Source organism: Lissotriton helveticus, chromosome 6 (genome assembly GCF_964261635.1).
Source record: "Lissotriton helveticus chromosome 6, aLisHel1.1, whole genome shotgun sequence".
NCBI lineage: Eukaryota > Metazoa > Chordata > Amphibia > Caudata > Salamandridae > Lissotriton > Lissotriton helveticus.
This window is the reverse complement of record NC_136067.1, coordinates 1734947903-1735019991: the sequence shown is the minus strand read 5'-3', so window position 1 is coordinate 1735019991 and position 72089 is coordinate 1734947903.

The following is a 72089-nucleotide window of genomic DNA, read 5'->3' as shown; positions in this document are numbered from 1 at the left end:
TTACACTCCCCGCCTGCCTGCCTGCTCTCCCTGGATGTCAATCCACAGAAGTTCCAAAGGGACCCTCTCCCCCAGAGTCCCTGACAAGTCCACATTCTGTTCTCGTCCAGAGGGCGTGGGAAGGGCAGTGCTACTGGCCTGTGAGAAACAGGTCAATGGACTCCAAGTCAATAAAAGCTAAGGGGCAGATTTACAATAAGTGGTGCATCCCTGCATATCAGCAGGGATGCGCCACTTATTGTGCGCCATGCCTCCGCCACCATGGATGTGTCGCCATGGATGTGTCGCATTTACAATGCGGCACACTATGGGGCAAAAACGGCACAGATGCTTCACGCATCTGTGCTGTAAAGGCGGCGCATTGCTGGAGTTGCGTTGCAAGCGCAACACAGCTCCAGCAATACTCTGGGGCCCTATTCTTACAATGCTGTGTCAAAACTTACGCCTGCTTCAAGCAGGCGCAGCGTTTTGACGCAGCATGGGCCCCAAAGTGACTGAGTGAATTCTTGTAGATTTCACTCAGCCACTTTTAGGAGGTGTTCCTGCGCCGAAATGCCCCCGCGCAGGAACGCCTCCTTCTGGCGCAGGTCTTTACAACGTAACGCATCTCCCAGATGCGTCACGTTGTAAATACCCTGCACCATGGCGTTTCGTTTGCGCCACCGCTGCGTCACAATAGTGATGTAATGGCGGCATAGAAGAGGCACAAGGGGCTTGTAAATCAGCCCCTAAGTGTCCCACCACTCAAGTGAGGGGTTCACCAGAAGGATTCCAAAGTCTCGTACATGAACAGGGGGTTTTAATTGGGGTTGGAAAGTACCATAAAGTCGGCACCTCTGTGCAATCCAAAAATGACACATCATCTCTCCACCCCATTTCCCATTTGTTCTGCACACTATATTGAGATTGTTTCGGATGACAGCCTCAAGTGGTCAGGGTTCGCACCTCTATGAGAGCCTCTAGGCTGTCACATCTGACACTGCCAAACCGTTGCCTTCTACCAAGTCATTAAATAGGCATCCTTGAGAAAATGAGCAAGAGGTCCGGCTGCTTCCATTTTGTTCTTCTAGAAAACATACGCAGACTTGTCAGTCAGTATGAATATAATAAACCTATGCGCATTTCCTACACTCCCTCTTCCTTTCCAAGGAACAGGGTTCATCCCCAATAAAATAGGCCTATTGTGTGAGTTAGAATGTATCTACCTATTGCCCAGCAGAGTAATTAACTTGTATTGGATCGGTATTCCAAATTCCCGATCCTATGAAGGGGTGACTCAAGAAAATAGTGCTACAACTAAATTATACGAAGATGTGCAACTAGGGCAACATTAATATCATATTTTGATTCAACGCCTTTGTTTACGAATTGAAAGAGACCTTATACTTTCCTTTAGGTCAAATCAATACACAGTGGGTATTTTGTTGTAGTTTTCACCTATAGTGTGAATACAGAAAAGCACCACAGACTTACAGTAAAGCACTCTCTCTCGCACCCTCTCGCTCTTGTTATATAGTGTATTAATACATTTTAGCGAGTACAATGACATTTTCGATGATGCTTTGCTCACTCTATGTTTAATCATTTGATTTCAAGTAATGTAACGAATATTATCTTTTTTGATCTTTAAGGGAGCGAGACAGACTATTAAAATATCAAAAAGGGGATCAGAAAAAGATAAAATCCACGAGGTAAACAATCTATGAATAATCAATGAATATTGGAACAGGGCAGTTAAGTCAATTATGTTAAATTAAGGTGCCTCCTGTCATCTAAATAAATATCAATAACACGAAATGTTTTTACTATTAAAACAATTCTGAAATAGTCTTTATTGCAATGCTGCTTCTTTGTATAGCTGTTCCTAAGCAAATAGTTCAATCAATCAAGCAAACCATTTATAGAGCGCGTTACTCACCCGTGAGGGTCTCAAGGTGCTGAAGAGGGGGGGGGGGGTTTGCTACTACTGCTCGAAGAGCCAGGTCTTGAGGTGTTTCCTGAAGGAGAGATGGGTAGTTCGTAGGTGTGCGGGAAGGGAGTTCCATGATTTGGCCGCCAGGTACGAGAACGATCTTCCTCCGGTGGTGGTCCTGCGAAACCGTGGGACGGTGGTGAGGTGGAGGCTGGCGGAGCGGAGCTGGCGGGTGGGCGTGTAGAACGAGAGGCGGCTGTTGAGGTATTCGGGGCCCATGTCGTGGAGTGCTTTGTGTACGTGGGTGAGGAGCCTGAATGTGATCCTCTTGTTGACGGGGAGCCAGTGCAGGTTTCTCAGGTGGGCGGATATGTGGCTGTGGTGAGGGATGTCGAGGATGAGTCGCACGGAGGCGTTCTGTATGCGTTGTAGTCGTTTGTGAAGTTTGGCGGTGGTTCCTGCGTATAGGGTGTTTCCGTAGTTCAGTCGGCTTGTGACAAGGGCCTGGGTGACCGTCTTTCTGGTTTCGGTGGGGATCCACCGGAAGATCTTACGGAGCATGCGTAGGGTGTTGAAGCATGGGCGTCCGCAGAAATTTTTCCAGGGGGGGGCAACATTTTTACTTCATCACCATCCTCCGACATAATTGAGCACAAGTATTAAATAAACAAATAAAAAATCTAATAAAACAAAAGAGCTTAAATAACAAAAGAAACCCATGGGGTGGGAGAAATATCATGTAAGGCTTCACAGCAGATTACCTGGCCACCACAATGAAACAGAGGAAAAAATAAACAAGCAATGGCATAGCCAATAGGTCTCGCCTTTGGGACCTTATAAGTGTTTAGCCATGCAACACTTGATGTTGTTGCACCAAGGATATTGTACTGGACAACTAAACACTTATAAGGTCCCAAAGAGGAGACCTATTGGCTATGTCAATGCTGTTTTTTTTTTAATGACAAGCAGTGCTCCGGCTGCCACTTAGTCCACCTCATCCCACGTAGAGGCTGCAGCCATCTTTGAATGGTTTTAAAGCCAATTTAAAAGCTGTCACCAGTGTATGTTAATCCCTATCTCAACTGTGAGACTGCTCTCCTGCTTCCCAATTCTATTAAATACAAATTATGTAAAAAGAGCATCCCATTCTGAGGTACACAGCTCATCCTACCCACGTTTCATGCACAGATTTGAAATACTGATGGTTTGGGCTTCCCGGAATTCAACTGGTTGAGAGGTGGACAGGTGTAGAGAGGTAGCGAGAGAGAGGTGTAGAGAGGTAGAGAGACAGAGGTAGAGAGAGGTAGAGGGAGAGGTAGAGAGAGAGAGGTAGAGAGGTAGAGGTAGGTAGAGAGAGGTAGAGGTAGAGGTAGAGAGAGAGAGAGAGGTAAAGGAGGAGGGGTAGAGAAAGAGGTTGAGAGGTAGAGGTAGAGAGAGAGTGGTAGAGGGAGAGGTAGAGAGAGGTAAAGAGGTAGAGAGAGAGAGGTAGAGAGAGCGAGGTAGAGAGAGAGAGGTAGAGAGGGAGAGGAAGGGAGAGAGGAAGAGAGAAAGGTAGAGAGAGAGGTAGAGAGGGGTAGAGAGAGAGGTAGAGAGAGGTAGAGGTAGAGAGAGAGAGAGGTAGAGAGAGAGGTAGAGAGAGAGGTAGGGGTAGAGAGGTAGAGAGAGAGAGAGAGAGAGAGAGAGAGAGAGAGAGAGAGGTAGAGAGAGAGAGGTAGCGAGAGAGAGGTAGAGAGAGAGAGAGAGAGAGGTAGAGAATGAGAGAGGTAGAGAGAGAGAGTGGTAGAGAGAGATGTAGACAGAGAGGTAGAGGTAGGGAGAGAGAGGTAGAGGGAGAGAGGTAGAGAGTGGTAGAGGGAGAGGGAGAGAGGGAGAGAGAGGTAAAGAGGTAGAGAGAGGTAGAGAGAGAGGTAGAGAGAGAGGGAGGAAGAGAGAGAGGTAGAGAGAGAGGAAGAGAGGTGTAGAGAGAGGTAGGGAGAGAGGTAGAGACAGAAGTAAAGAGAGAGGTAGAGAGAGAGAGGTAGAGAAAGAGGTAGGGAGAGAGAGAGAGGTAGAGAGAGAGAGGTAGAGAGAGAGAGGGGTAGAGAGAGAGAGGTGGAGAGAGAGAGGTAGAGAGAGAGGAAGGGAGAGAGGTAGAGAGAGAGGTAGAGAGGGGTAGAGAGGTAGAGAGAGAGAGGTAGAGGCAGGGAGAGAGAGAGGTAGAGGCAGGGAGAGAGAGAGGTAGAGAGAGAGAGGTAGAGAGAGAGGTAGAGGGAGGTAGAGGTAGAGATGTAAAGGTAGAGAGAGAGTGGTAGAGGGAGAGGTAGAGAGGGAGAGAGAGGTAAAGAGGTAGAGAGAGGTAGAGAGAGAGGTAGAGAGAGAGAGGAAGAGAGAGGTAGAAAGAGTGGTAGAGAGAGGGGTAGAGGGGGGTAGGGAGAGAGGTAGAGAGAGAGGTAGAGAGAGAGAGCGAGAGAGCAGTAGAGAGAGAGAGAGAGAGGGAGAGAGAGAGGTAGGGAGAGAGAGAGGTAGAGAGAGAGGTAGAGAGAGAGAGGTAGAGGTAGAGAGATGTAGAGAGGTAGAGAGATGTAGAGAGGTAGAGAGAGAGAGGTAGAGAGAGAGGTAGAGAGAGAGAGAGAGCGCTAGAGAGAGAGGGAGGTAGAGAGAGAGAGGTAGGGAGAGAGAGCGGTAGAGAGAGAGAGAGGTAGAGATAGAGGTAGAGGTAGAGAGAGGTAGAGAGAGGTAGAGAGAGAGAGGTAGAGAGAGAGAGGTAGAGAGAGGTAGAGAGAGGTGGAGAGAGAGAGGTGGAGAGAGAGGTAGAGAGCGGGAGGTAGAGAGAGAGAGATAGAGAGAGAGGTAGAGAGGGAGAGGTAGAGAGAGAGAGAGAGGTAGAGAGACAGGTAGAGGTAGAGAGAGAGAGAGAGGTAGAGAGAGAGGTAGAGAGGGATAGAGAGAGAGGTAGAGAGAGAGGTAGAGAGAGAGAGAGCGGTAGAGAGAGAGGAAGAGAGAGAGAGGTAGAGAGAGAGGTAGAGAGAAAGAGGTAGAGGTAGAGAGGTGTAGAGAGGTAGAGAGAGAGGCAGAGAGAGAGAGAGAGAGAGAGAGAGAGGTAGAGAGAGAGGTAGAGAGAGAGGTAGAGAGGGAGGTAGAGAGAGAGGTAGAGAGAGAGAGAGGTAGAGAGAGAGAGAGGTAGAGAGAGAGAGAGAGAGGTAGAGAGAGAGAGAGAGCGGTAGAGAGAGAGGGAGGTAGAGAGAGAGAGGTAGAGAGAGAGAGAGAGAGGTAGGGAGAGAGAGGTAGAGAGAGAGGTAGAGAGAGAGAGGTAGAGGTAGAGAGCTGTAGAGAGGTAGAGAGAGGTAGAGAGAGAGAGAGAGAGGTAGAGATAGAGAGGTAGAGAGAGAGAGGTGGAGAGAGAGAGGTGGAGAGAGAGAGGTGGAGAGAGAGAGGTAGAGCGAGAGGTAGAGAGAGATAGAGAGAGGTAGAGAGGGAGAGGTAGAGAGGTAGAGAGAGAGAGGTAGAGAGAGAGAGGTAGAGAGACAGGTAGAGGTAGAGAGGTAGAGAGAGAGAGGTAGAGAGAGAGGTAAAGAGAGAGAGGTAGAGAGAGAGAGGTAGAGAGAGGTAGAGAGAGAGGTGTAGAGAGAATGGTGTAGAGAGGTCGGTAGAGATAGAGAGGTAAAGAGAGAGACGTAGAGAGAGAGGTAGAGAGAGGTAGAGCCACGTAGAGAGAGAGGTAGAGAGACGTAAAGAGAGAGGTAGAGAAGTAAGAGAGGTAGAGAGGTAGAGAGGTAGAGAGAGGTAGAGAGGTAGAGAGAGAGGTAGAGGTAGAGAGAGAGTTGGAGAGAGGTAGAGAAAGAGGTAGAGAGAGAGAGGTAGAGAGGTAGATTGGAGAACCTAGCATTTCCAGAGCATTAAAGGCTCTACTCATTTGTAACGTCATTCCTTTCACTGCACATCCTGCTTTATCTAAATAACTAGACCCCTTATATACAAAAGGATGTTGTGGACATAAAGCTTACAATTTGCAGCATCACAGTGGTTGCTACTGATGGTTTTTACCCCTTCCTAGGGCCCCTGCAGCTCCACTCTTCCTTAGCTTGAAAAATGTACCCCCCCCCCCGAAATTTGACTCTAGGTGCGCCTCTGCTTCAAGCTGTGGGAGCAGCCAGGCCCCGACCTTCTCTCTTGCCCCTCAGCAGCAGTTTTACCGCTCATCAAGCAGGACGTCATTGCAAGCGCTTTCTCACACTTTTAAAATTGACGGCCCTGCAGACAAACACCACTGTCTGTGGGGGCTGTCAAAAGTGACGGACCGGTGTTCTTGCCCTCCCCTGCGGACGCCCATGTGTTGAAGCATGATGACGAGACGGTGTTGACTTGCTTGGTCATCGTGAGGAGGGGGTCCAGGATGAATCCCAGGTTGCGTACGTGATCCGAGGGTGTCGGTGCGGTGCCCAGCGCCGTGGGCCACAAGGAGTCATCCCAGGTGGAAGGGGATTGTCCGAGGATGAGGACCTCCGTCTTGTCTGAGTTCAGCTTCAGGCGGCTGAGCCTCATCCATTCTGCGACGTCTTTCATTCCTTCCTGTAGGTTGGTTTTGGCGGTGGCTGGCTCTTTGGTGAGGGAAAGTTTCAGCTAGGTGTCGTCGGCGTAGGAGATGATGTTGATGTTGTGTTTGCGTGCAATGGCGGCGAGGGGGCTCATGTAGATATTGAAGAGGGTTGGGCTGAGCGAGGATCCTTGGGGTATGCCGCAGATGATCTTGGTGGCTTCTGAGCGGAAGGGAGGGAGGCGGACTCTCAGGGTTCTGTCGGAGAGGAACGAGGTGATCCAGTCCAGGGCCTTTCCTTGGATCCCAGTGGTGAAGAGGCGGATTATTAGGGTGCGATGGCATAGGGTATCGAAGGCTGTCGAGAGGTCCAGGAGGATGAGGGCGGTTTTTTCTCCATTGTCCAGCAGGGTCCTGATGTCGTCGGTGACTGCGATGAGGGCGGTTTCGGTGCTGTGGTTGGCTCAAAATCAGGACTGGGATGGGTCGAGCGAGTTGTTTGCCTCGAGGAAAGCAGTCAGCTGCTTATTGACGGTCTTCTCGATGACTTTGGCCGGGAAGGGAAGAAGAGAGATGGGGTGGAAGTTCTTCAGGTCATTGGGGTCCGCTGTGGGTTTTTTCAGAAGGGCGTTGATTTCTGTGTGCTTCCAGCTCTCGGGGAAGGTGGCTGATGCGAACGAGCTGCTTATGATGTTCCGGAGATGGGGTGTGATGATGATGTCGGCTTTGTTGAAGATGTGATGGGGGCAAGGGTCCGAGGGGGAGCCGGAGTGTATGGTGTTCATGTTGTTGGTGGTGTCTTCAGAGCTGATGGGGGTCCAAGCGCTGAGGGTGGTGGTCGCTGGTTCGGTGACTGGAGGCGGGGTCTGGGGTCCGAAGCTGTCATGTATATTTGCGATCTTTCGGTGGAAGAACGTGGCGAGGGAGTTGCAGTGTTCTTGTGACGGTGTGATGTCGTTGTTGCTGGCGCTGGGGTTGGAGAGCTCATTGACGATGTTGAAGAGTTCCTTGCTGTTGTGGGTGTTGTTGTCTAGTCGCTCTTTGAATGATGTCCTTTTGGTGGAGCGGATCAGCTGGTGGTGTTCACGGGTGGCGATCTTGAGGGCTGTCATGTTTTCTGTAGTTCGTTCGTGGCGCCAGGTTTTTTCGAGGGTTCGGAAGGATTTCTTTGATTCTTTGAGGGTGTCCATGAACCATTGAGTTTTCCTGTTGCTGGTCACGCCGGGGGGTTCTTAAGTGGTGCGAGGTGGTCGGCACAGTTGGCGATCCACTGTGTGAGGTTGTAAATGTAAATTAAATAAATGTAAATGTAGTATACTTGTAAAGCGCACAGCTGCCCCAGCAACGGGGCGTCCCGGCGCTGTATAACTCTGGGGAACCCGTCCTGGCTTTCCCTGTGGGATGGTCCCTTGCTGGGAGTCCCCAAGGTGGAGCCAGGCATCCCCGGAATTGGTGGGGCCGTTGTGGAGATTAGGCAAGCTAATGCCCAGAGTTGCCGAGTGGAACCCCTGATTAGAGTAAGCACCGAAGCGAGAATTATCGAGTCCGCTGACCAAGGTCCACGACCCTGCCGCGTCGGGAATTGAACCCTGGTCCCAGGCTGACTTCTGCTCTCAGGCCTGCCGCCTCTAACCAGTGAGCCACACTACTCCACCGCAGGTTGTGGGCTGCGTTGTTGATGTCAGCGATGTTGGCTGGTGGGTTCTGGCTCAGCGATGAGAGGAGCTGGTCTGTGGTGATTTTGCTCCAGCATCTGTGGGGGATTTGTTGCTTGCGATGGTGGTGAGTATTCCTTTTGAAGGTGAAGTGGACGCATCTGTGGTCGGTCCAGTGTAGTCCAGAGGAGTGGCTGAAGGAGACGTGGTTGCTGGCGGAGAAGATGGGGTCGAGTGTGTGGCCAGCAATGTGGGTGGGGGTGCTCACCAGTTGCTTGAGTCCGAGGTTGGCGAGGTTGTCGAGCAGGGTGGTGGTGTTGTTGTCGCTGTTTTTCTCCAGGTGGAAGTTCAGGTCCCCGAGGAGGATGTATTCTGGTGTGGCTAGGGTGTGCGGGCTGATGACGTTGGCGATGGTTTCGCTGAATTGTGCGCGTGGGCCCGGGAGTCTGTAGATGAGTATTTCTCTAAGGGTGGTCTTGGGGTCGATGTGAATGTGGAAGTGTAGGTGTTTGGCGGCAGAGAGTGTGTCTTCGGTGATGGTCGTGATGTTGATGGTGTTACTGTAGACGATGGCGATTCCTCCTCCGGTTTGGTTGACTCGGTCTTTCCGGGTGATCTTGTAGCCGTCCGGGATGGCTATGACGATGTATGGGGCCGAGGAAGCGATCATCCAGGTTTCCGTGATGAAGGCGACATCTGGTGCTGTTGTGTCCAGGAGGTCCCGCAGTTCGACGGAGTGCTTGTGGATGAAGCGTGTGTTGAGGAGGATGCACTTGAGGTGATTGTTGTTGTTGCGAGGTCCGGTGGGTGGTCTGCAGGTTCGGAGGCATGTGTTTTTGCAGGCTTGAGAGGTGAAGGGTCTATGGGTTCGCTTGGGGGTGGCTTGGTAGCATGCGGCTGTTCGCCCGTGTTGAGTGCTTTGAGGGCGGCGGAGTCGTATCTCAGTCGGGTGCTTTGGGTGTGGTGGGGGCCAGGGGTTCTGGCGCTGAGCACAGTCCAGGCGCGGACCGGCGCAGACGGGCTTGCCTTTGGCGTGCCTTTGGCACGCCAGCGGCGCGCCCGCTGCGCGCTTCCGCGCTTCCTCCATAAGAGGCTAAGTGGGAGGGAGGAGCAGCTGGGAAGCGGGAGCGGGGCGGCCAATGAGCGAGGGAAGGGTTTACAGAAGGCAAAAGCGGGCGGGGGAGCAGCGTCGGGAAGCATGGGGCAGGGAGGGGTCAAGGGGCGCAAGGGGATGCCATGGGAATCAGGGGGAGAATAACAGTGATGAGCACGGTGAAACCAGACAAAATACTACAAAATACAACAACCTAAATATTGCCACAACAATTACAGCAATACCAGTCCCAGGGGTATACCAGCAGTGGGCTTCAGGCAGCAGGAGGGAGTCACGGATGCACAGGGGGAGCCGTGCGGCGTGTGGGGTGACCAGAGGTCAGTTCACAACCACTGCCGCGCAGCTTCCTCCATAAGAGGCTAAGTTGGAGGGAGGAGCAGCTGGGAGGCGGGAGCGGGCGGCCAATTGGCGAGGGAAGGGTTTACAGAAGGCAAAAGCGGGTGGGGGAGCAGCGGCGGGAAGCATGGGGTGGGGGGTCTAGGGGCGCAAGGGGAAGCCAAGGGAATCAGGGGGAGAACAAAAGTGATGAGCACGGTGAAACCAGAAAAAATACCACAAAATACAACAACAAAAATAATGCCACAACAATTACAGCAATACCAGTCCCAGGGGGACACCAGCGGCGGGCTCCAGGCAGCAGGAGGGAGTCACGGATGCACAGGGGGAGCCGTGCGGCGTGTGGGGTGACCAGAGGTCAGGTCACAACCACTGCTGCACGGCTTCCTCCATAAGAGAACAAGTGGGAGGGAGGAGCAGCTGGGAGGCGGGAGTGGGGCGGCCAATGGGCGAGGGAAGAGTTTACAGAAGGCAAAAGCGGGCGGGAGAGCAGCGGCGGGAAGCGTGGGGCGGGGTAGGTCAAGGGGCGCAAGGGGAAGCCAAGGGAATCAGGGGGAGAACAACAGTGATGAGCACAGTGAAACCAGACAAAATACCACAAAATACAACAACAGAAATAATGCCACAACAATTACAGCAATACCAGTCCCAAGGACACACCAGCGGCGGGCTCCAGGCAGCAGGAGGGAGTCACGGATGCACAGGGGGAGCGGTGCGGCGTGTGGGGTGGACAGATCGATTGATTGTCCATGCATACTGGAGAACATCAGACCTCAGTATAAGTGGTTAAAAATATGTGTCCTATCCAAGGGAAGGTGTCTTCAAGAGACACCCCTTCAGGGCTTCCAAAAAAGCGCACACATCTTCTATCAATAACAAACGGATGACACTACATTTAAATATTGCTGAAGTTATAATCACTATTTTGCTATGGAAGAAAGGTTGGAGTTATCTTGGAGCTCACAACACCCAGTCAACTTTGTACCAATGAGCAAATGCAATAATAAGTCATATACAAGAACTGACTGGATATAAAAAACTGCATGGAAAGAGTCAGCATTTAGGAAACACTCTTTCATCCCGCCTTGCCTAAGCTAAGGACAGTTTGGCTGACTTCAATGAGATATCTGGTAAGCCTCCTTAAGGACTTACGGGCATATTATCAAGAGAATTATCGTCGCTTTAGGGGCCGTTTTTGGCCGAAAAGCGGCGATAATTCTATCACAGTATCAACAAGGGCATGTGTTCCCTTGAGTAAGCAGCCCTTTAAACTCCACTTTGAATGTTAGCGATGAATATCGCTAATGACATGCAAAGTAGGCGTTCCATTACATTTTTCCCTTGGAATCCGCACTGAAATGGTAACGCAATATTATCAAGTTGCAAGCAAACCCACGATGCAATAAAATAAACTGAGCTAACCACGGTTATCGGGGGTTTGCCACGCCTGGTCAGAAACTGACTTAGCCATACTTTTAATGGCAGGTAGATTGTACGGCTGAGGCAACGGGGCATATTAACAAGGAAACGCGATAAACATCGCATTTCCCGCTTTGCGTGATTCTGTTTCAAGTCGCTATCACTGGATTTAATCATCGTGGAGATGTGCCTTCATAATAATGTTATGTTATGTTATGTTATGTTATTTATTTTCTTCTATAGCGCATGGCTACTCCGAAGAGCATCCCGGCGCTTTGAATGCGATATCTCGGCGATTAAATCCGGCGATACGTGGCGTTACACAGAATCGTGCAAAGCGGGAAATGCAATATTTATTGCGTTTACTTGTTAATATGCCCATATGTTCTTCCAACAACTCTGACGGTCTATTACCCATATTCTCAAAGGCAATCACTTTCATTGCTTGAGTCCACTCTGGAAGCCACATTTTACAAGAATCTCTGGCTGGGTTAGGGGATGCCAACATGGGAGGATCAGGGCCAAATGTACAAACATTTGGGACAAGGCAGCGCAGCGCAACAATATTGATTGCTGTGCTCCACTGTGTTAAAGGGTTAGAGAAAGATAGCCCCATACCTACTAAGATATGGCACTGTTTTTCTAGCCCTCAGCACTGGTGCACTTGCCCTGGCTTGTGCCATTGCATAGACCCTTGCAGCATAGTACTTCTCTCATGCATAGGCTTTGAACAAAACGGGTAAACAGACATAATATCGATTCCAAAATATCGACTGGACATAATATCGAGGTAAAAATATAGACTAGACAAAATATCGACCAGACATAATATAGACTACAAAAATATCGAGTAATATCGATATTAATAGCCAAAATATCGAATCAAAAATATAGACTAGACATAATATCGACTAGATAGAATATAGACAACAAAAAATCGAAAATAAGGTAAGTTTTTAATAATTTGTAATAATTGTGTAATATAAATCCGTAGCGGGTTGTGGGTTTATAGGGGAATAGGGTGGGAAGTAATTTAATTATAATTAATTAAATCTGTAATATAATTGTAATTGTTAATTAATTATTAATTGTTAATTCATTAAAATATAATTGGTAATTAATAATAATTGATTAATTGATCAATAACTAATTTTTAGTAAATTATTTTCTGTAGCGGGTTGTGGGTTTATAGGGAATAGGGTGGGAAGTAATTTAAATATAATTAATTAATTATGTAAAATAATTATAATTGTTAATTAATTATTAATTGGTTAATAATTAAAAATTAATTGGTAATTAATAATAATTGATTAATTGATAAATAATTAATTTTTAGTAAATTATTTTCTGTAGTGGGTTGTGGGTTTATAGGGGAATAGGGTGGGAAGTAATTTAATTATGATTAATTAATTATGTAAATTAATAATAATTGTTAATTAATTATTAATTGGTAATTAAGTAAAATATAATTAGTAATTATAAATATTTAATTGATACATAATTAATATTTAGTAAATTATTTTCTGTAGTGGGTTGTGAGTTTATAGGGGGATAGGTTGGGAAGTAATTTAATAATAATTAATTATGTAAATTAATTACAATTGTTAATTAATGAATAATTGTCCATTAAATAAAAATTAATTGGTAAATAAAAGTAATTGGTATTGGAAATTAAATTTAATTGGTATTAATATTTCTAATAATTATATTTATTTATGAAATTTTTACTTTTTCTACTGTTGCACCCACTGGAGTGGGAATTGTAATTTTAACCCCTACGCTATCCAGCGCTTTCCCTACTGTTGCACCCACTGGAGTGGGGATAGTAATTTTAACCCCTACACTATCCAGCGCTTTCCCTACTGTTGCACCCACTAGAGTGGGAATAGTAATTTTTACCCCTACGCTATCCAGCGCTTTCCCTACTGTTGCACCCACTGGAGTGGGAATAGTAATTTTAACCCCTACGCTATCCAGCGCTTTCACTACTGTTGCACCCACTGGAGTGGGAATAGTAATTTTTACCCCTACGCTATCAAGCGCTTTCCCTACTGTTGCACCCACTGGAGTGGGAATAGTAATTTTAAACCCTCCGCTATCCAGCGCTTTCCCTACTGTTGCACCCACTGGAGTGGGAATAGTAATTTTAACCCCTACGCTATCCAACGCTTTCCCTACTGTTGCACCCACTGGAGTGGGAATAGTAATTTTAACCCCTACGCTATCCAACGCTTTCCCTACTGTTGCACCCACTGGAGTGGGAATAGTAATTTTAACCCCTACGCTATCCAGCGCTTTCCCTACTGTTGCACCCACTGGAGTGGGAATAGTCATTTTTACCCCTACGCTATCCAGCGCTTTCCCTACTGTTGCACCCACTGGAGTGGGAATAGTAATTTTAACCCCTACACTATCCAACGCTTTCCCTACTGTTGCACCCACTGGAGTGGGAATAGTAATTTTTACCCCTACGCTATCCAGCGCTTTCCCTACTGTTGCACCCACTGGAGTGGGAATAGTAATTTTTACCCCTAAGCTATCCAACGCTTTCCCTACTGTTGCTCCCACTGGAGTGGGAATAGTAATTGTTACCCCTACGCTATCCAACGCTTTCCCTACTGTTGCAATCTTTGGAGTTGGAATAGTAAATTTTACCCCTACGCTATCCAACGCTTTTGCTACTGTTGAACTTACTGCAAAATATCGACTGGACATAATATCGAGGTAAAAATATAGACAAGACAAAATATCGACCAGACATAATATAGACTACAAAAATATCGAGTAATATCGATATTAATAGCCAAAATATCGAATCAAAAATATAGACTAGACATAATATCGACTAGATAGAATATAGACAACAAAAAATCGAAAATAAGGTAAGTTTTTAATAATTTGTAATAATTGTGTAATATAAATCCGTAGCGGGTTGTGGGTTTATAGGGGAATAGAGTGGGAAGTAATTTAATTATAATTAATTAAATCTGTACTATAATTGTAATTGTTAATTAATTATTAATTGTTAATTCATTAAAATATAATTGGTAATTAATAATAATTGATTAATTGATCAATAACTAATTTTTAGTAAATTATTTTCTGTAGCGGGTTGTGGGTTTATAGGGAATAGGGTGGGAAGTCATTTAAATATAATTAATTAATTATGTAAAATAATTATAATTGTTAATTAATTATTAATTGGTAAATAATAAAAAATTAATTGGTAATTAATAATAATTGATTAATAATTAATTTTTTGTAAATTATTTTCTGTAGTGGGTTGTGGGTTTATAGGGGAATAGGGTGGGAAGTAATTTAATTATGATTAATTAATTATGTAAATTAATAATAATTGTTAATTAATTATTAATTGGTAATTAAGTAAAATATAATTAGTAATTAATTATAAATATTTAATTGATACATAATTAATATTTAGTAAATTATTTTCTGTAGTGGGTTGTGAGTTTATAGGGGGATAGGTTGGGAAGTAATTTAATAATAATTAATTATGTAAATTAATTACAATTGTTAATTAATGAATAATTGTCCATTAAATAAAAATTAATTGGTAAATAAAAGTAATTGGTATTGGAAATTAAATTTAATTGGTATTAATATTTCTAATAATTATATTTATTTATGAAATTTTTACTTTTTCTACTGTTGCACCCACTGGAGTGGGAATTGTAATTTTAACCCCTACGCTATCCAGCGCTTTTCCTACTGTTGCACCCACTGGAGTGGGGATAGTAATTTTAACCCCTACACTATCCAGCGCTTTCCCTACTGTTGCACCCACTAGAGTGGGAATAGTAATTTTTACCCCTACGCTATCCAGCGCTTTCCCTACTGTTGCACCCACTGGAGTGGGAATAGTAATTTTAACCCCTACGCTATCCAGCGCTTTCACTACTGTTGCACCCACTGGAGTGGGAATAGTAATTTTTACCCCTACGCTATCAAGCGCTTTCCCTACTGTTGCACCCACTGGAGTGGGAATAGTAATTTTAAACCCTCCGCTATCCAGCGCTTTCCCTACTGTTGCACCCACTGGAGTGGGAATAGTAAATTTAACCCCTACGCTATCCAACGCTTTCCCTACTGTTGCACCCACTGGAGTGGGAATAGTAATTTTAACCCCTACGCTATCCAACGCTTTCCCTACTGTTGCACCCACTGGAGTGGGAATAGTAATTTTAACCCCTACGCTATCCAGCGCTTTCCCTACTGTTGCACCCACTGGAGTGGGAATAGTCATTTTTACCCCTACGCTATCCAGTGCTTTCCCTACTGTTGCACCCACTGGAGTGGGAATAGTAATTTTAACCCCTACACTATCCAACGCTTTCCCTACTGTTGCACCCACTGGAGTGGGAATAGTAATTTTTACCCCTACGCTATCCAGCGCTTTCCCTACTGTTGCACCCACTGGAGTGGGAATAGTAATTTTTACCCCTAAGCTATCCAACGCTTTCCCTACTGTTGCTCCCACTGGAGTGGGAATAGTAATTGTTACCCCTACGCTATCCAACGCTTTCCCTACTGTTGCAATCTTTGGAGTTGGAATAGTAAATTTTACCCCTACGCTATCCAACGCTTTTGCTACTGTTGAACTTACTGCAAAATATCGACTGGACATAATATCGAGGTAAAAATATAGACAAGACAAAATATCGACCAGACATAATATAGACTACAAAAATATCGAGTAATATCGATATTAATAGCCAAAATATCGAATCAAAAATATAGACTAGACATAATATCGACTAGATAGAATATAGACAACAAAAAATCGAAAATAAGGTAAGTTTTTAATAATTTGTAATAATTGTGTAATATAAATCCGTAGCGGGTTGTGGGTTTATAGGGGAATAGAGTGGGAAGTAATTTAATTATAATTAATTAAATCTGTACTATAATTGTAATTGTTAATTAATTATTAATTGTTAATTCATTAAAATATAATTGGTAATTAATAATAATTGGTTAATTGATCAATAACTAATTTTTAGTAAATTATTTTCTGTAGCGGGTTGTGGGTTTATAGGGACTAGGGTGGGAAGTCATTTAAATATAATTAATTAATTATGTAAAATAATTATAATTGTTAATTAATTATTAATTGGTAAATAATAAAAAATTAATTGGTAATTAATAATAATTGATTAATAATTAATTTTTTGTAAATTATTTTCTGTAGTGGGTTGTGGGTTTATAGGGGAATAGGGTGGGAAGTAATTTAATTATGATTAATTCATTATGTAAATTAATAATAATTGTTAATTAATTATTAATTGGTAATTAAGTAAAATATAATTAGTAATTAATTATAAATATTTAATTGATACATAATTAATATTTAGTAAATTATTTTCTGTAGTGGGTTGTGAGTTTATAGGGGGATAGGTTGGGAAGTAATTTAATAATAATTAATTTATTATGTAAATTAATTACAATTGTTAATTAATGAATAATTGTCCATTAAATAAAAATTAATTGGTAAATAAAAGTAATTGGTATTGGAAATTAAATTTAATTGGTATTAATATTTCTATTAATTATATTTATTTATGAAATTTTTACTTTTTCTACTGTTGCACCCACTGGAGTGGGAATTGTAATTTTAACCCCTACGCTATCCAGCGCTTTCCCTACTGTTGCACCCACTGGAGTGGGGATAGTAATTTTAACCCCTACACTATCCAGCGCTTTCCCTACTGTTGCACCCACTAGAGTGGGAATAGTAATTTTTACCCCTACGCTATCCAGCGCTTTCCCTACTGTTGCACCCACTGGAGTGGGAATAGTAATTTTAACCCCTACGCTATCCAGCGCTTTCACTACTGTTGCACCCACTGGAGTGGGAATAGTAATTTTTACCCCTACGCTATCAAGCGCTTTCCCTACTGTTGCACCCACTGGAGTGGGAATAGTAATTTTAACCCCTACGCTATCCAGCGCTTTCCCTACTGTTGCACCCACTGGAGTGGGAATAGTAATTTTTACCCCTACGCTATCCAGCGCTTTCCCTACTGTTGCACCCACTGGAGTGGGAATAGTAATTTTAACCCCTACGCTATCCAACGCTTTCCCTACTGTTGCACCCACTGGAGTAGGAATAGTAATTTTTACCCCTACGCTATCCAGCGCTTTCCCTACTGTTGCACCCACTGGAGTGGGAATAGTCATTTTTACCCCTACGCTATCCAACGCTTTCCCTACTGTTGCACCCACTGGAGTGGGAATAGTAATTTTTACCCCTACGCTATCCAGCGCTTTCCCTACTGTTGCACCCACTGGAGTGGGAATAGTAATTTTAACCCCTACGCTATCCAGCGCTTTCCCTACTGTTGCACCCACTGGAGTGGGAATAGTAATTTTTACCCGTACGCTATCCAGCGCTTTCCCTACTGTTGCACCCACTGGAGTGGGAATAGTAATTTTAACCCCTACACTATCCAACGCTTTCCCTACTGTTGCACCCACTGGAGTGGGAATAGTCATTTTTACCCCTACGCTATCCAGCGCTTTCCCTACTGTTGCACCCACTGGAGTGGGAATAGTAATTTTTACCCCTAAGCTATCCAACGCTTTCCCTACTGTTGCTCCCACTGGAGTGGGAATAGTAATTGTTACCCCTACGCTATCCAACGCTTTCCCTACTGTTGCACTCTTTGGAGTTGGAATAGTAAATTTTACCCCTACGCTATCCAACGCTTTTGCTACTGTTGAACTTACTAGAGTTGTTACAATAAATTTTAACCATTTTGCTATGCTACGGTAAAAATATTATATATGTTTATTTAATTATATGTTTTTATATATATATATATATATGTATTATTTTTGTTATATATTTTTTTAATTTACATTAATTATTTATTAATATTACATTTATTTAATAATTTTAACTAAGTTTATATTAAATATATGTATTATTATATTCGTTTTTACTTAATTTACAGACATTTAAAAAAAACGATCTTTTGACAGTCTATATTTTTGTAACTCGATATTTTTGAGTCGATATTTTATTACTTACCTGTTTGAAGATAGGCAGTCGATATTTTGTCCCTCGATATTTTATCCTCGATATTATTGTATCTCGATATTTTTGTGGTCGATATAATGTCAGTGATCCAACAAAACTATGTTTTGGCTTAGTTTATTACTTTTCCTACTTTGTATGTGTGCAGCACAGTGCAGCACACATGCAAAATTATAAACCAGAAGCGACTTTCAAAACTTGCTCCACTATACATCTAGCTAGAGGAGGCCTATTTTTGTGATGAAAATGACTGTCCCTAAATGTTAGCAGATAGGGATTTCTGTCAAAACCCATGGGTGGTTGCATGGGAACCGCCAAGAATCACTCATCGAACACCCCCTTAGTGCAAGTAGCTCATAGTGCTACTTTGCATTACTCTAAGCGACATTATAAAGCAAATCATGATTTAAATGGCAAAGCAAATTCCAAATACACAAGGTTTGCATCACTTTTCTTCTTCTAACCCCCAGTGAAAAGTGTTTGTACGTTTCCCCCCATGATATCACAGCAACAGGTGTGTGACCTCTTTCCGAATATTATAATTCTACCTTTCAATACTTTTCTTCTTATAGAGCTTCGCACGTAGTGCTCATTTCTTCCAAATTAAATCTGTTCCTTCCCTGGGAGAGGAATTGGGCCTGAGGGATGTGATATTATATTATCTCTTTGGGCCTGCAAAGAACTACCGGTGGAAAAGAGATTGTACTTTGGGCTCTGTAAGAGGACGGCATACCAGTGATCATGATGACCATATTCGAAGGATACTTTTACATACATGCATCTGGCAAATGACTGGAAAATTCGGCAGTTACTACCTTGCTTACAAACAAATATCAACTATGCAGACCCTTCCATCTATGATGCTATAATATAATCACATCGATGCAGCAAATCTGCCTATCTATTACCCACTGGTGTAATTCTGTTGTTGTTTCTAGGTTCTAATGCAGAAGGTGCTAAGCAGCTGACACCACTTATTTTCCCTTTCCACCTCACATATCCTCTGTGCATTTCTTGATACACTTTACTGCAGAGTTATTACACTGTTGTGGAACTCTTTTAAAACTGCAAACATGAAGCAAATAAAGTATTATACCCAAAGAGATTGTTGTGAAGTAGCTAAAAAAAATATCACCCAATGAAAAAATATAATAAATTAGATTTTTTAACACACTACCAAAGTTTATTCAAGGACACATTCAACAATCACACTGCTCAGGAGCATTCAGTTTGAGATCAGGATGAAACTGGACAGCGTTGCTGCCCTACAGCGACAGGCAGCGGACTTCTGTAGGTTGCATTCAATATGTATCACAAACAAACATTTTGCCTCACAGTGCACTGCACGACATAAATGAAACTGTAATTGCTGGCATTGTTTACAGGTGCTGGTTTTGACTTTCGAGCATCCACTATGTGCAAAATATTGAATACATAAATTGGGAAAGCAAGCGAAATGAACATATTTTTAGAGAATCAAAAAACCATTGCATGAGAAGACTCTGGAAGTAACAACATATTGTAGCATTTAGAATAAAAACAAATGCAACTGGTTGTTCATAATATAATTTGGAAAAAGAATGATTAAATAATGCCAATCTCTAATCCCCCTCTTTCAAGCATGTCTCTGAGCTCTGATGAAATTGGCAGGTCTACAACTAAAGAAACTGGTGAAGATTGCAAAATGAGGAAATGAATCTACTAAGCAGAGGGCAATCATCAAGATTCCAGCATCCAGCATGGTAGATGAGATAATCTCTGCGTGAAGAAACATCATCTGCAAGATAACATATTAGAAGCATAGGAAGCAGTGCAAGCAGAAAACACCTTCACTGGAAAAGCGTAGCATTTGTTAATAGCACTGCAAATGCAAATATTGCAGCTATTGAGTTATTGAGATGCAAGTTGTAACAAAAAGCACGTACATACATACTGAAAGGAATAAACAGTGCAAGAGCAGCTATAAATCGTGGGGTATATTCACAAAAACGTGAGATAACTACCGCAAGAGTAGCATAACACAACTTTCAACATTGCAGTCTATCGCAGGAAAATAACCCTGTGGCAACGTGGAATTCACAACGCAGCGGTAGCATGCGATAGTCTGCCAAAACCGTGGACAATGTCCGTGATACAACCACCTTAATGGAGACAAAAACACAAACCACAACACCAAAAAACCTGCGATGGGCCAAAGCGCAATGAGGAAATCAGCGAAAAGCAGCGCCAGTTCTGCAACACACACCTGGCAGGTAGGAAAAATCACCATAAAAGTAGAAAAAACACTCAAACACGAACTGACCAACACCCAAGCACCGAAGGCGCGCCTAAGGCAAGCCCGTCTGCGCCCGTCCGCGACCGACCGGGACTAGGGGCTACACCCCCTATTGGTCCCACCCTGACTCTGCCCACACCCATTCGCTACTCGCGCAGCGAGCTACTAGCCCTTAATAAAGTTAATCCGGATACAAAAACTCATCCGTGTACCCAAACTGGCCCTGGCTCATCCTATGGACCCATCTCCTGCTTCGCCTGCCGTTGGTCTAGTATGGGTCAAACCACAACAGACCACCATACAATCCCCGAAAAAAACCATCTGTCTCTGAAATGTCTATACCTCAACGCTAGATCCCTACCTAAACACGCCCTGGATATCTGGGATCTACTGACATCCAAGACCCCAGACCTGGTTTTCATCACCGAAACCTGGCTATCCGAAACCAACGCTCCAGACCTAGCAAACGCCCTTCCCCCTAACTACAAAATCATAACACAAGACAGGCCGGGCAAAAAAAAAGGTGGCGGAGTCGCTGTGATATTCAGGGATCACCTTACTTGCCTCGCCGAACCTACAACCGCCTATCCTCAACATCAGACCTTACCATTCAAGGTATTTTTTGAGGGCCTTCCTATTATAGCCGGTGCAGTTATATATAACCCCCCAGGGCAACAAGCCAGTTTAGGTGACAAACTACTGAACCAACTACTACCACTTTGTTTGAAAAATAAAAACTATATGGTTGTTGGTGACTTCAACATCCATTACGAAAAAGCGGATGCCCCCGGATCTTCCCAACTGGAATATGACATGGGAATCCTACAACTGAAACAATGGATAGTGGGCCCTATGCACTCAGCCGGCCATACCCTAGACCTACTATTCACCAACATTGAATCGACCGCTATAAAAGAAATCCTACCCCTATCCTGGTCTGATCACTCCATGATATCCTTCTCATTTAAACTTCCCGGTAAACCTTTGAAGCCCAGAGCTACCCCCCTATTCACCAACAGAGCATGGAGGCTGATTGATGATTCCAATTTTCAAAACTATTTTCTCGAGACAGACACCACACCATCGGATGATTCTCCCGTCTGCAAAGACGTTGCTCTATTAGACGCCGGAATACGGCAAACGTTAGACAAACTAGCCCCCATGCGGGAATTGAGAAAAAAAAACACAACTGAGAAATGGTACACCCCCCACCTCAAGAACCTCAAAAAGGAATGCCAAAAAAATGAACATTTATGGAGACAGACGAAAGATACTGAAGCAAGATCAAACTATGTCACCAAACGGAAACAATACATCTCAGCCATTAAAGACGCAAAAAAGGCGTATTTTACTCAACGCATCCATGAGAACAGCAACTCAGCAAAAGAACTGTTTAGAATAGTGAAGGAGCTTAGCAAACCATCCAGCACCTCACAAACCCTCATCCCCTCAATCGAGGCCTGGGAGCGCATCAGCACCTTCTTTTCCGACAAAATCAACAAAATATATTCCACCTTCACTCCCCTAAATACCCTTAGCACGCCGGACAACCCTGTCAAGCATACCATGACATCAGGTAGATGCAATGACCAACCAGACTCAGGCAATGCACCTCGTCTAACTAGTTTTCAACCACTCTCCGAAAAAGAGGTATTAGCGGTATTGAATACAGTCAAATCTGGATCCCCCTCGGACCCCTGCCCCCACTTCGTGTTCTCCAGAATCGCACCCACGCTTTGCCCCCTCATCACCCAACTCTTCAATAAATCGTTAACCACCGCCACCTTCCCTGAGGCCTGGAAACACGCCTCCGTGACCCCCCTTTTGAAAAAAGCAGGATCCAACATTTTTAACCCGGAGAACTACAGACCCATCTCCCAGCTCCCCTATCTCTCCAAAGCCTTGGAGAAATTGGTCAATATACAACTGACCCGGTATCTGGAAAATAACTCTCTCCTGGATCCCTCCCAGACCGGTTTTAGAGCCAACAATAGCACCGAGGCAACGTTGCTGGCAGTGTCGGACAGTATCAGATGTTCCACCGATCAAGGGGGATCGGTGGCACTGATACTGCTTGAATTGTCAGCGGTGTTTGACACGGTATCCCACGACTGCCTGCTAAACACACTCCTGAGTAAAGGAGTGCAATCAACAGCATTGAATTGGATTCAATCCTTCTTGAGCAACCGTACCCAGGCAGTGCATATGGGTCAGTTCCACTCAAAACCCAACCCCATCGGCTGTGGGGTCCCCGAAGGGGCCTCATTGAGCCCCACTCTTTTCAATGTCTATATTTCATCCCTTGCTGACATTGGAAGGAAGTGGGGCATTGGCATATGCTCTTATGCCGATGACACACAGCTGATGGTGGCAATGGATTAAGGGCCTGAGACAACAAAAAAAAAGCTACACGATTATCTCTCCGAGATGGCCCAATGGATGCACAACCACTGCCTAAAATTAAACGCTGGCAAATCGGAGATTCTCCTGTTCGGGGGAGCCAAACTTATATGGGACGCCACATGGTGGCCACCCTCATTGGGATTGGCCCCCACTCCAAAACAACACGCGAGAAACTTGGGCATCATCATGGACGACGCCCTGTCCATGAAGGACCACGTCCGATCACTCTGGGGCAAGGGTTTTGCCATACTTAAACTTCTCGCAAAGATATTCCCCTGGATACCCCTGGATTGCAGACGCTCAGTCACTCAGGCCCTATTGGTTAGCCGCCTTGATTATGGCAACGCTTTATTCGAAGGGATGAACAAACAACTCTTCTCCCGCCTACAGGTCCTGCAAAATCAGGCGGCCAAACTGGTCTGTAACAAAGGCAAGCGAAACTCGGCATCGGAATGCCTAAAGAAACTTCACTGGCTACCGATGCGCCAGAGGGCTGCCTTTAAACTACTCAGTCACGCGCACAGAGCTCTTCATAAAACTGGCCCCACAATTCTCCAAGGGAAGATCGACTTCTACGTTCCCAATAGGAATCTACGATCGAGTCAATCAGCTCTGGCCAAACCTAAGCGCATCTACAAAGTCAGAACAGGTGGCCGTGCCTTTTCCTACCTGGCAGCCAAAAGGTGGAATGAGCTACCTTCCGACCTAAGACACACCACAAACTATCTTCAGTTTCGACAAAAACTGAAAACTCACCTCTTCCCTAAAACATAACCCTCCAGCAATGCCTCAGTAGTCTCTCCTGGTTCATAGCGCCGTGATATCCCTTGGGATGAGTGTCGCGCTTTATAAATACAATAAATAAATAAATAAATGGAGGCAGCCAGAGCAGGCGCAATGGATGAGCGCAACCCCACAAGCACCCCGGACGACCAGCCCAGTATGTCAGGGAAGGGCAAGGACAAGAAGAAGAGGAAGAGGAAGATGAAGTTCAGTCTACAGGCAAACAGGATCATAGTCACGGAGGTAATGAAACACCATCAACAAATGTATGTTACCTCTAAAGTTTCATTGGGCACCAATAATGGAATATGGCGTGACATCGTGGACAAAGTGAATGCCGTCGGTGATCACAAGAGGACAATGGACGAGGTCAAGAGGCGATGGAATGACATCAAGTGGAGGACGAAGGAGAAACTCTCTGCCAACCAGAAGGCAGCAATGCAGACTGGAGGTTGGGGCCCAGCGCCACAGCTCGAGCTGGATGACATGGAGGAGCTGGTGTTGACAGTCATCAGTGTGGAGACTGTGGCCGGAGTCGGGAGGGGTCGGACACTGCGCGACAGGACACAACACAACCACAACAGGGTGAGTGACCACCAGGTACTGGGGGACGGGTGGAGATGGGCACAATGGCACACATGCACAATCAAGCAGAGCACAGTGCACACCCACAATGACTCTGGGTCCTCTCCCAGATCTACAGACTGTCACAATGTACAATGCCATGCTGTCTGAATGTCAACATACACCATGTGGCTACATACATGTGGACACATTGAAATGCTCCATTTCCCCTACACATTGTAGGGGCACCACCAACACCTCCTGCAGAGCAGTCCCAGCCATTCTTCACTGATGATGAGGATAATCACCAGCATCGACATCCAAAACATCCAAGACATCATTGACCTCATCCACCACTCACCTCCAGGATCAGGGTGCCCAGCTACATTGAGGAGACCCCACCCACTACCCAAAGCACCCAGCAGGAGCCACCCACAGCCCCGCCACTCCCCCAAGACCCCCAGGAACAACACATGGCCTTCCAACGCCGTTTGCTGGAGTGCCAGCGGGAGACCGCAGAGCAGGTGCGGTTGGGCTTCGGCATCAAGGCAACCAAACTTGACGCCATCCTTGGGTGTGTAGCCCGCTCCATGGTCTCCAATGAGCCCTGACTGACATCACTGGAGTCATGATGCAGAGAAAAGAACACCTGTCCGCTCAGAGTGGCTCCAGCAAAACCAGCCATGAGCTGACACACATGCGGAGGCTCATGGAAGACCTGGTGCAGATGGAGGCAGATAGGATGGCAACCACCGCTGCACATCAGGGGAATGTAGCTGGGATCTACCATGCCCTGTAGATCTTCATCATGGCATTGCTGCCACAAGACGGGGCGATGATGAATGCTGCTGCCCCCACAACATCTACATCTCTGCCCCCTGGTGATTTCTGCCTCTCAGTGCGGCAGGCCTATCCACTCTGGCACCTGATGTGTCAGTGGCAGTGCGGCCGACAATCCACCTCTGGCCCCTGATGTGTCAGTGGAACACAGTGCCGCAGCCAGTACAGCAACACCCCCGGGTGGGGCAGAGCACACATCTGGGGATGAGGACGTGGATTGTCTGTGATCAGAAGGACTCAGTAGCATTCATGCCCGCCACCTGGCCTGTTACTGCTTGGTCCCGCACATGGCCTCATGACCTTCCACTGACTCCCAATTCACACAGATGCACTCACCTAGGACTACGACATGGACTGCCTCATCCTGTTTGATGACCAGCGACACGGCGACCAGACTGTGGACTGCACCCCTTCTCTTCCGCATTACTTGTCATCCCCGGATGGACACTGGCTGGCCCTCCATGGACCCATTTTGTGTATTATGTTCGGCATTGCCCTGTACCGCTCCAGCTGCAGAACTGCACTGGATGCGAAATAAACATCCAGTGACGCACTGCTGTGTCATGTCTTTCATCATTCATGTATGTATGTGGGGATGAATGTAGGGTCAGTGATTTCCCTTGCGTCAATGATGCTCATCCTGTGGGATGCCAGTCAGAGGGTGCTACATGGGAATTGGTGTTACGGGTCGCGTGGACACATGCATCAGCTACTTTCTTGTCCAGACATGGACTGAACCACGTCCAGTGCCCCTGAGTCATTTTTGCAGGCCCTGCGCTGGTACGGCATATGACAGGCCAGACAACTCCACTTACACTCCGAGGGGGGGCCTCATGCGGGTATGCAGCCAGCGATGATGCCCCGTGCCGGCGGTCCGGACTGCTCAGGATTTGTGAGCCCTACCGGACCAAAATGTAAGCCGAATTAGCGAACTGCGCTGGCCTACCGCCACGTTGCCACCCTTCCAGGATCACAGAGTTAATGGCACCCATTGGTCTGAGCAGCTGTGCAGGCTGCAATGTTGCTGGGTGCCCTGGTATGTCCTATGCAATGGTGTAATCAAGATCCAGCACCAGACGTGAGACCTGGTGGCCTGTGCAGCGTGGCTGCATGATATGGAGGGTGCCGTGTCCTTGGGCCCCGGTGTTGTGCCTTGCAGCGGCACGTGGTCGGACATGCTGTCTACATGCCGGTGGCGGAAGGTGAGCAGTGAGGCCCGGGTGTGCATGGGCGTGCATGCTCAGATGGGCGGAGGGATTGGCTGGGATGCCTCTGTCTGGGTGTGCATGGGCTGGCGAGCGATGCAAGTGTATGTACTGTGCCCGTCATGTATCTGGACTCTGTTTCAGATGACGGCTCTGACTCTGATGTGTAACCTGGTGTACTGTTATACATACCGGCAAGTGGTTGGAGACACACCGGTGGCCGCAGGTGTGCAGTGTGGCCTGGGTGCGCAGGGCCGGCACTCTCTCTCTCTCCCCCTTTCTTCTTCTCTCTCTCCCCCTCTCTGCTTCTCTCTCTCCCACTTTCTTCTTCTTTCTCTCTCCCCCTCTCTTCTTCTCTATCTCTCCCCCTCTCTTCTTCTCTCTCTCCCTCTCTTCTTCTCTCTCTCTCTCCCCCTCTCTTCTTCTCTTTCTCTATCCCCCTATTTTCTTCTCTCCCTCTCCCTCTCTCTTCTTCTCTCTCTCCCCTTCGCTCTCTCTCTGTCCTTTGATGGGCGCAGGACACACGTTTTCATCATGTCTTGCAGGCTGTGATCTACGGATTGTCCCGAGGGGAGCCACCATGTGTCTTCATTTCATTTCGGTGTTAATTTCAATGAAGTTTCATTGGTTGCTTCAAAAGTGAATGTGTGATGCTCAATTCTGTGATGACACATACATGTCACCAGTTGTGATTGTGCGACATCAGGCGGATTATTTCATAAATATTTAGGTGAAGCTGATGTGGCATGTCTTTGGTCGGTGGGTGCCAGGGAGGGGTGGGCCAGGGTGTGGTGTCGGTGGTTTTTGTGGCCCTCTTGGGTGTCCGTGCTGCATGTTTAGTTGCTCCATGGCATCTGTTTGTCTTCAGGTGTGGCTGTGGGCTGGGCTCCCTTTCGTAGTGCAGGCTGTGGTCCGACTTTACATCAGGTCAGAGCAGGTGTTAATTTCGTGCTGCTAACACGCCTTATCACGTGTTTTGTGTTTTTATAGCCAATCTGGCTGGTCATTGTGAATGTTGAGGTGTTGTGTTGTAGCAGCCTTTTACACGGGAACGCCTACTGTGCATCTCATTAGCGATAGTTGCAGGTGGTGATGTTTTTTGCAGCTGCTATTGAGGGAAAACTGGTGCTGTGGGCTGTTAGCACCAGCTTGTGAATGAGGGGTAAATTTATCACGACTTTGGCTGTGATAAAGTGTTGTTAATCCGGCAACAGCTCCTTGTGAATATGCCCCCAAGTATTCTAGAGGCAGGTTCGGAAAAGCATTTATGTTTGCAGGATATAGACATCATTGATGAGAGCACATCATTGTTGACATCTTATATGGCATAATGTAGAACATCACTGATTACAACCCTGTGGATATCATTCATTATACTGTTTTTGCCATTCATTTTTATTTAAGAAACTGATTTAAACGATGACTTTTGATATTACATTATGTTTAACATTGTAAGAACGTTTTTTCTTAATACGTTGTTTTGGACCTACCATTTTTGTGATAGTATTTTAAGAATGTAATAAATATATGTTTGGTTATATAAGATATTTTGTAATTTTATGGTTGTGCTTTTGTTCTGGAATTCTGGTGTGCATGTGCATATTAGGTGTACAGGTGTATGCTGCACTGTTTGTGATTGCATACTGAGGTGTGCGTGTGGGTTTAAGACATTTTGTTTGTCTGGGGATCTCAATAATACTTTATATTATTTTGTTTTAGCTTCTATAACAGTATATTTGTTCAGGCTTGTTGTAGTCAGACTCTATCTTTATATTTGTAGCAGTGAATGTGTAGGTGTATGATGTTTATATTACATGGGAGCGTTTCTAAATCAAGAAAGGTGACTTTCAGTTTGATATTCAGTATGTTTCTTTATACAGCAGTTGCTTTATTTGCTATAGAAGATGTTTCCTGTTGAAATACTGCATGTGTATTAAGAATAGTGGAATAGCTCTCTGCTTTTTGCAAATGCTACAACCAGAAAGTACCTTATTTGTGGTTGGATTCTTAAAATCGGCTCTGAGTTTGAGGAAGAGTTTTCCAAATTAATTTTTTTAATACTGTGGCAACTGTTTTAACTGGCAAAATTGTATTTTCGTTTTTTACATAAATTGTATGGGCACCAGGTTCATACTAGGCTTATACCAATATTTTATGATTCTTTTAAATACATGCTTACCATTAATGTACTTGAGTCCTAAAACTGTCATTTTATCTTTGTAATGTTGCTTTTATGGTTTTCTCATGCACAACCGAATAAAGTATTTTTGAAATTGAAATTGAATAGTGGAAGTCTATGTTGTTTCTTTTATAGTGATTATGATGCTTGTAGTCATCTCAATATTTGCTGACTGTGTTTTTAAACAAAGTACTTTTTATATGATCGCAGTGGGCTGAATAGCGTTAATTAGTAGTAGAGGTTACAGTATTAATATGTAGTGAATTCATTGCAAACATTATGTTATTTAATACTTTTGCAATGAGTGTATCATTGGCTATATCAGTATTTTTAATTAGACCCTTAGTAAAATTTAAACTACAAATAAATACATTTCTTAACAGGAAACAAGCAGAGTATTGGATTTAAATGATGATTTCACCAGTGATACCATCAATTATGTCATTTGAGATTCTTGGATTGGTCACAGGCCAGACCAGGTGCCCAACCTGCTGACGATAACCATCACACACTACCAGTACCCTTTGTTATGCACTGTCAGGGAAAGCTGAAAAGCTTGGGCATCAACTTAATGGTATTTTACAGAAGGGAGGACCCCTTTTGCCCCCATCCTTACCCGATCCGAGAGGCCACTGTGACCATTTATGTCTCTTAAAAATTTTATTTTAAGATTTGGAGACTGAGATCCCAAGACCTGTAATGGTGGCTTCAACATTTATCTCAAGTTGAAGTGAGCTAATATGAGTGCTTTGGGTCCATCTACCTGACTTCAGGGACCCAAAATGGATGGCAGAAGAAAATGCTCCCTCATCCATTAAGACTTGAACATTTTGGGGAATTTGGATCTGCGTAAAGCCCATCAACCTGAGTGTGTGGGCGTCTGCAACCTAATGGATCAGATAACTTATAGAACAGGAATGATGAAAGGTCATCTTAATGGATCCATCACCACTCACACATATCTTACACGTGAGAGCCTGTTGCATCATATGTCCAATTTGGCAGTTCTCAAAGTGCACTGTTTCATGGGAGCTTTTGATAACTTTAGTAATTCAGCTTTTTCAATACTGCTTAGTGGCAGATTTTTTTCTTCTTTCAAATCTCCTCTGTGACAGCATTCAAAGTATCCACAATCCAAAGTCATTAAAAGAACTTTCATCATAACTTGGACAGAAAGCTTTTCACAATCTTCCACCTGGAAGTCCTCAACAAGCATACCTTGAAAACTCCTGCAAGTACATTAAACCAAAATCTAACCATACTCGCCATTAGATAGATGCTGTCCTCAGTTTTCACTAATATAGTAGAGAAATACCTGATTACTCGCGTCCATTTATACAGGATTCAACCAAACTCATGCTGTTGTTACCTTAACAGGGGCAGATTCTACACAGCACCCCTTCTAGAATGCTAATGGAAGCTAACTTGGTAAAATTATTTCTCAACTATTCATATTGGAGAGCTGGTTTAAGGGTAGATCTCTCTTGTTTGAAAGAGGTCCCCATATATATCCCCTAGATAGGCACATGATTTTGGACCTCGAGGTACCAATAACTAAATTCTTATGTGCAAAATATTTATCAAGTGGCACCTTCATGGATAGGGAACTTCTGATGCCACCTTCGACACGTGCAGTGCTAATTCATTGTTGATCATTTTTTTTAAAAAGAAGGGAGAAAAACAGCACTGTCTGCCTCTTGTAATAAAGAAAGCAACTTTGTTAAATGGCTTTCTCCCTATGACAACATTTCAAGTGATATAGAGCCTTGCTGACTCCCCAAAACATCAGATTTACCCTCATCTTAGCAAGCATCACCCATGGGAGAGCCTGGACCATGCAATCAAAGGTCCTACAAAAGTCAGTAAAACCCATAATCTCCCCTAAACTTTGCATAGTTCGCTCTAAACAGCTAAGGCATTTGACGCTGTGTCAAGGGTTCTTCCCATTACCAGAATTCACACTCAGGAGCCCCTAGTTTACTTTTTGCCATTCACGACTCTTTCAGGCAGCTCCAAAAAATCCTTTATAGGAAGATTTGTGTGGTCATCTTCCATTAAAATGAGGTAGTATCACCCAGGGATTGTCCTTTACCCCTTTTTACATTTCAAAAGTCGCAAGCGTGTAATACTCTCCTCTACCTGTTGTTGGTTTGTCTATATTTCTAGCATCTGTTAGGATACATGATGAAATAATATTGTTCAATTAAATTAACACAGTCTATTGAGCAAACAACGTGTGTGATAGGATGCACTACGCAGTTACAATTGTATAAGAAAAAAAGGTGGCCAAAATCTTAGGTCAAAAATAATGAAATGTCAAAAGATTCTCGACACAACGAAAATAGCAGAACCATACTATAAGCTTGAACATTAAGAAGACTGTTCAACATTTATGAAGGTCCACTAATTTGTGTCACACACAATTGGTAACACATTCAGCATTATTTTTAGTGCTCTTTTAGTAACAGATATCTAGGTCAAGTGCATCCTAATGGAATTTGGACTTTTTTCAGAACCAAAATAATGTGTTGCAACTACTGGCAATACAATAATTTTGAAAGTTCTATTTGAAAGACCGGTAACAACTGTACAGTGCAGGAGGATGACAACGAGGACATTCCTGTCACTCTATATTATGCCCCCCTCTCCCTCTTTAAGTATTTCTTACATCTACCTCATCTGCATGAGGTGATTAAGAAGTTTAGGAGGTGTAAGTGTTTTTTTAAAGTCCTTGCTCCATTCATGGAGACCACGACAGGTCCTGAGTGCTCTTATGAGTTAATATTTCTATATTTGCTGTCTACGCAGGGCAGCTGGAATTATGTGTAAGGGGAGGACCAAATTATGCACAAGCATTCACCAAATTATGCAGCAAGAAAATAACGAATTATGCAGAATAATGTGGCATATGTTGTGATAGTATTACTTAATTATTTTTCAATTTGTGCATGTGTTCACACTGCCAGGCAAAAGTATCACGTCGTTAGTACCAGCCAGGGCCGGACTGGCTACCAGGCAGTTTGGAATGCTGCTGAGCTGGGGGCTCATTTCGTTCATGGAGACCTGCGTGTGCTAAACAAAATTCGTTTTGCTTTAATTATTTCGAAGCACACACAGGTCTCCATGAACGAAATCAGCCCCCACAACAGTGAAATCAGCCCCCAGCTCGGCAGCATTCCAAACTGTCCGGTAGTCAGTCCGGCCCTGGTACCAGCTATAGATCCAAATCTAAATATAAGCAACTGAAGGGTGACCAGTCAACTTTGCAAATCGTCTTCCATTATGCAGCAACACGTTACAACATTGTTATTAACTTTTGTTCTGTTTGAGCTAGAACGAGTTGTTTTTATTAAAATCTGCAGATTATGCAGTAGATGAAGGATTATGTGGCTAATGCAATACATCCACAATTATGCGGAAAATGCAGCAGTCACAGTATCACATAATTCCAGTGCTCCAGTGAATATGTCTGTGAGAAAGTTACTTCTATGTAACAAAAGGTATTGGCACTTAAAAAATGTCACTTGCAGTTTAGTATACATTTCAAACTTGCAGCTCTATGAATGTTTAAGAATTGTTGGTGATGTGAGGCTTATACTGAGTAAGAGATTTTGTTTGTATACTTGTGTGGATATATGTGCGCTCCAAGTACTCTTGTTTATTGTTTGCTAGTTTTCACATCTTCTGAAGATGGTTGATCTGATTAAAGCTCAAATCATTTCATGAATGTTTCAGTTCCCATCAGCATGTGTGGGATTGGTTTATAGTTTGGCTGTAATGAAACGTTCTCTGATATCTGGAGGAAATACCAAATTCCAAGAGGAATCCACATGTAAAATGTCATCGAACACAAGGATTTTGAGGTGGAATAAAGTATCATCACCACCCAACTCTAAATGAGGCTCATCATATCAATTCTAACAAAAGAACAAATGTAAGCAGTTACCATAAGGTATTGCACCACTCTGCATCGTTAAGATTTCTCTTTACAAATTAAGGGGCATATTATCAAGGACAGTGGTAAAATTATCGCCGGTTTAGCGGCAGAAAACTGCCACTAAAGCGGCAATAATAGGCTTGATAATATGCCCTAGAGAATTCCAATAGAATCCCATGTCCACACCAGAACATGGACTTCTATTGGAATTCTCAAGAGCATATTATCAAGCTCATTATCACCGCTTTAGTTTTCTGCCGCTAAACCCGCAATCATTTTTAACGCCATTCTTGATAATATGCCCCTAATTTTGTATTTTTCTGTTTTTTTCCAATAAACTCTCAAATTGAAATGTACGTTGGAATGTGAAGTCTGTGAACTCCTTAGGAAGGTGGACAGTGCTCTCTCACTCCAAAAATGATACACTCTATAATCGCTGAGATTCACCTTTCCCATTCTGATTAAATAAAAATAAAAATGGACTAACTAGAGTATTTCCTGGTTTAATACAGACAGAACAAGATATAACTAGTTTCTGGGCAAATCTGAATAGAATAGAAGATTGGACACATACATATATAAGGCCCTTCACAACACCAGACTAACATACCTGAACAACAGCCTCTCCTTCCACTCACCCAAAAGGCACCAAAGTTCAGCTGACCCCCTCTGGCCACCATCCCACGCATCTACAAGGCGAGTGCGGGAGGAAAATCCTCACTCTGCACCAGTTTAGGAGGACCTCAAGACCTGGCTTTTCGGATGACCCCAGCACTCAACAGAGCTGCCCCCCAGCCACTTGTGCCCCTCACAGGTGAGTAGCTGCGCTTTAGCAACCCCAATTGATTGATTGAACTGTTTTTGAAAAATATGTGCTCTGACAGGAGATGGTGCAATAATTTGAGGAGACAGAGCTCACAATTGTTTTGAGAGGAATTGTAATATTCCCATAGAATAAGCCTTCAATGTAGATTACATCGCCACATAAATACAGAATGCGATTTGGGAACTAAGTGAGAAGCAGAATTCCTCACCTATTGCATGCATATCATCTCTTGGTAAACTATGTGCTGTGTCAGTCTCAGATTCCATGTTCAAGATTGCTGTTGCAGTGAAAGTCTGGTGGCCAGCTTGTATGCAGGAATAGGATGGATGATATGTATTGCCCTGATTTTGGTGCCCCTTGATTGAGATTTAGAGAAATCCCTGAATATAGGTTGAGGTGGAACACTGAAAAAATTTATTTATCATATTTGTTCTACAAAACATATTGTTACAGGGATTCTGCTACTACACAGAACTGTGCACAGAGACCCAGGACCTCAGTGAATTGTGTTGTACCAGAAAACTCACCTCAGTGGCTAGAAACCCTAACCAGCTAGCATCAGTGTTACATTAGCTCTTCGTCTTATAGCAAAGGAACCAATGATTAGACAACCCAGAACCTGCGACTTTGGTGATAGTCAAGAATGGTGGGAAGCAAGAACACTCTTTCATTATACTCTCATACCAGTCCACAACAGGAGGAAAAAAGAGACACGGAAAGGTTAAAATATTTATTTTAACGACGTGCTCTAAGATGCAGTATCTTTGCTAACATAAGCAGGCATATGATTAGAAATATTATGATCAGCATTGTTACAATTCCATAAAACACAAAGGGAGAAATCATATTACAATGATGGTGAAAATAGGTCCTATAGCGCCTAGTGAATCACCCTCCCTAGCTAGGAACTATGTTTTCTAAAATATAGAAGGTCTCCTCTGCTTGTTTAGGGGACCCGATACCTCCAAGATCAGCAGGTGTGAATCACATCAGGATCTGCAAAAACTCTCTGTCTGTCTGGAATGACGGGCTTCTTCCAAGTGTCTGAAATCATGCTTACAGTGTGATATTAAAGGCGCCAGACTCACGTTGGCTTGCAGCTGCATATATGTTATGGCTAGAACGTGAGCCGATCAGCTCGAACAACAGCTACTTTGTTATGATGACCTTGTAGGCTTTAGAACTCACTGTGCAGACTAGAGTTACAATGTAAGTCTAGGGATGCTGAAGACAAGCCCTTCTCATGTGAAGCATTTCACGCAGCCTAACTTACAACAACAACAATGTGCAGTGTTGTGTGCAAAAGCACCAAAAATGTAAAAGGCATTTAAACTTCTAATAAGCCTATGCTAACTTAACAATGTGCGCAACAGGGCCCAGGCCACACTACAATATGGGACTATGGGCAGTATTACAGAAAGTTATGTGGCAGTGCAATAGGCTTGTGTGCCCATTGTCTGCACCCTCTAGGGCACTTTCATATTACAGAAGGCACCACAGATGCTTGTGCAGCCCCTTCCATAATACTGATGGCACTGGTGTACATGTTGCACCAGTGCTATCTTGAGAGGGTATTCCCTCATTTGCATGTGGGTATGATCCCTTGCAAATGAGGGACTCACTTAAACTTTGTGCCCGGTCCGTATTACTTACGTGGGTGCCAAGGCAAATATGCCCTTACGTGGCACACTGAGTGTGAGCCACAAAAATATGGTGCACTAATAGTGCGCCCCCTGAGGGAAGCCCTCTTGAGCACTAAAAATGTGGTCCATTGACCCCCAGACTGCGCCTGCCTGCAAGGGGTTATCTGATCACTCTTTAGTGTGCAGGCGTGTTGCTGACTGCACTGTGAAACACGGAGTGACGTTTAAAAAAAAGTCCATATCTCACTTGAATTCGCTGCCCAGAGGGCAGTGAAAGTTCGTGGCTGCCTTGAGGGCAGCGCATTCATCACATTCCCTGTTTGCAGCAGGCACACCTGAGTGAAAAATGACTGTGGAACTCAATTGCAACTCTGCAGTTTGCAAGCTACGGATTTGACAAATGCATACCCTCTTCCTTGTATCTCGCATAAAACTGTATTATTGATTTGCATATGCACCTCTGGATACCAAATCCCATGTCACATTCACTTTGCCATTAAATCTGGGAAGTTTAAGTAAAGCCATATGAATATCAAAAAACTCAGCTGAAATCTATTATAATCTAAAGCCTATTTCTACTTGTATACAAGAGCTGTCCGTCATTGTGATTGCCCTCTCGAGTGCACATCAAGATAATTGAAGAACCACATACTGCTCTTTCCATAAATGATGGACATCAGAATTTTGTTACACTTTAATTTTGCTATGAAAATATGAATATTATAGTTTTCAGGAATGGAAAGATTACGTGAAGGTAATCTGTCTTATATGTGTTCCTCACTGAACTAAACAACAGCATTTTTAGCTAATAAATGCATCTATGTCCTCTGGATCCTTCCAAGCTATACAGAGAATGAAAATTAAATGTACATACCTGGGCCCTATTGAAAGCTGCTGCGGTGGAAAAGTCCCTCACATGGTGATGGACATGTACCCCTGCCCTTAATGTCCCAGCTGCAACGATGTCTGGATCACATGTGCTGATTTTTTTGTCATTGGTGAACACAGATCATGTGCCTGTGTGTCATGACATTGGCTCATTGATTGTGGTCTTGTTGGACAGGAAGAGGAGCACAACGTGCTACATTCATAGCTGTGGATGTCTACTGCCTTTGCCAGTAGTTAAGTAGCATGAGCGCCATGGTGGCAGCATCCCAGTGCAAGGATTAGTAGAAGTGAACAGGCCTTTTTACCGGTGTCAACTGAGTGAGGCCTACAGGCTCACTCATGTAAAGTCCTGCTGCTGGGTGCTTAATTCACTCTTGGCCTACATCATGTTAGTGTATTGTGCTGTGCAGCACATGTGTTTTATTTGCAAGTGCTGGGTGTATGTGTGCCTGGAATGATCCAAAGCATGAACGATTCTGGCTTCCATTTTGGAGACAGAGGCCTGACTGGAGGAGCATGAGAAGGTAGAGGAATCCCCCCAGGTAGATTTGTGGATTGCTGTTTTCTTGTGAGCTGGATGGGATACACACTGGAGGAAGGAGAGTCAAGCTCTTCATTACACTTCAAAGAATGTTCTTTGACTCAAGGAGATGTCACTGAAAAGGAGGTGGGGCTGATTAGAGAATCCACAGAAGTAGGGCTGGGGCTCTGGAGTAACCATATCACAGTGGCTGACATTCATGTGTGAACATCTAGACACTCTCATGGTCTGGATTGTGGCACTACCAGATTTGGAGTCACTCCTGCCATAAAAAAACTGATTTCTGAAGGAAGAGAAAGTCAGAAGACAGGGCAATGCAAAAGGAAACAGATGCGGCTGGGTACAGGAGACCTCCCAACAATCAGTTGGCGGCTGGAAAAGGGCTGCAGCACAAGCCACAGTACTAAAAGGCAGTTTTTACACATCCATGCACCATTTGCCAGGCACCATGTGGTACCTGGCACATGATACATGGATGTGTGAGGGGGCGCTACCTGTGCCTTTCAGGCCACTTAGCAGTAGGCCACAGGGAATTGGGACCTGCTTGGGGCCCACAAAGTCCCTTTCTGGCTGCCTTTCCAAGGCAGTGGGACCTCCATGAAAAGGCAGTCAAAAAGAGACATCCTAATCCCAATGGTGGTGCCTGCACAGGCCCCTCTCTCATGATAGGGATAGGAGTCCAACCGCCACCCTAACGAGATCCTTGATCTTGTTGAAGGTGGCCGTCTGGCTCCTAAGCCATCGGTCCAACTGCCACATTATGATTTAGACGGTTGGACCGATGACCTGTATGTCGGTGGGATCACCCCTGATGGCCTATCGGTGGCTGTCCCACCAACATCCAAATGAGGACCAAAGACCTTAAATCACATTGGAAATGGACTATAAGAAGAGGAGCTCACAGGCCCTAAACTGTCAACTTTCAAGCAGCCAGTTGTGCTGTGCAAGTAGAAGAATATCTGCAAGATATCTGCCTCTGATCAGGGCCAGAGATTACTGTCTGTTAGTTTTCCATCTGGGTGAGGGGACATCACCCAGGGATATCCAAGTACATCTTCCTCTTGAGCTTGGAGCACCAATGCCTGATTGCCAAAATCAGTGTGCCCTGTGGGGAAGAGGAGGGTCCGGGAGGGACTGAGGTCCAGTAGGGGATCCTGACGAGTGGATCCCTGTAGCAAACTATGAGGAGATGGCTAATGCAATGATCAGGTTGTCGTCCAACTGCAGATTCAAGTCTGTGCCCCTGTATGCCAGAGGAGGTATCTGTGCTGTTAGCCGTGGTCAGCATCACTCCCATGCCGGTACGGCCAAAGGCTGTCTGTGGTGAAGTTGGAGACCCAGTATACCAGGTTGAGCCATCGTGGAAATTACTGCATTTTAAGAAGAGTCCAGTCAGAATAATCTTCAAAAGGTTTATTTAGCCAGTACACTAAAAGACCCCTGCTCCGTCTAGCTCCTCTGCAACTCTGCTCTCTCACTATTCCAAGTTCCACTCTGGAAGCTCAAAGGTTGCTAAGAAGTGGCTGGACATCACAGCATTTATATAAGAACAAGTATCTTGTACACAACTGATATACTTAAATAAACAAAATCCAACATGGGAACAAGATGTAACATATCCGGTTCCCTTATAATGGGAACACAGAATTGATTGTGCTACATAAATTTACATCTGAGTATAATACATTTTAAATTTATAACTAATCACATGCATAATCTTTCTGCCACACAGCTTTATATTTCATCTTTACATCCAACCCTTCATTACTTTTTTTTCTCCAAAATTTTATCTCATGTACAGAGCTTTTGCGTAACCACACTTTCTCTTCTGTGTTGCTGCAAATAGTCACCCTCTTGGTATTCCACCATCTGCCGTCTGAGAGTAACAGAGAGTAACAGAGCATTTACCAACAACACCCTCTTGGGACTCAAATGTTTGGAGCTCCCTTTCTTGACCAGAGTTCCTGAACATACTCTCACCAACATACCTTTCGCAAATTTCTCACCTCGCCTGCTTATATGCCTGTTGTGTCTTAGTTTGTACCGTTTTTGATAATCTCCTACTTTTTCCTTGCACTTTTTCTGACTACCCCTACCAATCCATGTCAGGGCAGCTACAGTACATGGCACTCTGACTCTTAACAATTTGAAAGGAGTTACTCCTGTGACCAAATGCGGAGTCATGCGATAACTCCATAACATGCATTTTACCTGGTCTTTGAGAAAGCCAATTGAATTCATTCACCTAACACTCAGTTAAAGCGTTCTATGAGAATGTTGCCCCTGGGAGGAGAAACAGGCATTCCTTGGTGTTCAATGCCCCATTTCTTTAAGAATTCAATACATTCTTTGGATATAAATTGAGGACCATTATTTTTGAGAATTTCTTTTGGACAGCCTTCTTTTCGAAAAATGTATTCACAAAAATGTATGACATTTTTGGCTTTGACTTCACTCACAAATGCAACCTTGGGCAATTTATAATGATAATTCATCAGCACTATGGCATACCTATTATTTATTCCTTAACAATCAAAGGGACCGCATATGTCCATGGCCACCTTTTCCCATGCATACTTTGGGAATTCCACAGGATTTATGGTGCTGTCTTAGGTAAAATGTGACTTGTCACTACACATCCACGGAATGCAGTCTCCAACAAACCTTTCAATGTACTTGTCCATTCCTGGCCACCACAAATCCATTCTTACTTTCCTTTTCATTGCTGAAATGCCACCGTGACCCTCATGTATTATGTTCATTAATCTCTCACTTAAACTGACTGGTACCACCAATTTATCACATCTTCTTACAACCCCTTCACATACAGATAATTCTTCCCATGCATTATTGTAGTCCAACAATACATCTTCTCCTTTCCAACCCATTGGTTCCTGCAATCTCTCTTTTAACTTCACTAATACAGTATCTGATTCTGTGGCTTTTATTCACTTCATCTTCTCTATAGCACGGTACACCCCTGATACTTCACCAACAGCCCACTCTTCATTCTCTTCATATGTATCACCAGCTTCTAATGGCAGTCTAGACATGCAATCTGCATTTATGTTTCTTACCCCTGGCCCCTTTTTCACAGTAAAAATGCACTGTTGCATGTGACACAACCATTTCCCTATTCTGAGAGTTGCTTTGTCAGCACATGTCATGGAAAATAGATCTACTAATGACTTGTGACCCATGCCTAGTTCAAAATGAGCACCCCACACATACATACAGAAGTACTTCCACCAACTTGCCAGGACTTCTTTCTCAATCATAACATATGTACATTCTGCACCCTTAAGAATGTGATGCAAAGGGCAATACCCTTTCTTTCCCTTCATGCTCTTGAATCAATACAGTACCTAAACCAGAGCTGCTGGTGTCTGTGACAACCCTTGTTTTATCATTTGGATCAAAAGGTTTGAGTCTAATTGCTTTGGCAATGGCTGACTTAATGGTATCGAAAGCAGACTGACATTCTTTAGACCATACAAATTTAACGTTCTTTTTCATGATGTTACGCAGAACATACACTCTCTCAGCAAAATGATGCACAAACTTGGCATAATATTCTGCAAGACCTAAAAAAGATCTCAGCTGGTCTTTGTCTTGTGGAGCTGGTGCTTTCTCAATTGCCTCTAATAAGTTAATTTTGGGTTTGATGCTGTCACGGTTAATGTGTCTCCTAAGGATTCTACTTCAGTTTTACTAAACTTGCATTTGGGTAGACTAATGGCGAGTCCTGCCTTCTCCATTCTATTTAGGACTACATTCAAGTGCTCATCATGCTGTTTCTTGTTGTTTCCCCACACTAATACGTCATCCTGGAATACCAACACATTAGACGTATTCTTTACCACCTGTTGCATGACCCTATGGAAAACAGCAGAGGCTGATGGTAGGCTAAAGGGCATGTGAATAAATTGGTAAACTCCCTTTCGTGTTATACATGCTGTCAAATGTTTGGATTCTTCATGTAATTTTACCTGGTGGTATGCACTTGACAGATCTAATGTGGTGAAAAATTTACCCCCCAGATATACTTGCTAGCATTTCATTTATACGGGGTAATGGGTGCCTATCAATCCAAAGGTATTCATTGATATCCCTCAGGTCCACACATATGCAAATCTTTCTGTTGGGTTTGGCTTGTGCTTACAATGGGACTGAGCCATTCTTAAGCTTCTATGGGCTCTATCACACCTTCATCACACAGCCTACATAACTCTGCTTTCAATAGACCCCTTAAGGTTAATGGAACATTCCGTACTTAATGCACTTTGGGCACAACACCTTCAGAATTATGCAGTGTTTAAATATTTTTAAACATCCCAATCGTCTCTGGGTTGTGGTTCAGTTACCAGAGCCTGCAATGGTTGGTTGGGATCCAATGCCATTCCTAAACTCCATTGTTCTTTTCATCCCAGAAGAGATTTCCCTTTCTCTACCACATATACGTTTACCTTCTGCTGTTCTTTCTTGAAAATTAAGATCGGCATAAAAAAAAAACAATACAGGTAATTTGCTCCCACAATATCCCTCTGAGCTACATTTTTGGTGGGCAATCCAACCATGCTTGCACTTCTTTCCCAGTAACAACTATAATACATTTTAGCGAATGATATTCATCGCACTTTACACGGTACTATTATCACAATTGTTAATTTACCCCATAATCATCATCAAGACCTCTGTCACTTGAATTAGAGATCTGTTGTCATGCCTCATCTACTTCCTTTATCAAACTTACTGTTTTCTTCTTCTGTGAAAATTCTCCCATTTTACATTACCTTACATTTTACATTACCTTGAAAAATGGCCTACATTTTGTATCTGAAACATCCACTTTTTACTGCTGGACAATTTAATGCATCCTCATTATGTCTGGCGCTGCCACACCTATAGCATGCCCTCCTTTTCATATTCTCAGAACTCTGTGTCAATCTCTTTTTTTCATCTGTATAGCTCTTTTGGTTGCTTGAAATTTCACATACGTTTTCAGATTGTTCAGATTTTTTAAATATTCCTAATTCTTTAATGTATCCCGCTCTGCTTTCTATGCGATTAGCTATCTCAATGGTTTTGTCTACAGAAGGGTCCTTGAGATCTAACACTTTTTCCTGTATTCTCAAATTTGAAATTCTATTTATGAGTTGGTCTCTTATGATTTTATCTGGTAGATCTTTAAATTTAGAAGAAGCTGCTAAACCTTCTCAAAGTTGCCACATATTGACTGATAGATCTTGTGGGTGTGAAAAAAATCTGTGCACGTGAAAAAATGCTGGTTTTTCTACCAAAGTTCTCTTCAAGAGCTTTTAGAGAGACTTCAAATACATCTACAGCATCATCATTATCTGAACCATCTGCATTGAGGCTTGTTGCTTCTGAACACTGCAAGGTTTTCAATACTCCTCTACCTTCTACTCCAAGACAATGTTTCAATGGTGCTAACTTCCTTTTTGGTATGTAACCATCAGCTCCAATGGCTTCTAAATAGGTTTGAGACAACTCTTTCTAGTCCTCCTGAGGCATGCATGAGGTACCTAGATTTTGTAAGAAAATAGGGTGATCAGGTCTAGTTTGAGCTGTCATAGTTTGACCCTTTATTTCTAGTTAATAGTAATTACAATACAAAGTACGATCCTTTATAGCTTGCCTATCGCTGTTGACAGGCAAATTGTATCTGGTTGATTGTTTTTTTTTCACTGAATTGCCTAAAAATGTATATGATACTGTACACATTTTTTTTGTATAGCGTGCCTATCACTGTTGAAAGGCCAGAATAAAGGTGTGCCTATCACCGTTTTTTAACGTATTTGTTACGCAATGTTCCAATCGATTTCTTGGTGCAGTCCCACTGTATGATAACTTCACTAGGTGTGCAGATGCCACTTTGTTGTTAACTGCAGCTCGCTGTGTTTTTCTTTTTCCAAGATGGTGGCACATATCACGGCGTCAACATACCCAGAATGCAGTGCGGTTTCCAAAATGCTGTGCGGTACGCAAAGCATCATGCATTATCACCACAATTCGGAAGATGTTGAGTACTCACATGTCCAGTGTTCGCAAGTCGCACCTGGCAACCAAGTGGAACTGCAAACCGCCAGGGTAAAGCTGACAGGTGAGTAAATCTCTGCTTACGTCACCTCAAGCTGATAACCGCTCTCCTCTTTCAAGTTTAAACTGGAGCTGGTTTCCCTGAATTTTGTGTCAAGCTTCAGCACACTTACTTGTATTTTCAGATTTTATGTGCACATGCGAAATCTTGAGTCAACATGTCAGGGGTCTCATTTTCTTTCCGTGAAAAAAAAAGCTTCCTCCATTTTTTTCAGCTGAATGTCCGTAGTGATCTTTGTCAGAAACTCGTTACTAACACAAATATCCTAGGCTTGTTGCCAATTTTAATAAGAGCCCAGTCAGGATAATCGTCAAAAGGTTTATTCAGCCAGTACACTAAAAGACTGCTGCGCCGCCCAGCTCCTCTGCAGCTCTGCTCGCCTCAACATTCCAAGTTCCACTCTGGAAGCTCAGCTTTTGATAAGGAGTGGTTGGAGATCACACGGTTTATATAACAAGTAACTTGTACACAACTGCCATGCTTAAATAAACAAGATCCAACATGGGAACAAGATGTAACACTGCTGGGTTGAACAGGCCATAGCCAGTCTGCGGAATGAAGTCAGAATCACCGTATGCCAGGTGGGGCTGCCATGAAGATTTCTGCCATGAGGATCGGGCCATAGCACATGTGCAGAGTGAAGTCAGCAACCCTCTATGCCAGGTCAAGCTGCAGTGAAGATTACTGCCATGCTGATCAGGCCGCATCCAGTGTATGGAGTAAGGTCAGTGATCCCGCATGCTAGGTGGGGCCAAAGCTCAGGACAAGGATCATTGCCAAATTCAAGCTGTTATCATGAGAAGAGTCCACTGTGGTTAACCATGCAGGCCAGAGCCCTGACTGAGGGTCAGAACCGGAGCAACCTACTACCCATCTAGACAAGAATCAGGGGAACTGACCTTGTAATAGAAAAATATCATGTCAAGAATATTGGGACATCAAAAATATCTTGGACAGGAATATCGAAGGTAAAAAGAAATTGGTTTTAGTCTTGTTTTTACTGTTGTTGTAACAAATATTGATGTAAAAAATATCATTGTATAATATCATTTTAAAGTTTTTTTAATGTGTGTATTAGTAAGACAGTATTCTACTTATATGTTAGTTGTATATATGTATACAATTAAGTATTGATTTTTGTTTTGTTGCACAATATTGTGTTTTTAGAGGATGGGGTGGGGAGATTTCAATAAAAATTATGTTTTACATTTAAATTGTAAGGTAATAATTTTAAAGATATGCAAATTAATAATTTAGAGTTTTCAAACTTGTTTTGTTATATTAATATGTTTTATCTTTTTTAATTTGATGGTAATTACGATATATATTACATTTATCTTTTTTTAAATAGCAAACAATTAAATATCATAACATATTTAACACATATATATATAAATGTTTTAGTAGAATACTTCAAAATATTTGTTAAGTTAAAATTAATAATGTCATATTATTTAAATATTTACAATTGTATAAACTTTTTTTAATGAAAAATTGAATTATAATTTTAGGCAAATTTCTTTCGGATATATTTGTATTTTATTGCTTAAACTTTATGAATGGTGGTAAATATTTTTAACAATATACATTTTTAAATTGTAATTAAAATAGTAATTTGATATAAAAATATATGTGAATAGATGGAGAATTGATTGTGTATGTAATATTTATATTTTTTAATATGTTAAGTAACATTTTTAATTTTTAAGTGGATATTGTAAGTTTCAACTTTTTAGTATCTAACACCTACCTCCAATAGGAAGTGAGATTAGTAATTGCCACCCCTTTATTATCCAACACATTGCCCAAATTAGTTAAGACTGGAGTGGGAATAGTAATTGTCATCCATCAAGGGGCTTATTTACAAGCCCATTGCACCGCCGGTGTGTTACTTTTTTGACGCACCACAGGCGGAGTGTGGCTGCCCATATTTACAAGGCCTTGTAAAGCCACCTTGCATGGCATTTAATGGCCATGTAAATATGAAGCTATTTCATGCATTAATCTGCGAGAAAGGAGCATTTCATGGAACAATTTCTGCTCCTGCCCAGGTTTTAAGGATCGCATTCCCCCAACACAGCATTAAATATTGCCCACAGGTATGGCCCCCATGATTGTTGGTTTTGAGAGGAAAAGATCACCCAAAATGTTGTCTAATCCCAGGGCTTTTTGCGGGGCTATTTTTGTTTATAGCACATGATACCTCAGACTGGGTTATCTCTGGAAACTCCCATGGTACACTTTGTTGTAGGTCACTGATTAGGTTTACTGAATTTCCCTCTTCCTCAGGTGTAGCATACAGGGCCTGATAATGATTTTTCCAGGTTTCTGCTGTAATTTTAGGCTCAAAAGCCCCTTATTCTTCTCTTCAACCTGAGTTTATTAGGTTCCAAAAGGCCTTCAGATCGTTGCCTATTAAAGCCCTTCGCAAGGAATCCCATTTTTCCTGCTCCAAAATTGTTTTTGCAAAAGCAATAGCTTCTCTATATAAAGCCTGCTTAGATTTTATTACTGGCCTATCATTAGATTTGAGGGTTTCCAGCAATGCCAATTTTGCCTCCAGATACCGTCAAATAAACCAGGAGTGCGGAGGCTTCATATGGCTTCTGGCATGCCCCTCTGGGTAGAATATACCTGCTGATTTGGTCGTCAGTCCTTTATGGATCTCTGCAACCCCTGCTAGTGAGGTAGGTGTGCCTTTTTCTGTTATAACCATACTTACTTCTAATAGAGAAGAGCTTACATCCTCACATAGGGCAGCCATCATAGCAGGGATTGTTGCAAATCCGGCCAGAGTATTCTTTCCTGTTAGTGGTGAGTGTTAATCTATCATCTGGTAGTGTAATTGCTGGAGATCCAGCTTGCGTAACCAGTATCTCCATCTCCAGAGTCAATGCGTTGTGATCACTGTCATGCCTTGGCAGGAGAGCAATCAACAACCCTGGGCCACATCCTGCTTTCTACCAGTATGTAGTCTATCAAGGAAGAATGTCCCACCCTATTAAAAGCCCAATTTAGTACACCTATTATAGGCCCTAACTGAGTAGTTCAAAGTAAGGGGTTTGATCTGAAGGGCCAGCGAGGTACAGACCCTAATGGGATGAATATTCTGCTCTGGAATGTCCCATATTTTTTATAGACAGTTCCGCCATTAGGATAATCCACAGGCTTGAATTGGCAATTAAAATATCCCCCATGACCATACCTATGACCGTATAGGCGCCGTTTGTGACAGTGGACATGAGAGAGGCCAGTTGGTACACTGTCAAGAATTATTTTACTGTCCTTGCAGGTCTAGAGTAGACATTGACCAATGCTACTTTGACCTAAGGGCAAAAATGAGTAGAACACACTGGATATCATTGAAGGGAAATTCCATCCTCTTGGCTGTACATCCAAAGTGTGTACCTACCCATATACAGAGTCCACCGGACTGTCTACCCTTCCCCCTAGTAATGGCAGCCTTGAAGATGTTCGCACATCCCATCCACAGCACAGGACCATGTTTCCTGCAAAAGACATAAGACATACTAGTCCACAAAAGACCCCCAGTCAGTGGAATCAAGTTTACTCTTTAGACCAACAACATTCAAGGAAAATGCCCTCAGGGATGTTGCTGCTTGCCTGCCCAGGTTTTCTAAATTGGGGGCAGTGTGGGAGGACAGTATCTCCCTCTAAGTCTCTAGAAATCCTATCTCCCTTGGCCCTGACTGCACACTTATATTACCTGGGGCATTACTTCCAGTGCTTAAGCCTACTGTCATTACTGGGCTTTTGCCAGAACAGTCATTTGTTTGTTAGTTCATTCTGGGTTTCCCTCTGACTTGTTTTAATCTCGGGGACCCCTTATTGTACAATAACGTATGGGGATGAAGCTGGGGTAGGTTAACAGTGGGGAGACATGCCTTATCAGCTTTTCCATGCTCATTCCCTTGCCCTCCAACCTGCTCGTAGCCTCGCTCAATGATGTGTAATTTCTCAATAGAACTTTGTTTGAGTAGTCCTGGCCACCTGGCGTGCCCCCACAACTTTTGCTATTAGTGCTACCATCTTGGAAACACCACATAGCATTACTCTGTACTATACTTGATCTAGGGTTAACTGCCTGGCAGATTTCGTCAATGCCCTTAGTTACGACCCGAGAATTCTCTCGCTGGACTCTTCAGCCAGTTTTTCACCAAGTTATGATTTCTTGTCTAGGAGTTCTACCAAAGGGTAAGTTCTTCTCTCACGATGATTTTGATCTGCTCCCGTAGATCCCTTAGTAGATTGGCCACCCTTGTGGGGTATTCATTGTCCACTCATTCTAGGGCTAGGGTCTAGGTCATGTGGGCAGGGAGAGTTGTCAAGTATTCCATCATTCTGCTAAATTCGTTTAGCCGCCCCTCGAGTCACTTTTTTGGTCCTGTCGGTCTTAGAGAGGCCATTGGCACCACCCCACTTCTGTGGATGTTCTTTGCGGACGACTTTGATTTTAATATGGTCCGCTTGTAGAGTTAGAGAAGAATTGGGCTGGTTACAGGGGTAGATAGAGGGGGGAGCAGGCCTGTCGAAGAGCATCGAAGGTCAGGGGTTAGGGGCAGCTGTCCTCTGCAGCATTCTATCAATTGACGTTGGTGGCAGGTGTAGAAAAAGGGTCAGGCAGATCAGGTCGATTACCCCTTTTCAAGGTTTGCCCGACGTTAGCCGCCTCTCATACCATTCGAGATTTACCAAACAAAGAGGCAGGCGCTGGAGACAGAAGGGAGGAAACAGGAGTTTATTCCGACGGAGCAGAACACGTCAAATCAGACAACAGGGTATCTTCTCGAGGTGCTCTGAACGCATCCTTGAGGCCTGGTCTCTTATACACAGGTTTATTGCTTTATTGCATGAAACACATTCTTGTCAATACTCTGATGTACGGAAAGACATCCTCGGAATCCCCGGTCCAGGCCCGTTCCCACACATATCTACAGTAGAGTTCCCACCTCAACCTCAGTATGTGGTGGTTGTCGCGCAGCTGGACATTCCGCTGGGAACGGGAAAGCGAGCGATCGGTCGGATCTGGAGGTGTGAGGGTATTGATTAACCACCGCTCCTTTGACGTGAGGCGAGGTCCTACTGTAGGGGGCAATAAACTGCATCTGTTGGGCTAGGTGATGGCCTGGGATCAGGCCGGACAATCGGGCAGGGAGGAAGAGGTTATCAAATGGGCCTGTTCTCTGAATGAGATGAAAGAGCGAGGGGGTTCAGCACGGGATGTGGCTCGGAGACAGGGTCGCGTTAGAGGTGCGTTTATGGCCCAAGCAGGAGAAACCGGGGGCTGTCGGGGCGCGGGGGAATGCTTGCAAGGCTGGGGAGTGAGGGGGAGAGACGCGCAGGCTATTGGCAGTGGGCAGAGAGGTCGTGACACACAAAATGGCTGCCACCTACGTTCGCGATGGGGCCTAAAAGGGACAAGATGGCGCGGCTACTGTTTCATGATTGTCGCTCTACTTTGAACAGTGGCTGTGGTGAACATAAATGAACGCCGCTTATGTATACCGATTTTAGTCATTTTCCACAGTCCCCAGTTTTTATCATAAGTTAGTTCATTTCTGTTCATGTCTGAGGTAAGGACGTACAAGCTGACATCTAGTTATACTAATAAGGGAAGCATGTGGCTGGGCTGTCTATTGAGGTCTTTGGTAGCCCATATGCATTACGGGCAGATGGAATTAATCCTGCTATCAATGTTGACAGAATCGTACATAACCACATGTAGTCAATGCGATAGGCGAGGAGGCAGTGCATACAAAAATTACATTAGCTGTGTCATATGTTAGACCTTGGAGACGGGGACATTATTTAGACGATGTAGGAAATTCATTCGAATACAAACATGATGTCATACAAAAATGCTCTGGCAGAATAAGGGCTATTATCACTTGAGGTCTGGACTCCATGGGGATCGAAACTAGACAGTATGCTCATGTGCATAACTGGTGTTCTACAATCATCATGATACAGAGTTAACGCTTTCTTAGTTATCCATGTACAGTGGAAAGTGACCGATGTAAGGTTTCGAAAGCTCAATTGGGTGATAATCAATACAAGTGGTTGGGAGAGGAATTCAACTTAATACAAGGGACAGTCAAGGGGTGGTAATGTTCGAAAAAAGGGTTCGTCTTTCCAGTGTCTTAATTACAGCGAGCCATCACTGGTAGGCTCTTATTGTTTTTCTTCTTTCGTTGGCACTGTTGAGCACCGGCGGTGGAGCTATGCGTCCAGCTTGGATTCAGATTTCGCGTTGCAGGGTGTGGCCACTCTTTGCTCTCGGACCACAGTCCTGTTTGTCCTGTTACCTAACTAATCTACCATAGGTACTTTAGTCGGGGTACCCGTATCCCGTTCTTCTTTCCGGGACAAACCCTATTCTATCTTTTGTGCAGTGTTTCTTCTTTAAATCAAAGTTCAAAGAAAACTCCGTATGGAAAAAAGGGGCGATGGGGGCGTGCTTTGGGAGGCCGGGGGAAGAGAGGGTGGAGTGGGATCAGATCTGAAACGGACCAAGGAGGGCAGAAATGTCAAGCAAGTGGGCCCATCGATCGGGCACAATGGGCTGGGACTTTCGGCACGAGCTCATCAACGATGCAGGGGCTTCCGGACAGCCATTCTTTCCTTCACTTTCCACGTTGAGAATGGTGCCTTGTCCCGCAACTCTTTGCTCTGTGGCTCCACCTTGGTCGAGGTCATGGATATTCCCCGATCTGCAGCCAGGCTGTGCGTCACATCCGGCCCCTCTCCTCCGTGGACCGCACGTTATCTTTAAATGAGTACAAAAAAAACAAGTTTTTAGAGAACTGGCAGGGGAAGATGTTTATACACTTTAATTTCTCTCCCAACCCCAAGTAGTTGGGGAAACGTTTATTGGTCACGATAGAGTGGATGCTTAGTAACCCTTACATCGATGTATGCTGTTAACTCATGCATCATGGCTGTGGTGCAGGTCTGCAAGTATCTTTCTATTTTCAAACATCATGTCTGTCTGGTGTCTATTCCTGTCATATTCGCATCGAATTCAAACCGGCTCCTCCAGTAGAGACTTGTGTTTTTCCAAAACAAATCCTGTTGAGCTATACCTTTCTTCAAGGTCTGCTAGTTCATAAAAAGTGTGAAGTGCTTATTATCATGGGCTTACAGCTACCTTTTCCAGGGAAGGACATACGTTAAGCATTTTTCTTTTCTGACAGCAACGGCTAACTTTTATCAGTTTTTGGACGATTTATCTTTAAAAACAAGGTCATCAGCTACAGTCTTTAAGATTTTCTGGGATGGCTGGTTACAGAACTGGGACCATTCTGAAAAACGGGGACGTTTCGGACATTCTACTTAAGTGCAATGGGCGGTGGTAATCCGAATGAATGAGGGTGGAGTTACTAGAGCACTAAAAACAAAAGCCACTGACATATAGTTCCCTTTTAAGGGTCAGATTAGGGGACATTAGTCGTCTTACCTGTCCTTCCTTTCTCATCCAATTAAGTTCCATCATTTTACAGAAAGGAGAGGTAGTAACATGGCAAAATACGATCGTTTTGTTTCTGTCAATTTGTTCAAACACTGCCGTGTCTAAAGCCAATTATACCTGTGCCGGCGAGGCACAGTGTCGTCGTTTATTCAAGAGGGAGCAAGGGAGCCCTCAGAGAGAGAGAGAGAGCGTCGTGTGCACCAAATAGGCTATTAGTACACGTACAACATAAAGAGAGAGAGAGAGAGAAACGTGTATAATAATAGGTTATTCAGTGCACACACATATAGAACAGTACGGGTCGGTTTCGCGTATAAAACACAAGCTGAGAGAAAACATAAATTCATAGTTTACATACACACAAATACCAGACAGGGTGCGACAGTACATACATCAAGTACGGAAACCTAAGACAGAACACAGAGCTATTTTGGGCAAAAGGACTTTGTCATGCATGTTTGCGTATTCTCAGTATTCTTTTCAATTAATTTTGGGGGTCGAGCTCTTTGTTCTCCTTCCTTCCTAATAGTAGACAATTTTTGTTGGTAACCTCGCTTCAAAAATACTTACTCCTTTTTAATTGGTCGGACACTAGTCCAGTCGTGCTTATACTCACGGTGGGGCCTTCCAATATCTAGCAAATGATGATCCAAGCTGAGGTAAAGGAGGGGTATCAGTCGGACGTGCGATGGTACAATTCTGATTTTTCTATGAGGGTGGAAGAAGAAGGGGTAAATCTAAAATATAACAATATCCCTAATTTCTGGGCTGAGGGGGATTTGGGATGAACCCCAAACCGGGGTACTCTTGACTTCTCTTATTTAGTAAGCACGTAAATTGACTCACCGGTGCGCATTACTCTGGGTGTACATTTGGGATATCGGTTCGGGTCCGAGGTACTACAATAACCCTTCAAGTTTCTGGTGTAGGCCACTCTCCCATTCACTAGCTCCAGAGAGGGAGAGAGTCGTTCCTAGGTAAGGTAAGTGCTATATTCCTTTTCGCCCTTCACATGCAGGTACCATGTTCGGGCTTACTTTTCTTATTCCATTAACCGCTCGATCAACACCTCCGTCATACAAAAAGCATTCTTTTATCGACCCAGACGTGCGCCACACATACGCATTCATACCGTACAAATCAGGGCCCTTGCGCACATTCATACCATACAATTTTCATGCTCTCAGAGATAGCTCCTGCATATAATGTACCAACTCACAGAGCTGGCCTATTTTCCTCGCGTGGAGCATGGTGCGTTTTAGGTCCTCTCCATACTTCAGCTGAATTTCCGATGTAACCTGCAGAAAAAGAAAAGAGGGGGAGGGGGCAGTGTTCAAAGCACATCAGCGCGCATAAACATAAAAATGTTTTTACCTACCACGTACCTGACTTATCTCTGTGGGATGTAGTCCCTTTTATCTCGGCATCGAAGCCCAGAGGAACCGGTAGTGCGGAAAAGATAACAAATGACAGGCTGTTCATTACATAGGTCGCCCGAGGGCGGTAGTACAGACCGCGTGTAGGGAGCGGTCAAAAGCCAGGGGCATTCAGTATAAGGTGTGGGGGGGGTGACGGATTCATGTTTTCATTCGAGGGAAAGAAAAGGTTTACGGTGGTATAGGGTCGTTCCTGTTCGTAGAGCATGGTATTTTAAAAACAACCCTAGCAATCTAAATGACTGTTACGATGCTAGCTCTCTATATTTTTCTTTTAAAACCTTGGTTGTAAAAATGTCAGTATTCAAGTACGGGCCCCCAACCATACAGGCCGGCCACGGGGCAGACGGGAAACACATGAGGTAAGGAGATATTACACTGTAGTACAGGAGTACGTAACGAGCGAGCCATTTAATTGGAAAAACTAAACGTGACAAACGGTTGCAGGATCAGTGAAGGTTGATTTTATAATTGAAAGTGAAACAGGATCAGTTACAATAAAATCGTTCATACCCATACCATGGGCGAGCATCATGAGTAACATTTACTTCGGAGCTTAAATAATACAATAATTAATAGTAAATAAACCCGACATCAATAGGGTTGTCCGCATGCTCAGTCAGTACACTTCCCCACCCGCCATGTGCACAAAGACCGCACACATCCCCCATAACATCAGGGCTAAGTAACTAGAATCGTCATAAGGAGTTGCAAGTCCCGCCCATACGGGCGCCATTTTGGTCGAGGCCAGGCGGGTCCAGAGTATAGTTCAAATGCCTCCAATAACTGGCGGCTGGACCAGAATCCCTTTCGGCAGTTCAAAAAGTTCGTTAGCGCCAACAGAAAGAACAGGCTGCATGAACAGTGACTCAAAGGGGGGAAGGCAAAAACCTTCCCTACCGGGTCACGCTGAGGTCCCACCGGAGCTGATCGAGTGTCTCTTGGTAATTCAGACAAAAGCTGGCGTCATCATGAGAGCACCATCCTCTCGCGGCAACGTCGCGGCCACTCCGGGGAGCGGGACAGAGGCGTATCCCTCCACCGATGCGCTGAATCAGCCTCTCTCACGACACCAGATGGGGATAAGGCGGTGGTCACCCGGGGCAGTGGCATATCCATGGGGGATAGTCAAGCAACAGTGGCGGTTGCCCCCACCGGAAGCCTGCGGGAGTCGAGGGACAGTGACTTTCGTAGAATTTTTAAAACTGGTAGGGCGTCTTCAAGAGTGGGGCTCATGCCCGAGCAGGCAAGCATCCGAGTTCCAAGGTAGCCCAGAGCCATCCTAATGGACCAGGCCCAAATCCGGGGTGTCCGCCGCCATTTTGAGCGTTCCGCAGCAGCAGCCGTTCTTCACCCCGGCCACCGGAGCGGGTCCCCTGGCCATCCAACCGAGTGGAACGCCAATGGCAGTCCTGGTGCAGCCGTCTGGCAGGTGAAATGCTAATGGTTGTCCTGCTGCAGCTGACCGGCGAGTGAAACGCTAAGGGTCGCCCTGCTGCAGCTGGCCGGCGAGTGAAACGCTAAGGGTCGCCCTGCTGCAGCTGAGGAACCTCCCCCTGGGGAGGTGGGGGAGGCCCGTTCGCGTCGCCTCCCCCCCCAGGGCACCCCACGCCATCTCTTGGCGCAGCATTATAGGATGGCGGGACCAGGCAACAAAGGGGGGAGCCATCAGCAAGGCATCCCCCGCACACAACTTGCTGGACATCACCTCTGGATGATCCGGGGACAGGTCTTGGCGCGTTGGGTAGCCTCCAGCCTATTCGCACAACGCGCCGCCACCGACGCTACCTCGCCGGCTGACGGCTTTTGTAGACTTTTTTATAGCCCAAAGCCTACTAAAAAGTAGCTCAAAGTAGCCCAATCAGGAACAGCGTCAAGCAGACGGCAAATGCATTTGGGTTTGTTGTTGCAGCCGTCTGCCATGTAAATAGTTGTTTAATAAAAAGTGTTAAATAGTTGTTTAATAAAAAGTTTTAACATGTTACTTTGCTGGAGTGTTGTATATATTCATAATATTTGCATTGGGTTTGTCGTTATTTGGGCGGGGTGGGCGGTGGAGCCGAGCTGTCTTGCAGCCATCATGGCGTCGAGCTCGATTCTTCTCACTAGTTTCATATTTCTCATGAGGGGTTGTTCCTAATGTTTCTATTTTAGCGAGGTCAAAAAAGATCCCATCAGTGGCCTACTGATTTTGCTTGATTCTTTTTGCTTTTCCTAACGATTTTTATGTTATAGTTTGCTAGCACGATACAGCGGCTAATCCGCATTTTTATATATATGTCCTTTTCATTAGGGGTGTCCTCCAGTGGAGCCGGATGATCTACCTCTAATAAGCGGTCCGGGCTGAACCAACTACCAACAAACGGGGCGAAGATAGGCATGACGGGTTACAAAGGGGACAAAAGTCTGCACTACCTATCCTTCACTATCCGCAAAGACTAAACAGAGTATTGCGACCCTGTGCTTATTTGTGAATAGAGAATAACCCAAAGAGAACCAATTCCGAACGATCAATGTTCGGATAAACAATCAATCAAATGAGGGATAAAAATAGGCACGACGGATTACAATGGGGGCAAAAGCCTGCGTTACCTATCCTTCACTATCTGCAAAGACTAAACAGAGTATTGCGACTCTGTGCTTGTTTGCAAATAGAGAATGATCCAAAGAGAACCAATTCCAAACAATCAATGTTTTGATAACAATCAATCAAATGAGGGATAAAAATAGGCACGACGGATTACAATGGGGGCAAAAGCCTGCGTTACCTATCCTTCACTATCTGCAAAGACTAAACAGAGTATTGCGACTCTGTGCTTGTTTGCAAATAGAGAATGATCCAAAGAGAACCAATTCCAAAGCAGTAAATGCTTGGATAACAATCAATCAAATGGAGAGGGAAGCAGGCGCGACGGATTACAATGGGGGCAAAAGCCTGCGCTACCTACCCTTCACTATCTGCAAAGGGAGAATACTCCTATCCTTCCCCGTTTGTAGACAGAGAATCTCTCAGAACCAAACAATCAAATGCGTAATACTATTATTTTCCAATGACAATCAAACAATCATTTCGCAATTCGTCGTGTTACGCGACCTTACCCGGACCGCATGGACAGTTTCTCGTCTTCCGCTTCCAGCGCCTGATCGTCCTCTATTCTCCGTAATTGCTGTGGCACTCCTGATGGTTCCCAGTCAGGACCGTAGATCACTTGAGAGAGGTCTGCTCGGAACCGGTGAAGTTCGGATGATCGGCTGCCAGACGATGGTCTATCGGGCAGGTGCACTTCCCGATCATTGCAGTCGTTCACTCTGTCGTTGGGACCTCTCCCACTGGATCCACGTGTCACTGATGGGCCCCACGTTTGGGATGCCAATTGTAAGAAAAAGGGTCAGGCAGATCAGGTCGATTACCCCTTTTCAAAGTTTGCCCGGCGTTAGCCGCCTCTCATACCATTTGAGATTTACCAAACAAAGAGGCAGGCGCTGGAGACAGAAGGCAGGAAACAGGAGTTTATTCCGACGGAGCAGAACACGTCAAATCAGACAACAGGGTATCTTCTCGAGGTGCTCTGAACGCATCCTTGAGGCCTGGCCTCTTATACACAGGTTTATTGCTTTATTACATGAAACACATTCTTGTCAATACTCTGATGTACGGAAAGACATCCTCGGAATCCCCAGTCCAGGCCCGTTCCCACACATATCTACAGTAGAGTTCCCACCTCAACCTCAGCATGTGGTGGTTGTCGCGCAGCTGGACATTCCGCTGGGAACGGGAAAGCGAGCGATTGGTCGGATCTGGAGGTGTGAGGGTATTGATTAACCACTGCTCCTTTGATGTGAGGTGAGGTCCTACTGTAGGGGGCAATAAACTGCATCTGTTGGGCTAGGTGATGGCCTGGGATCAGGCCGGACAATCGGGCAGGGAGGAAGAGGTTATCAAATGGGCCTGTTCTCTGAATGAGATGAAAGAGTGAGGGGGTTCAGCACGGGATGTGGCTCGGAGACAGGGTCGCGTTAGAGGTGCGTTTATGGCCCAAGCAGGAGAAACCGGGGGCTGTCGGGGCACGGGGGAATTCTTGCGAGGCTGGGGAGTGAGGGGGAGAGACGCGCAGGCTATTGGCAGTGGGCAGAGAGGTCGTGACACACAAAATGGCTGCCACCTACGTTCGCGATGGGGCCTAAAAGGGACAAGATGGCGTGGCTACTGTTTCATGATTGTCGCTTTACTTTCAACAGTGGCTGTGGTGAACATAAATGAACGCCGCTTATGTATACCGATTTTAGTCATTTTCCACACAGGGATGAAGTTAGTGTCTCTGCCTGTGACTTTTCTTGCCAGGCCCGTTTCCCCCTGGTTTCATAGCTCTTAGCAAGGCACGCATGGAGATCCTCCTCAAATGTTGTGGAAAAAAATCAGTTGGGGCACAAAAAAAAGGAAAGAAATGGACAGAACAAGACAGACTACCAAGTAAGAGCTGAGGCCCAAAATGTTACTTGGGGGTCTGCCACCTGCACTATCAAATGTAAGGTTTGCAGCATATCAAGACCACCTAGTCTCGATTACACTTCATGCCTATTTCTTTCACCACCCTACACTCCCAGCCCCTTTATCTCACTCTTGAAGGTTCTTTTTCATCCCTGCATTCCCCCTTTGTCACTTTTTTCTCATCTTTCTATTCACCCTGCTTTCCGATGCTCTGTGGTTGTTTCTTTGCATTAACAAATATAACACTAGCACATTAAAGCTACGTCTGCTGAACTATTGTACTCCATGTTATCCCCCTACCTGAATGAGTCACATGACAGCACTGTCATACCAACTGTCCAAAAGCCCACCATTTACCCTTAACTTTTAATAACCTTCACTTAATGGTAATTGGGCTTCCAAACTCTAATAAGTAAAATGATTAAAGATGTACTGTATTCAAACTATATGCCTAACCTAAGGGCATTTGTAATTCAGTTTGCTCCATGGGCACATTTAATTAAAAAGTATTCTTAATGAGCCCAGATATGAGGAGAAGGCTGCTGAATCTCAAACTTCAAAGTGTACATTCCATAGTGATAAACAAAAATGTGTATTTGCGCAAACAGACGGTCTGCGCTGAAATGCAAAACTTGTAGCTACACGTAATGTGCATGTCCATTTGAACACATAGAAATACATTCAAAAGTGATACAGTACCATGACGTTTTCAAAATAACACAATAAAAGCCAAGGGGGCATATGGAGGTAAAATCAGTTTTGCGATTTTGAAAAATGAGATTTTCTGCAAATCGCATTTTTGGAATCGCAAAACGCGATGTAGGTAAAAAAACCGCTAAAAAATAGCGATTACCAAAAATTCGCAGAATTAAATAGCGATTACTCAAACAGCGATTCCTTGATAGCGAAATCGCTAATAAGGAATCGCAAGAACGGAAAGTAGCAATTCAGGTGCAGAGTGATGACATCACAACCAGGAAGTGTGACTGCCCATGCTGCACCTGATTGCCTGAACCTGTTCCTGACTCATTTTCTGCCTGAGAGACTGTGAGGAGGGAGTGTGCTTTTGACTCTGTATCTCCAAGGAGCTGAAATGGATTCTCAGAGAGGTGACAAGCAACCAGAGGAACACAGCAGAAAGAGGAAACAAAAGTTCTCTGTACGGGAGCTTGAGGTGCTGACAGAGGAGGTTGTGAGGCAACATGACCTCCTGTTTGGTAAGAGCTCACTCTGTGTTCCAGAGGCCAGGAAGAGGAAAATCTGGAACGACATACAAGAAAAAGTAAATGCGATTGGCGTTACCCACCGCTGAATTGAGGACTTACGCAAGCGGTGGTATGATATGAGACAAAGATCCAAGGAGAGGGTGGCCACCAGATTAGCAGAGGCAAAAGCGACTGGAGGTGGGACCTCAACTGCACCAGAGCAGACATCCCTGGACGAGTTGGTGGAGGGCACACTCATGCCTGAGTCTGTGACGGGCGTGGCTGATCTAGGCAGCTCAGAAAATACAGACACCAGACAAGGTAAGATGCATGCCAATATCCCCAAAACATACCCATCCCACTCACAGCCCCAAACACCCATGCCCGATTAGAAATCCAGTACATGTGTACAAGCCCATCTAGAATTGCATTATGTGAAATGTAGTCCCATGCACTGATACTTGGTCCTGTGACACATACAAAGGGTACATAGGGAAGAGTCATACTTGCAATGTGCAAAACAGACAAGTAGTAGTCATGTGATTAGTTGCATAAAGAACTTTAATGCTGGAAAAAAATAAACATAACACACAACTAATGTGTGCATTTCATTTTACAGCACAACCAACAACACAGGATACAGTGGCTGAAGGGGTGGAGACAACTACACATGTGAACGTGGCAGGGCAGGAGGAACAGGGTGCAACAAGGGAAACAAACCAGCGCCACCCAAACGGCGCAAAATCGTTCAACCACTGCTACCAATGGTGTCAGAGTCAACAGATGCCAATGAGGACTCACAGACAGGTCCAACCCAAGTAGCAAGGCAGAACACACCGCATTCCAGTGCACAAACAGCAAACGGCAGTGGTGCAAGATGCAGGGCATTGGCCACCACTAGCAATGCCTCCTCGGAAACAGACTCGGTGTTTGCAGGCCTGGAGGGCAGCATGTTGCGTGCACAGCGCCTGCAAGGCAAAGGAATTTTGTCAATACAGCACCAACTAGCCACTCATAACCGCCATATGTCAGAGTTGAGGCTTGGGGTGACTACCATGTCTGCAGCTTTGGAGGCTCATTGTAGGGAGAACAGAAGAGACAGGCTGGCCAGGCGCAGGGAACAACATCGCCTAAACACCCGCCTGGACCTCTTCACCAAGGTTGCGAGCCGCTAATCTACTCCAATCTCCATGCTAGCTAGAAGATGCGATAGCATGCAACACGAAATGGCACACTGCTGCCAGGATGTGGCTAGGGGCCTGGTGCAGGTCACGCATGCGGTTGATCAACTGCGCGCTGTAGTCATCGGTGGCATTGGGACACCGGGCAGCTTGGACACTGATGGCCAGTCCAGCAGGAGCACCCCAACTCCTCCAATTCCTGCTGAAAGGCGCCAGAGTGGGCGTCAGGCCAGAGCAGGGGAAGACAGCAGTGAGGACAGTGCGCAGGAAGAAGGAGGGGCAACAGGGTGTGCACGCCAGAGATGAAGGGGCAGCATGCACCTATGGCATCTTGTGAGGCAACACATGCCATATGGACCAACTGACTCAGAACAATGATGGCACTGTGACATCAACATGTGCTACCAACATACATACAGTCACGCTGTGTGTCATTAGTAACCCTGGTGTTAAGGGAATAAACCTATTTTTTGGACATCATCATTTGGCATTGTGTACTCATTTCTCACCTAGAAGTAGTTTTGTGTGATGTCATCATGTCACAGGCTCCCGGCAGCTGCCCCGGCTCCACCTACATGTCTGCGTTGGGGAGCTGGATCCTCTTCATCTGATGTGTCTGCATCTGTCAGCTCCACTGGGATGCCCATCTTGGTAGTGATGTTGTGTAGCATTGAGCAGGCCACCCCAATTTAGCAACACGTCTCAGGGCTGTACTGTAGGGTACTTCCACTCTTATGGAGGCACCGCAAAAGGCTTTTGAGAATTCCGAAGGTCCTCACAATGGTGCATCTTGTGGCTCTGTGGGCACTGTTGTACCTTGGCTCTGCTGCTGTGGCTGGATTGATGTAGGGTGTGAGGCTGTAGTCCCGCACAGCATATGCACTGTTTACTGCAGGGAAAAATTAGGTTGATGTTAAGTAATGTCCTGCCAGTTCAGACCTTTCCTACTAGTGTGTGTGTGTGTGCCATTAAAGTACCTAGCAGGTATCCCTCTCCAAACTCGCCATTTGTGAGTCTGCGATGTAAACCACAGTGTCGGAAAATGAAGGAATCATGTGTGCTTCCTTGGAATTTTGCTACTATATCTGTGACTACATGTTTAACATTGCAGACTACCTGGACGTTTTAAGAATGATAGGATTTTTTGTTTCTATACATATACTCATTGTGTGATGGGGGTGACAGTGCGACATGGGTTCGGTTTACGCAGCCAATCACGTGGAGGAATTGTGCTATTTGGTATAAATCTTGTTTGGTCTGGTCAAGTGCCTGCTGTGTGTTTGGGAATGGTATGTGGTGATGCATCTTCTGCATCATAGCATCAAGGAAAGCGTGAAACAAACACGAAAGTGCACTCTGCCACCCCCTTGAAAACACCTACCTACATATGGCCTAGGTTCTTTATGACTTGTTCAAGATCACCCTAAGTTTGAAATAAAGATTTTTCTGCGACGCCATCTAGGGCCTGCTGTATAGGACACTTTTTACAGTCACAAACCCTGTGATTCACAAAAACACTTGGCTTGATACCACAATAGAATTGCAACTTGGTGGTGGCATGGAAGGGTGTCGCTACCTTACTGCACATTGCAATGAAATGTATCAATGCTTTGCAAACACAAGTGCAGTTACAAACCATTGATTGGATACTGACGCCCAAGTGGGGTTGGTATCTCATTTGTAAAGTGGAAGCTATCCCCAACGAATATATATATATTTTTTAACTTCATCTGTAAGACTTGGGTGGAGCAGCACGTGCACCTCTAAGCAACACCTGTCCCTTGGGCTGCTTGCACACTTAATATCCTATTGGGAATGTGAATGCTGGGATAGTGGTTTACAGTCCCTTGTAGCCCAACAATCCTGCATATGTGGGATAGTTTTCATACTTTCATCCGGTGCAGATTTCTACCTTCAGACGGAGTGACTTTTTTGGAGCTCTGATTCTTCCAGTTGGAAGCTTCAGGCTGTAGTTGAAGAGGGTTGCATGAGGCTGGACATCTTCTCTGTGAAGTCCTGCTTGGTCAGATTTGCTCTGGCTGAGAAGAATGTAGCGAGAACAACCTGAATCTTCGGCCCAGATTAAATGCACCTTTGTCAGATCAGTTTGGCATGTTGGTACCGGTCCCCTGTCAGTTCTCAGAACAAAAAGTTTGTAAAAAGTCTAAGGTTTCTGGAAATTTTAGGAGGAGAACACTTTAACAACTACCAACAGTCAAGGACCTTAGGGACAGCACTGGGTGGTCACGACTCACTCCAGGAGAGGCCAGGAGGAGACTCCAGGGCTGATCCAGTTGGAACTGACCAGCTGGGCAGTTGCAGGAAAATACACTGAAAGCTTGTATTTTCGCTGTAGTTCTAAGAGGATGTCAGCCAACTTACCCTTGGATTCACTTCTGGGGTCCTGGGTTCAAGACAAGCTGGTCCAGTCTCCTTCAGGTTCTTCAAACAACAGGGTGGTCCTACTACTGATTCTTCACATTTCCAGGTGTGTTCTGAAATGGGTACTGGGATTGTAACAATTATGCCCAGTGCCAGCCTGTGCATGGGGGAACTCCTGCCAATTCGTAATCAGTGTGTTAATGTTTCCTGGGGTGACATTACCCACTTTTGCAGCATTTCCTATGTATTGTACCGCAGGCTATCCAGCAGTGTCAATCTCTGGCCGCTCCCTACTTTCCCTGTTGAAAGCTCCCCTTTCCCATCTGAGATGTGGCTATCATATCGAGCAAACAATCCCTTGTGGGCACCCCAAGCCAAGCTGACTAGTATGACAAAGGGGGTCCGGTTTAGGTGTCAGTTAGATGCATCTGCCAGTGACAGGGTAGGAAGTCTTTGAAGCTCAGGAAGGAGCTGGGCATATCCCTCAGGCCATTCTGCCCAGTGAAGAAAAAGATCTCACCACCTCCACACCTTTTGTCCCCTGTCCGAGAGCAACATACATAACACCACAGGAGAGACACTAATAATCAGGTGACATTGAACACTGGAAGAAGTGCACATTTGGCTTATGGAGAGAAACTATAACTTTCTGGAAGTGTAATCTCTAAAATAGTAATAGAGAATCAGACTTGACTATTACGTTGGATTTTAAATTACTTTTAAGATGAGTCCTAGAATCCTGGTTCTAGCTGCTTCCAAACTGAAGCTAGCGGTACAAAAGGGGGTGGTGATGGACGGAGCATTTGAACCAACCAAACACTCACACCCAGTCAACAGATCTGGGTTTAATCCATCATCGTTCTTTAGCCCACTCTGCCACCCCAGTTCAGACATGGCCATATGCAAATCAGTCTGACCCTGTGCCTCATGGGAACAGTCCAGGCCGAACTGCCAAGCCATGCCTTCCCTGGACCGGAAACAAGCTTCCTAGTACCGGTTTCTGGCATTTCAGCCGTCTTCAGCCAGGCTTGCTTGAATCGAGTGGCAAAGTGAGCTAGGGACTGACATCAGAGCATACCCTGCCAACTTATGGCAAACAAAGTGGTACAAAAGGGGGTCGTGATGGACGGAGCATCTAAACCAATCAAACACTCACACCCAGTCAACAGATCTGGGTTTAATCCATCACCGTTCTTAAGCCCACTCTGCCACCCCAGTTCAGACATGGCCATATCCAAATCAGTCTGACCCTGTGCCTCATGGGAACAGTCCAGCCTGAACTGCCAAGTCATGCCTTACCTGGACCTGAAACAAGCTTCCTAGGACCGGTTTCTGGCATTTCAGCCGTATTCAGCCAGGCTTGCTTGAATCCAGTGGCAAAGTGAGCAAGGGACTCACGTCTGAGCATACCCTGCCAACTTATGGCGACCAAAGCGGTACAAAAGGGGGTGGTGATGGATGGAGCATCTGAACCAATCAAACACTCACACCCAGTCAACAGATCTGGGTTTAATCCATCACCGTTCGTTAGCCCACTCTGCCATCCCAGTTCAGACATGGCCATATGCAAATCAGTCTGACCCTGTGCCTCATGGGAACAGTCCAGCCGAACTGCCAAGCCATGCCTTCCCTGGACCGGAAACAAGCTTCCTAGGACAGTTTTCTGGCATTTCAGCCGTCTTCAGCCAGGCTTGCTTGAATCCAGTGGCAAAGTGAGCAAGGGACTGACATCAGAGCATACCCTACCAACTTATGGCAAACAAAGTGGTACAAAAGGGGGTCGTGATGGACGGAGCATCTACACCAATCAAACACTCACACCCAGTCAACAGATCTGGGTTTAATCCATCACCGTTCTTTAGCCCACTCTGCCACCCCAGTTCAGACATGGCCATATCCAAATCAGTCTGACCCTGTGCCTCATGGGAACAGTCCAGCCTGAACTGCCAACTCATGCCTTCCCTGGACCTGAAACAAGCTTCCTAGGACCGGTTTCTGGCATTTCAGCCGTATTCAGCCAGGCTTGCTTGAATCCAGTGGCAAAGTGAGCAAGGGACTCACGTCTGAGCATACCCTGCCAACTTATGGCGACCAAAGCGGTACAAAAGGGGGTGGTGATGGATGGAGCATCTGAACCAATCAAACACTCACACCCAGTCAACAGATCTGGGTTTAATCCATCACCGTTCTTTAGCCCACTCTGCCATCCCAGTTCAGACATGGCCATATGCAAATCAGTCTGACCCTGTGCCTCATGGGAACAGTCCAGCCCGAACTGCCAAGCCATGCCTTCCCTGGACCGGAAACAAGCTTCCTAGGACCGGTTTCTGGCATTTCAGCCGTCTTCAGCCAGGCTTGCTTGAATCCAGTGGCAAAGTGAGCAAGGGACTGACATCTGAGCATACCCTGCCAACTTATGGCAAACAAAGCGGTACAAAAGGGGGTGGTGATGGACGGAGCATCTGAACCAATCAAACACTCACACCCAGTCAACAGATCTGGGTTTAATCCATCACCGTTCTTTAGCCCACTCTGCCACCCCAGTTCAGACATGGCCATATGCAAATCAGTCTGACCCTGTGCCTCATGGGAACAGTCCAGCCCGAACTGCCAAGCCATGCCTTCCCTGGGCCGGAAGCAAGCTTCCTAGGACCGGTTTCTGGCATTTCAGCAGTCTTCAGCCAGGCTTGCTTGAATCCAGTGGCAAAGTGATCAAGCGACTCCCGTCTGAGCACCCCTGCCAAATTATGGCGAACAAAGCGGTACAAAAGGGGGCGGTTGTGGACGGAGAATCTGAACCTATCAAACACTCACACCCAGTGAACAGATCTGGGTTTAATCCATCACGTTCTTCATCCCACTCTGCCACCCCAGTTCAGACATGGCCATATGCAAATCAGTCGGACCCTGTGCCTCATGTGAACAGTCCAGCCCGAACTTCCAAGCCATGCCTTCCCTGGACTGGAAACAAGCTTCTAGGACCGGTTTCAGGCTTTCAGCCCTCATCAGCCAGGATAGTTTAACTCCAGTGGCGTAGTGAGCACGGGACCCATGTCTGGGCATACCCTTCCCACTTAGGGTGAAAATGCAACACAAAAAGATGATGGACGGAATGTTGAACATTGTCAAACGTTCACCCCCTGTCACAGATCTGGGTTTAAACCATTGTTATTTTGCTCACCACGCCACCTCAGTTTACACATAGCCATATGCAAATCAGTCTTGACCCTGTACCTCATGGGAACAGTCCAGACCCAACTGCCAAGCCAAGTCTTCTCTGGACCGGAATCAAGTATCCTAGGACCGGTCTTGGGCAATCAGCCCTCATCAGCCAGGATAGCTTGACTCCAGTGGCGTAGTGAGCACGGGACCCACATCTGGGCATACCCTTCCCACTTAGGGTGAAAATGCAACACAAAAAGATGATGGACGGAATGTTGAACATTGTCAAACATGCACCCGGACACACAGATCTGGGTTTAATCCATTGTTATTTTGCTCACCATGCCAACCCAGTTCAGACATAGCCATATGCAAATCAGTCTTGACCCTGTGCCTCATGGGAACAGTCCAGACCGAACTGCCAAACCATGTCTTCCCTGGACCGGAATCAAGCATCCTAAGACTGGTTTCGGGCTTTCAGCCAGGATAGCATGACTCCAGTGGCGTAGTGAGCACAGGACCAACGTCTGGACATACCCTTCCCACTTAGGGTGAAAATGCAACACAAAAAGCCGGGTGATATTCACAGAGTCCTTAAGACAACAAAAACTGGGTATGGCAACAAATGGTAAAAATCTGGGGAAATCCTACTGAAAGGGCACATTTCCAACAGTTTTGTATGAATATGTGGAATCCAATGTTAAGTAGAAGTTGGTTCAGGGGGAACAGGATCTCTTAAGACATGTTACAGAACACTACTTATAGCATACACGTAAACCTGCTCCTTGAATAGCATTTCAGGTGTGCTGCTGGAAATATTGGTGAATAAGAAAAAAAAGTTAAAGTATATTAGTCAGAGATATAAATATCCTCTCATATTTACATATTTATTTCGTGAATATTCCTTTACATTGTATATGTGTATGAATAAGTATTGTGCCAATATAGGTAAAACAGCAAATTATAATGTATTTGTGTTACCTTTTCTTTTCAAGACTTCTTGCATACAGTTTCCATTTAATGGGAAATTGACAGTCTGCTCGCCGGCTCCTTGAGAGATATTCAACAGAGTGAATTATTATTTTCTCAGTGAGATGCTTAGTACGGAAGGAGTTCATAGTTGCCCACTACATTAAAAGACAAGCAGGTTTAGATTTTCTCTAAAATACAATGGTAAAAGGTAATTCAATCCATTGTTGTTTTATTTGGTCCCTATATAAACTATTTCAAAGATATTGATTGGTACAGCTCTGTGATAAATATCAATTGGAATTCTAACACTATAATGGAAATGGGAGGATTGATTTAATTGATACCAGGTTTGTCTAATATTTCCTGGAAAAAAGACACACAAAATAAATGAACACTAACCAAATAAATGGAGTTGTGAATCCTCTGGTAATAGACATTGGGTGTGAGACTTCATACGGTTTGTGATACAAAGAAATGGTATTCTGAATCTTCTGGTAATAAACATTATTTATAAGCTTTCCTAAGGTGTTTGATCACGAATGATAAGTAGGTGTTTTGCTGTGTATACATAAAGCATTGTAGAATCAATGTTGATGGTTCACAGCTCATTTGATGACAAATATTAGTCTAAGGGGTATGGAAAAACAACTAAAACAATGTATTTACTAATTTTATGAATCTATTGGTAAAAGACACAGCTCCCTAATCATGACTGTCTTATAAGGCACCTTGCAGACTTTAGGAATTGTTTCCTTTTTCAGTATGAAATAAAACTGTTATCTGCCTCTAATCTTATCTGCCTCTAATCTATGTCTATCGTTTTTAGAAGAAAATGGAAAGGTCGATAGCCTTCTTCGTGCCTCCCAGTTCAGTTTTCGACCTCAGCATAGCACAGAATCTGCACTGCTGGTGACAACAGCGGAATTCAAATAGACACTGGACCAGGCATACCCGCTACTGTAATCTGCTAGATCTCAGTGTGGCTTTTGAAACCGTTTCATACAACATGCTATTTAATCTGCTGCCAGACTGTGAGATAGAGATAAGGGCCTGGCTTGGTTTGCCTCCTCCCTTAAAGGCCAGAGCTTTCATGTCTTGGGCAAACCCAATTTTTCTGAGACATTTACCACTGAGTGTGGAGTACCTCAGGGCCCAACTTTTTTTAACCAGCCTTGAGATGCAGCAGTCAGCCCTGAGTTAGAACTCCCTACCAGAGCAGAAAGCAGTGTGTCTTCTTGAATCCTTCCCCCAGAAGAGCTGGCAGACAGGAAGGCAGAGAGGGAATTCAGGCTTCAGATGGCCCAGTTAAACATTTAAGTACAACAGAAGAAACTAGCCTGGGAGAAGAAGAAATTGGCCATGGAGGAGAGAAAAATGTTTCTGGCTCATGAACTGGGGCCGAAGGAACTGGACATAAAGGCTAGTCACGCAGGTGCAGTAGTGATGGTATCAGCATACCTACAGTGCCGTCTGGAGACAAGAGGGTCCATATTTTTAAAGGCCTAGTGTCTTACTTTGTTGTCAGGATGACATTGTCAATTGGTTTGAAGCTTATGAGGTGGTTTTACAGATGCATAGAATCCCTGAGGAGGATTGATGTCTAGCCTCTGTAAGCTTATCTCTGGGGAGGGACGCCCTACTGGCCCAATAGAAGTCACACTGGACGAGGCATCCCCCATGAAGGAAACCTTTGTAAGGAAGTATGGCTTCACTCCTAATAAGTACAGGCAGAGATTTATGGGCAAGCAGAAGCTGGCCCATCAGTCCAGGGTGGATTGTGTGGATTCCTTTTGCAATGCACGGGAGGGCCGGGTGAAGGGCAGTGAATTGAAGGATTACAAAGGGCTGTACAACTTTATTGCAACAGATCTCATGTTCAGTCTTTATTTTGCAGATCTTTTCCAACACATAATTAATAGTAAGCTCACAGGTTCCAGCGAGGTGCAAATCAGTGCAGAACCAACATATCACATCTGCTGCAAGGATTCTTCCATAGCAAGGACTCGTTAGCCTCTGCAATGATGAAGTTTCTCACATCGCAGCCTTGCATCTCTTCGGAACCGATGCATCGCCTCACTTGTGCGATGCATCCCATATGGCAGACATTGCATCACTAGACCTCACCAATGTGATCCTCGATAACAACGCATGACCTCGCATTGCAGCTTCGCTGCTCCTTGGAACTGATGCATCACCTGGACCGTGTGTCACATACTTGATGTGGGACTTCGCAAACAGGATTTAATGTACTCGTTCAGCAGGCCTAACTGGATTCCTGTATGCACCCCATGCTCCATCGTGGTTGGCCTGAAGTTTTGACTTTGTCGGTCTGGTGCAACTAGATAACTACAGCTGGTGCTTTGTGCTTTTTGACACTGAATTTACTGAAATCTTTAACATTCCATATTACCAGTTCTACTGATTGGATTTTGTTGTTTTGTTCTTGTTTTATTTATTAAAATGTGCTTACTCCGTTTTCCTAAGTTGGTGTGGGATTTTTCCTGTGGTGTTCTGTTTTCTTTCATTGGTGTCTGAAGTGCTACATAAATACTTTACGCATTGCTTTTAAGTTAAGTTTGACTGCTCTGTGCCAAGCTACTAGGTAGTGGAGCACATGTTAATTTGGGGTTTGCTTGTGCCTCACGCTGACAAGGATTGTGGTTGCTGTTTGAGTAGGGTTTCATCCCTCTCAACCAGTAACCCAACTCTGGAGGTTGTTAGTAACATGAGGTTTATTCAACAGGCCCATAGGGATCACCAGGAGAGCTTGGTAAAAGTTCTGAAGGAAACTTTTCTTTAAAATGCGTTTTATTGTTTACTTACTTTTCAGATTCCATGTAGCTAATCATAGAAACGTGCGGTCACGCACAACATCAACAATGATTTGTTAGCAAAAAAATGCAAACTCATTAAGTGTGTGGCAAGAATACATACTTCCATATTTGTTGTTAAGTTCCAAGTTGAATTAACATTAATCACATGTCACCAAAGTTTACTGAATTCCAGTAAGTCTATTTGAACTTTTGTTCCTGGTCACAGATCTGATTTTCCCAGAAACGCTGTTCTGTGAAGCTAAAATGTAATGTGCTTGCGCAGTTCCCTAATCTTCTAATGTAAGCGTTGTTTAACCCTGTTTTTATCAAATTTATACCGATGCCTTTATCGTGCAAATTAGGCCCCGTTCTGGCCCCATGCCTCCTCTCACTTCCTCTTTCCCTGCTCGCACACACACTTCTGTTTTGCTCACAGCTATCTTGTAATGTGTCTGCCATAACTCCATTTTGAACATCATGCTCACCCCATGTTCTTTTGTCACCGATTTCCTTTCTTTCCATGTGTGCCTCTTTTTGCAGGTTCGTGTGCTGGGATCTCTCCACCAAAGTAGTCACACATAGTTGCTATACAGTAGCTGGTAAAAAGTCAAGTTTGGTTCCCAGAAACCACAATCATCTACAGGTATCTATTAGAAGGATTGTTACCATGTAGCAAGTTAACAATTGTTAAGTCACAATCACTGCTACTTACCAACTGGTAGGAAATATCTAGGAGTAAAGTTGTGGGATGGACCGTGTGCTCACTGTTATCTCTTCAGGTTGGCTAGAATAAAGACCTCTGACCCAATCATCATGCCAATTTCCAGGATGTGCATCCTTGCCACTTATACAGGCTGCACAATTTTTACCACCAGTCTGCACACATATTTTATCAGTTCTCAGCTTGCATGCACTTGCCAGTCACACTTCACACATCATTTCTAGATCTACATCTAGATCTAGTTTTAAACACACTTGCCAGATTCAAGTTTTCACATTCTGAAGCTCAGGTCCTACAGGGAGGATCCCAGGATGGTGCTCGGACTGCTTTGAATAAAATCACACTGCTGACCAGTACACTTCCTCCTGCGCCTCTGCATACTATGTGTTATTTGCCAACAAGGAGAAAAAACTTTTTTTGTATTGCCTGGGTGCCACGTTGGATACACACATATGAAAAAAGTAATTGCCTGTCCTAAAAACCTTGGCCACGAAGGTGCAAAAGCAATACATGAATGCTATTCTGTTTTTGTCCGATGTACATACCTTGGCCTTGGTGTTCCAGTGAGGAGCTACTATTCCCGACTCTTTAACAAACTATTAGGAATCATGAACAAAATATTACATTGAGTGGCTTATATTCATATATTTACTATGGCCTCAGATTGTGATGCTTTTGAAATCCCAGCCTTTCCATACTCGTTGGTGGAAGTGCCCAGAGCCACATGGCATGAAAGAACCTAGGGGCATATTTATGAGCCCCAGTGCACCGCTCCTGCACCATGCAACACGGTGCAAGAACAATGCAAGTCAAAAAAGAGATTCATGAAGCCACGCAGGGCCACCTTGCATGATCCTGCATGGATTCATAAATCTTGAGTAATGTAACACAGCGCATATCGCCAGGGAGTTGTTTCAGTGAGTGGTGCGTGGGTGCTCCCATGCAAAATCCATGGATTTTGGTGCATTATCAGATTTATATAACAGGTAAACCTGGGAATGCGCCAAAAAAATACATATCCCCAGGAGAGGCGCAAAGAGGAAAAATATGGTTATTTCTCCTCGTTTTTTCCTCTTTCTATGTGTGCTTCGTGTTGCTGTTCACATAGAAAGAGGAATGCGCCTCTCAAGATTGTTTTTTGTGCAGGAAGGTGCACGGAAACAATACTTCATGTAATGCAGGCACCCTTGCACCAGGGTGCCAGTATTTGTGTTAGGTAGACCATGGTGCGCCAGTGCAGGGGAAAGGGCAGGAATGAGACATATTTCTTTAGAATATGGTACATTCCTGTCCTTTCCCTGTAATAGTGTGCTTATTTTCTAACCAACTGTTTGGTAAACTTGGCTTTGAAACTTTTTGAGTCAGGCACACTTAAAGTGCCCCGCAGTGTCTGCAGATGGCATACCTCACATTTCCATTTATATTAGCATCTCTGTGCATCCATTACCAAAACGTTTTCTCACCTGCGTATAGAATATGTGAACTAACTGGGTGACAACCTGGTCCTTCTTTAACTCATTGTGGGATGTTTGCATGATACAAACACTGAAAAAAACCGATTTGTCGAAAAAGAGTGGATGTAAAACAATCGTGTAATTTGTTATTCTTATAATTGAAGTAACAATTACATTTAAAACAGAAATGTTGTAAATGAGGTCAGGACGACATCTGGTACATCATCAAAGGATGGACAGTGTGGAGCCAGATATTCCAATATCTCCGTTAGACCCGTGCCCACACCACGTATTCAACAAAGCAGATGCTGCCATCGCACCTCAACTGCGGAAGATCATCAACATCTCCTTCGAAACAGCGACACTCCCGGAAAGCTGGAAACATGCCTAAATCAACGCCCTCCTCAAGAAGCCCGAGGCGGACCCCAAGGACCTCAAGAACTTCCGGCCCATCTCCCTGATCCCGTTCCCGGTGAAGGTCATCGAGAAAATCGTCAACATTCAACTGGCCCGCCACCTGGAAGACAACAACATCTTGGACCCATCCCAGTTCGGGTTCAGACGAAACCACAGCACCGAGACAGCCCTCATCGCCGCCACAGACAACATCAGGTGCCAACTAGACAACGGCGAAACATCAGCCCTCATCCTCCTGGACCTGTCAGCCGCCTTCGACACGGTCTGCCATCGCACTCTAAAGACACGCCTCCTACAAGCCGGAATCCAGGAGAAGGCCCTTGATTGGACCACGTCCTTCCTCTCCGGCAGAACCCAGAGCGTTCGCCTCCCGCCCTTCCGATACGAGACCACTGACATCAACTACGGTGTCCCACAGAGCTCATCCCTCAGTCCGACGCTGTTCAGTGTCTTAATGGCCCCCCTCGCACAAGTGACCCGCCAACACGACCTCAATATCATCTTCTACGCTGATGACACCCAGCTCATCCTCTCCCTCACCAAAGACCCGCACACCGCCAAAACCACCCTCCACGAGGGAATGAAGGCCGTCGCCGACTGGATGAGGAACAGCCTTCAGAAACTGAACTCGGACAAGACGGAGATACTCATCCTCGGACCCACCCCCTCAGCCTGGGACGACTCCTGGTGGCCAACCACGCAGCCACATAACCCCCCACCTGAGATACCTACACTGGCTCCCCGTCGACAAGAGGATCCCCTTCAAGCTCCTCACCCACGCTCACAAAGCACTCCACAAAGCCGGACCAGCCTACCTGAACAGCAGACTCAGCTTCGACACCCCCACCCGCCAGCTCCGCTCCGCCAGCCTCGCCCTTGCCACTGTTCCCCGCATCCAACAAACAACCTCCGTCGGCAGATCCTTCTCCTACCTCGCCGCCAAGACCTGGAACACCCTCCCTACCCACCCACGGCAGACCCAAGACCTACTCACCTTCAGAAGACTCCTCAAGACCTGGCTCTTCGAGCAGTAGCGGAACCCCCTCCCCTCAGCGCCTTGAGACCCTCACAGGTAAGTAGCGCGCTTTACAAGTACTCTGATTGATTGAGTATCAGATTGTGATTGACTGTCCTGGAAAATGCTTTATCATTGTTTGGGAAGCAAACTGTTAGCCGCCGCTCCGTGAGCCCAACGGCTGCAGGTCATCAGGGCTATGTATGCTCACTCCTGTACAAAAATTGTGAAATATCAATTCTTGTAAAAATTAAAGCCTAAGGTCTTGAATATAACCGTTTCCGAATAAAGGGTTGTATTAACTGCACCCATTAAATTACAGAAAAGATTGGATGATGTAGTTTCCCCTGGTCTGATTTGTGTGGGAGAAAACAGATAATACATTTCACCACCACACTCAGAATCAAGGCCTACACGTCCTTTTCTGCTTCCCCTTCCTCACGAAATATTACCTGAAACCACTTTGTCAGTTCACCCTTGTATTATAACCAGCTACTTCGAGGAGTAAACACATTTTTCTAAAACAAAATCCTAACCGGCTAGGATGCTTTAATTTTCCATATTGTTGGCTCGTGCAAAGCGTTGCGATGGCTCTGACCAAGACAGCAAGAATTCTGACCAACATGCTTCACCTTAGGGCTATCGCAGCTGCTCTGGATTTCAGTTAAAGCTTGTGTACCATTAAATCCTCTTCGTCTCATTCGTTGGAAAGTGTGTGGCTTGGCAACACAGTATTCAAATGAAAATTGATAAAGTAGTCAATAAAATGAGCTTTGCATTCTGTATATAAATGGGTATTAACAGTCCAAGGGGGAGATGAGATAGAAAAAGAGCAAAATATTTGACTGTCAAGCCTTAAAACTTAATTTGACCGAATGAATCTGTAAGAAATATGTGTTTCCAACTGTTCAGTTGCAGGTGAATAACTTCACACAGGTCTTGTTCTATTCTAAATGATTTTCCTATTTCTGCTAGTGTTTGTATGTCATACAGATGTTGGTGATTTCAACGTAATAGAAGATTGAAAACTGTGGATCAAATTTTCTTCAGCAGATGTGCAATGCCACTGTCACTTAGAGGGAGACATGTATCCATAAGCCTCATGAGCACATGGAATAATTGACACCTATTTCATAACTCTT